This window comes from Perna viridis, chromosome 8 (assembly GCF_037379345.1).
Source record: "Perna viridis isolate PV_CMFRI_1.1 ecotype Kerala chromosome 8, ASM3737934v1, whole genome shotgun sequence".
Lineage (NCBI taxonomy): Eukaryota > Metazoa > Mollusca > Bivalvia > Mytilida > Mytilidae > Perna > Perna viridis.
The window spans coordinates 32,784,897-32,856,985 of record NC_142452.1 but is presented as its reverse complement, the minus strand read 5'-3'; the positions used below and the strand labels follow the sequence as shown (position 1 = coordinate 32,856,985).

The 72,089-nt window shown below is 32.1% G+C and overlaps 4 protein-coding genes across 4 annotated transcripts in view; 2 read left to right on the top strand and 2 right to left on the bottom strand.

The window, feature by feature from the left end:
* The window catches only part of LOC148610286 (shiftless antiviral inhibitor of ribosomal frameshifting protein homolog), a 6,096-nt gene extending 1,045 nt beyond the window's left edge, over positions 1-5,051 (bottom strand). The window contains exons 1-6 of the mRNA XM_088543184.1: positions 5,015-5,051; positions 4,533-4,576; positions 3,903-4,064; positions 2,860-2,993; positions 1,750-2,039; positions 1-1,006 (exon numbers count right to left, since the gene is read on the bottom strand). The exon at positions 1-1,006 is cut by the window's left edge and continues 1,045 nt beyond it. Of these exons, the coding sequence (XP_088399310.1) occupies positions 837-1,006; positions 1,750-2,039; positions 2,860-2,993; positions 3,903-4,064; positions 4,533-4,576; positions 5,015-5,051 (837 nt within the window). The 3' untranslated portion in view covers positions 1-836. The remainder of the gene's footprint in view (positions 1,007-1,749; positions 2,040-2,859; positions 2,994-3,902; positions 4,065-4,532; positions 4,577-5,014) is intronic.
* Positions 5,052-19,956: 14,905 nt separating this feature from the next.
* Positions 19,957-39,447, top strand: LOC148610285 (ADP-ribosylation factor 6). Its single transcript, XM_088542617.1, has 5 exons — positions 19,957-20,155; positions 22,692-22,788; positions 26,008-26,111; positions 31,838-32,036; positions 34,327-39,447. The coding sequence occupies exons 2-5, from the start codon at positions 22,707-22,709 to the stop codon at positions 34,467-34,469; spliced, it is 528 nt and encodes a 175-aa protein (XP_088398743.1). The 5' UTR covers positions 19,957-20,155; positions 22,692-22,706; the 3' UTR covers positions 34,470-39,447.
* A 2,719-nt stretch (positions 39,448-42,166) lies between these two features.
* Positions 42,167-49,809, bottom strand: LOC148610284 (guanine nucleotide-binding protein subunit gamma-1-like). Its single transcript, XM_088542618.1, has 3 exons — positions 49,658-49,809; positions 46,681-46,807; positions 42,167-44,236 (listed from the first exon to the last, which is right to left on the bottom strand). Exons 1-2 carry the CDS (start codon positions 49,750-49,752, stop codon positions 46,702-46,704), a joined length of 201 nt encoding a protein of 66 aa, XP_088398744.1. The 5' UTR covers positions 49,753-49,809; the 3' UTR covers positions 42,167-44,236; positions 46,681-46,701.
* Positions 49,810-49,834: 25 nt separating this feature from the next.
* On the top strand, positions 49,835-71,022 carry LOC148610283 (tRNA wybutosine-synthesizing protein 2 homolog). The gene is made up of 6 exons (XM_088542615.1): positions 49,835-49,974; positions 53,291-53,721; positions 54,982-55,132; positions 55,802-55,911; positions 67,951-68,108; positions 69,045-71,022. Exons 1-6 carry the CDS (start codon positions 49,928-49,930, stop codon positions 69,414-69,416), a joined length of 1,269 nt encoding a protein of 422 aa, XP_088398741.1. The 5' UTR covers positions 49,835-49,927; the 3' UTR covers positions 69,417-71,022.
* Positions 71,023-72,089: the final 1,067 nt, after the last annotated feature.

The following is a 72,089-nucleotide window of genomic DNA, read 5'->3' as shown; positions in this document are numbered from 1 at the left end:
GTATGGAGTGTTCATATAACAACTCGTACGTTAAACCAGAGCTTGCTGAAAATACGCAGACTTTTTGTATCGCGCTAGAACTCTAACAAATAGGCTTCTGGAACAGGGTTATGTTGCCACAAGATTGAAGTCATCACTACAGAAGTTTTATGGCCGTCATCATGAACTCGTGGATCGTTATGGTATATCCATCTGCACCATGAAAACTGATTTATTCAACGGGTCATAGCTTTCCTTTCCTCGTTTGTCTACCCCGGACTTGACTTTTTACGAGTAACTCGGCGTGTGTTTCTAGAAAAGTAGAGAGGACGCTTACCCTACCGGTGCACCTGGTTCATGCTCCCAGTTTTTAGTGGAGTCCGGGTTGCTCATTTGCTTTTGTTACTTTGTATGTATAATTTTAGTTAATTTATGTTATTTGTTGTGCATGTCTGTTTTCCATGTTTGGTCTTTGTCCCTAAATTACATTCTTTTGATTACCGCTATAACCTTGGTTCCCTTGATTACTCTTCTAAACTGTTTTAATCGGCGACGTCAATTTGACGTAACGTTGTAATTAGAAATAGATGTAGATATAGTATCAAAGTAGTAGTCTATGACAGCAGTTGTCAGGCTAGAATACCAATGAAAAACGATAATATAATTATCTTGCTTATTCACCCACTGTCTGGTTTTGTATTGACCTATATAATGTCAATTTTCTATTTTGTAACGTGTGTGAGAGAGATAAATATTAACTATCTAGCTGTCGCAATTAACAAATATGTGTAAAAAGCATATGTTTCTGATCAGTCATTTTGCACATATTACAATAAAATGGCTAAATAACTGTCGACCTAATTATCGTCTCCTTCCTCCTTCACAGAGAACAGAGATGGACAATATGTTGAAGCTACATCACTTTGAGGAAGAAAAGTTGCTACTGTAGAGCCAGTACTCTTATGGACCTGGCTTGGAACAATCACTTGCCTATTGGTTGACTTTGGGTGGACACAAGTACGTTTCCCTTAAAAGAAAAAGAAATGGCAAAATTGGAAACCGGCCTCATTCCAATTTAAACTAAATGAGTATATATGCAGATTAATTATCTGATCAAATAAAAACACAGATATTTATTTCATTTTGGATTTTGAATAAACGACTACTGAAAAAGTAATTTCAAGAATAAGCGAGAAAAATAATAATACAGTGAAGCCTGTCTAAAATAAACAACTTTTGGACATTTTCCCTACTTTTAGACAGGTGTTAGGTTTACCAATTGCAAGGTTCAAAATTCATTACGACTGATATAAAGGACTTAAAAATGTCTTCATTAAAACGTATTAATAAGTGTTCCGTTTTGGTTGGTTCTGCTGTACCACTTATGCAAATGTTTGTCTGTTAAAAGTAAGGTATCAACAAAAAGTTAAACCTTTACGGATTCTATTTTTGCTCTTTTTTTAATTGATTACTGTAAGCGCGGTATTTTTTTTGCGGTTACTGATTTTCTCGGATTCAGTCAAAGGAACATATATATTTTCGTGTATATCAATTTCCGTCCATTCATAACATTATTAGCTTTTTAAAGTGTACGGATGCTACTTTTCGCGTTTACCGTGCACAGCAAATAGCGAAAATTAGTACACCGCGAATAGTATTTGGTTTACATTGAATATTAAATACTGTACGCCGTATTTTCTTGGCTCGCCTTTATTTTTCAGTAAACAAGTGATTTGATATATTAATATTCTATTTTAGCCATATACTTACTTCCTGAACGTCTCTTTTCTTTTTCTGAACAATCTCCTACATGTTTTGTAGATAACATCCTAGAATAGCCCATCAGGTCAGTGTCATCTTCGTAGACTCGTTCCTCGTCATCGTCATCATGTATTTGAACGGCATCTTTATTACTGTAACAATTGGATGCCTCACAACTGTGGGAATTGCTCGTTTCTCTTATTTGACGTTTTCTAAGATGAAGAATTTGGGTAGGGTATTTGACTTTTTTGTTACAAATGTAGCATTCACTAACAGTAACGCCCATCTGGCCAAAACCTCTGCAAAAACAAATTTACCTAGATTGTTACGTATAATAATGAATATGTTCAGTTGAAATATAGAAAGAAAGGATCATGTCCAATTTAAATACAATAAGAAAATTAAGGTCATGGTTCCATATAGTCGAACTACAAATTATATGGCCGCAACCATAACGTTTAAATAGTAATCTTTATAAAAATTGGACAGTCAGTGATTCATGCATGCATGTCAAAAACCCTTCGAATCAGATACAGCCCACATAACCAGTCTTGGTTTTTCAAATTGAGGTTGTGCTTTTGAAATATAATGTATATAGATTGTACAGTTTTTGTTCTTGATTTGATTTTGTTTAAGTGTAAGATGAATGTATGGTTTTCTCAAAAATACAAATCTGGATACAGAAAAGACTATTGTAATATTAAAATATAGCATCTGAAGACAAAACAAATATTGTTTATTCTGTAGGTTTTTGTAGTATAATCACCTTACCATAGGTAGTGTCTGAATTTCGAATGAACTGGTGTTTTAAATGAAGATGTATTTCCTTCTTTTGAATATTTCTTTATGTCTGTCTCCCAGTTGGTTAATTGTTATTACCCCGTATTTGTATTTCATATTTACTACTGTACATATATTTATAATTATATTGAAAAAAAATCGCCCTTTAATTTTTACAATAAAATATATTTGTTTATTTTGTTTGTTTGTTTGTTTGTTTGTGTTTTTGTTTTCTCTGAATTGCAAATATGATGTTATAATTACATGTTGGCAATGCCTATTTGGTACAGTGTATTTTAACGTAAGCCAAATTAAGTAATTAAATTACGATGTATAAACCTGAAAGAATGTCCACATGTACACTCAAAGAGAGCGATTCCCCATTCACAGTCCTTCGGTATCGGGTCGTATTTTGTTTTACATAACTTGCATTTGATACCTGTAAAACATTCAAGCAGTATTTGACCATGTTGAAAGCATTAGAATGATAAGCAACCAAAATACATTGTTCTTAACCGATAATAGCATTTCTTTAACCATTTAACGTGCATACAACAGCAATATCAGGGATTTGATTTATTTTTTCTTAAATTTTGTTTCTTGTTTTATTCATAGTTAAAATAACAAAACGCTTTTAGAAATATCTTACACTGACATGTAGTAGACTTGCATACCATTTGTTTTGGGAAGACTATGCCGTTGAAATATGCATCAGTCAAGAAAAATAAACTGGTATTGACCTAATATCACTCTCATGTGCTTATTTGGTTTGCGTCATTTTGGACAAGGGTCTATTCAACGCCTTCACAAGTAAAATTCTTAAATACACTGTTGGCATTGTTTAAACGCATCTATTATTTTTTGTAATTTTTCATTTAATTTCCTATTCTAATGATGGTTGAAAACAAAAATGACCAATCTTTAATGTCATGTTAATTATTCGATTTCTTATTGAAAGTACTACAACCACAAAAAGGGTGTTTGAGTCCTAGTTGCATTAAGAAATTACTGAAAAAAAAAAAATTAAAATGTTAGTATTGTTGGCTATGGAAAAAAAATACCATTTACCCTTTAAACTCCTCTCGTAGCAATACCATGCTTGAAAGGGTTAGGGTCCTGAATTTTAAGTTAAATTTCATTAATCTTTTCAGCTTAAGTTGGTCAATTGACCTACTTCTGACTGGAAGATCGCTACATTTCAAAATAATAGTTTAATGAGAACGTCTTCTTTCTTAATCCAAGGTTTATTTTAATTGAGTATGGCTGAAAAAGTTGAGTATTTTAATCAAGGTCAGTAAATGCGTGTTTAGTTTATAAAACTTTACATACAGCTGTCTTTGATTTATTGTCCTTGATGAGAAGACACATTTTATCTTTTATACGAAAAAAAAAACGCTTAAAAGGATTACCTCTTTTCTTATTGGAACGCGCCACCACCAAACATTATCACAATCATTACAAGCAAACTGGCGAACATCAGATTTAATATCACTTTTCAAAGTTTCTAAGACATCGGGGTCAGTTTTCAGGAACGCTATTGTGTCCTGAAATAATTTGATATGAGGCAAAAACGTTATCTAAAGTGCCAGCTAGGAACTCGTATTGCTGGTGGTCGTACATCAAAGCACTTATCCATGCACATACAGTAACTTCAACCAATGACGTAGCATTTCCATTTTAAGTATTTGATTATAACTTCTGGTTTTCGTGTATGTGTATTAAGTATATAACCGTGTAAACGCAACAAATTCATCCGAATTTATTCGGCGCGAACCTTGTTAACACATGCTTTACATATTTGTAGATAAACTAATTAGGGTTTTATAAAAACAAATTAAGGAAAGATGAATTATTGGGTTACATCTTCTTAAAGCTGATGTAATACTGTACTGAAAGAGTACCAAAACGGAACAAAAAAGTGATAGAAAACCTCAAAATAAGTATTGCTTAACAAAAGATCTGTATTTGTACAACAACGTTCTCCTATTTTAGATATTGAATCATGATATTACCTCATTTTCAGTCATTATAATCCGTCTTACATTTTGTGCTTCATCTGGAAAGAGAAATCAAGGGAACCAAGATTTTAGCGGAAATCAAAAGAATATAATCCAGGGGCAAAGACCATACATGAGAAAGAACAATAAAGTAACTAAAATAATACATACACAATAACAAAAGTAAATGAGCAACTCGGACTCCAATAATACTGGGAGCATGGAGCAGGTACACCGGTAGGTTAAAGATAGATATATAGTTGCAGACTTTTGTGTGCTTCATAGTATACATATAGTTTTATGGAACAATGACGAAACCTTGAATAGTTTTTAAATATAGATAAACTTGCTAAATATAAAATAAACATTAAAATCTTGTAATTGAACGAAATCTTATAACGAGAATGGATATGATGAATATGTCAAAGAGACAACAATCCCATCGGTTTGAGAAATGTCAGATTTAGGACTTGAACGAACGACGAGGAAACCCTCACACAACTGAGCAAGCTGTAGTTGGCCCCAAAACAACATTACTCACGGGTTCAGCAAAATTCTATTGATCATTAATCATTTTTCATTGCAAAGAATAAAAACACAATGTGCTTTCTATGTACACAAACTCAGCGAACAATAAAAACACCCAAATTGATGTAATTCATGTGAAGAATCTTCGCATTGAATATTGATAGAGGAACGGGTCGGACACTATTTGAATTTTATGACAAAAATTACTTTGACTATATTTTTTTGTTTTCAAATTGGTCATTTAATTTAGATAAATTTACATTCTAGCCTTTCAAGAGTTTTCTTATTGAAAACTCAAACATACCCTAGAAATTAAGTGACATTGACAATATATGACAGAACCCAGCATGTGTATTTAGTTTGTTTCAAAAAGAAAATTCGAATTAAAATTTTCCTTTTCAACTTAAAATCAAATTTGAGTACTATTAAAAGACTCAGTTTGTGTTATTATTTTTTTAAATCATTTTTATGTTCTCATAAATACAAATATCATATAATGAATATATGTATTATAGATATCGTGATACCGCTATGTACATGTACACAAATTTAGATCTTTAATAGGTTATTTCAGACAAACTAGACAACAACAACTAGTAAATTTGATGAAAGAGTAATCAAGGGAACCAAGGTTATAGCGGTAATCAAAAGAATGTAATCCAGGGACAAAGACCAGACATGGAAAACATATATACACAACAAAGAACACAAAGTAACCAAAATCATTCATACAAGGTAACAAAAGTAAAGGAGCAACTCGGACTCCACTAAAAACTGGGAGCATGGACCATGTGCACCGGTAGGGTAAGCGTCCTCTGCTTTTCTAGAAGCACCGCCGAGTGAACGGTTGAACTTGCAAAGTACCATTATAATACAATTTTTAATTTATTGACATGCTTTACGATTACCCTCATTAAAAGACAGAAAAGTACACGGCGATTCAATAAGTGTAGAATATCTAATAACAAATGATGTAGAATAAAAACGCAGACATTCAATCGATTACCGTGGGACTGCTCTAGTTAAATTTAATTTCATGCATGACCGACATAGTTCGGTATCACTTGGACAATTGTTGTCAGTTTTTTTTATGCCTATGGGGCTAGAACACAAAGAATTATGTTTCAACGATTTGATGAAATAAACAATAAATGCGAAATCTATATGTATGGCGTGCAACAACAGAATATCTTTGTGGTACAAAATGCAATAACGCTTTTTTAATTGTCTATGTGTTATTTATAAATACTTGCTTTCCATGACGAAGTTCAGTGCACCTTGCTTGTCATAACCACAATGGGTAAGAATGGCTTTAACTTCTTCTGTAGTAAAACGGCCCTTAAAAATTTCTCGTATCTCTCTAATTTTCAGCTAAAGAAATATACGTGAAGTACGTGTGAATTAATCATAAAAGGAATATCACTTAAAAAACAGTATATACATGTCACTCGCAAATTTTCCAAGCTTGCCGAAACTGCGCAGACTTTTTGTATAGCGCTAGAATTCTAACAAATAGGCTTCTGGAACAGGGTTATGTTGCTACAAGATTGAAGTCATCATTACAGAAGTTTTATGGTCGTCGTCATGAACTCATGGATTGTTATGGTGTATCTATCTGCGCCATGAAAACTGATGTATTCAATGTGTCATAATGTTGCTTTCCTGTTTCGCCTACGTTTTTCTAAAGCAAATGATAGTAAGTATCATGTATTCATTGTGAAGTAATTATTATCATTTCCATATGGAAATATTAATCGAAGTCAAATACATGTTTGTTAACTGTGTTGAAGATGTATGACAAAATTTAGCAAGTGTAATTTAGATTTATACACAGATTTACAAAATATTTAAAAAATAAAGTGAAGTACCTCAGGTAAAAGATATTTGTCTGCTAAATATAAAAATTAACATATATATCTCAAAATTTAGGTTAAAAGTTAAAATCTTATAAATTATTTTAAAATGTTTTTGAATCACAGATGCATCTGTTAGATATATAGAAGTTCTTTCGCAAAAAATATTGCTTCTGCAATATTTTTTTCTCTTTGGACGGTTACTTAAACCGCGATCTAATCAAAATAAAACCATCAGTTGTTCCATTCAGTCACTTCATGTATGATCTAACACCACTCCATTCTACTTTCTATTCAAATGACCTTTTCAAAATCCTCGGGTTTTCCCATTTGCATAATGCTTTTAAAGTCATGAAAGTTTAAATCTGATTGGCTGATAAGAAATATCATTAGAAAAGAAGGTAGAAAGGAAGGTTGTTACACCTGCCATGCAGTGAATAAATAGAACCATTGATAGACGTTTATATTAGATTACTCAAGCCACTAATCATGAATTAATTTGAAGATGACAACAAACTATTAAGGTAATGTATGTCATGAAAAGGATAATCACTTTTGTATCTGCTGGTTGAGCAGGACATGCTTACCCTTCCAGAGCACCTGATCACACTTCCGGGTTTTTTATGGAAGTTCATATTGCTAGTGCTGAAATTTTTTCGTTTGACATCTTGTTTCTCTTATCTTTAGTAAATATATGTATTTTTTTCTTATTTATTATTGCTACTGTAACATTGTGAATATAAATCCTCTTTGTTTAGTGTTCACGTTAAGGCCATGCTTTTTTACATTGACGTATTTGAATCATCCCACTGTCGCATTTTGTTTTGCCCATATTTACCAAAATATAATTGCTTGTGCCGAGGACGCTTGGATACTTAAATCGTGGACGGAACTAGTTCTGCGAACTCGTTAAATTATCAGCGTTCCTCTGCACTGTTGAACATATTTTGATTATTCACTATATCAAATAATGTCTTAAAAACAAAGCAATATAGACATGCAGTACGTTCGAATCAAGACTGATGAAGGAACTTTTGGCGTGATTGTGATTTTAAACTGTTGGACAACTTAGCTCTTCGTGTACTTTAATAATTTGAAATAATTATCGCAGCTAAGCTTCCTCAAATTATGATATATGAAGAATTGCAACATCTTAAATCATATGGAGATATATGTTTAGGTCAAATAAGGAAACATTTTTGGACATATACAAACGTGAAATCACGTGGTATCTACAATCATATGAAATCTTATGTGGGAAACAGATGACAATTACCGTGTTATTTATAGAGGACGAAGTCCTTATAACGGTATTTAATGCAAAATAAAGTCATAGCTTGGAAGACTAAGAGTCTGATTTCACTCTGACAGGTAGTCACGTCTTTCTGCGTATTCCATTTTTCGTATCTACTTCGCTAAAAGCATTGATCATAAATGGTTTTCAATAATTATTTAAATTCAAAGAATTTTTTTTTTATTTCCGACATGCCATAAGAATAGACCTTTCTGGTTTTTGCCAGAAAGTCCGGAATACGAACTCTAATCAATACCGGTCTCACTTATTAGCGACAAGAAGTGTCAAGAAGCGTTAAGAAGTGACAAAAACTATCAAGTTTTATAGAAAAGCGACAAGAAAAATAGCGGCAAAGTTTTTTTTTTAATATTTCTATATATCTAATTTTATCCTATTACAGGTTACACCTGTGTCATATTTTTTACACATTTGTGACCCAGTGTTCGTCCTATACATCCGTTTTTATATATTTCCCTTGGTGTTCCTAGACATGTTTAAAAGATATAACAAACATACATTTTTCCGATGTTAAAAAAAAAACAAGTGGCATTCTTGCCCGTGTATGTCTTTAACGCAAAGTTGTGAAAAAAGTAAAAACTTGACTATTTATTTAGAATTGAATGCTCTATTTTTATGTTTCATCGGGTTGTAGAAGCCTTGATCGTAGCTCATTTTCAATGAAGCGCGGCTAGCTACCTATTAACGCTCTTACACGCCGATGAAACATAAAACATTTTATTTTTATAATTAGATATCATATGTTATTCCTACTTTATTCATATTTTTATTTAGATATACATAGAAAATAAGCAAAACGCAGTGATCAATAGTCTACTTAATTGTGGGCTTGGCGTATATATAAAGGGTTCGAAGAAGTTTTTCATCGATGTTATTGTTGGACACAGATTTCGGTTGTTCTAATCCAAAGTCAATCTATATCTATATGGTCATTTCATTTTATCACTGTTATCAAGGTTAACCTGTCCTCTGTATACTCTCATATACTGAAGATATGGAACTTTAAACAGTATGCATTTGTTACACATCGTTACAAATTATAATGCATCGGTGAAAAACCAATTATCCAATAAGATTATCGTATTTTAACGACTTGTATAGAAAATGTAATTATTTATTTATTGTGCGAGACGTTAACGTAGTTTCAATGTCCACAGTACATATTCATTGTGTATAATTATCACTTGTTGTCGTGAGTGATATAGATTTTTATAATGATATTTAACTATCAATGTACCGATGATTTTTTGTTTAAATATGAGTCTTTCATCCAAAGAAAATTAGCATTTATATTCAAAGTTTGTTTACAGTTCAGTTACCACCTACTTGCATTGTTATAAATAATAATTGTAAACAGGTTTTGTTACATGCCAGAAAAATGGCTACAAGAGATATAAGAAACATCAAAGAACATTTACGTTGTGCATTGTGTTTAGATGATCTTATCAATCCAAGGGAATTACCTTGTGAGCATAGCTTTTGCTCGAAATGTTTGCAAACTTGTATCGAAAATAAAACTTGATTCCAGATTCTCAGAGGGATAACCTCCATGGCATGTCCTACTTGCCGTAAAATAACACCGATTCAGGATTCCGCTTTTCCACCTCATATAATTGTGAAACAGTTTCCTCCAAATAATCTACTAGCGGAACTGAAGAAAAGCATTGACCTACACGGTATTGACAGAGTTAAAGAACAGTCAAGAAGGCTTAGGGATTCATCTGCTGAGCAGTTTAGCAGGATAAACCTAATCGACACAAAACAGGTCTTCTGTGATATTCATGGAGACGTTAATGCAGATTTCGTTTGCACCCATCACAACAACTTCCTGTGTAAAGTATTTGTCACATCGCAACATAGACAAGCTCAGTGCAAAGTGTCATTAGTCGATAACGCTTTCAAGGAACTGTCAACTCGAAAGGAGTTAATGAAAAAGACATTGGAAGATCAATCGATGAAATTGAAGGTAATGTTAACTAACAGAAAAAAGGAAGCTATTGCAAGAAATATCAGACAAAAAACATTAGTGGATATTCGTTTTTTTAAGACTAAGCTTGATGCCTTTTATGGAAAAAGTCTGATTGTTTATCTAGAAACGCATTTGGAACAGCCTGTCGTGTTAGATGAAGTGATGAAGTCAGTAGAAGTGGCGACGAAGTCATTGATCACCGAAAATGAGACACACTTATCAAAAATTGATAGTTTGGATAACTCCCAAGACTATGTTTTTGCTCAGTATGAAAAAATAGAAGGAGAAAATAAAGCAGTTTTAGACAAAACTAATACGAAAATAAGAGAGATGACAGGATCCATTCTTCAAAAGAACTACAATGTGACAAGAGCCTTTGAGGTGGAGAAATTTCGATCCAAATCTGACCCGTCGTCATGTCAACTTTTATGAAAATTGTTGGAAAGATCACTGTGTTATCAAATGTTAAGTTACACGTCATTGGACGTGTTCGATGAAAGTGAGTTGTGGTATGTGCGATCTTGAACGTGTTGGGTGGTTATTATGTCCATCTATTTTATTGAATGTATGTACTTTGTAGTTTCATGTAAACTGTTAGAGGACGTAGTTTAATATATTGACATTTTAAAAAATGATAATGCCTTACAGTTTTAATCAACTAGAATTTTTTTTTTTATAATTTAACAAAACTTTAAGACGCGAGCTATAAACATTTAATGTTGTTAAAGATACGAAACTAAAAAAGATCCTTGCTTTGTATTACCCCTAGTATTTCAGTTAAGTTAACTTTCTGTCAAACTGACATCAGGCTCTCGGTACGTCTAACTTTAAAGGAGTAGGTTCGGTAAGGCCCTATTTTGGACCCAAAATTCAACGTTTTTGATAGTTTGTTTTGGTCTATACTAGTTAGTTTATTTGAAAGGATAATGGTTGTAGTAAATACATCGGAGCCGATTTTGGCGATATCATGAATATTTTTGACCTTATAGCGGTCAAAATTAACACAATATAGCAATTTTGCATATATTTTTCGAAGGTTTTTGCATAAAACGGAAGTGGCCGCATCCGCGTTTATCCAAAATATTGACATATATGTTGTATCTTACAATACTACCAATACTACACAATGTAAATAAAGATCAAGAATAATCACGCATGCGGCCACATTCGTTTTTTTTTTTCACAAAAAAAAAATAATAAAAAACGTCAAAAATATGCTGAAATATTGAGATTGTATGAGTTTTAAATCATTATAGCAATTTTGTTGGTGCTACAATGACGAGATGCTTTTCTGTTTTGGCTTAAATCCTATTGACCTAGCTGGTGTAAACACTTATGTGTACAAAAAGATAAAAAAGAACTATTTTGAACAATTGCAAATTTTGAAGACAAAATTGGCCATAACCGAACCTTCATGATTACCAAATTATGAGGACTTTGTCCTCTATAACTGCCTAATAAGAATTGGCTTTTATATTTACTTTAGAAATGTTACTGATAAATCTTCCCTATTTGTATCTACCCCACAATGGTTTGTAATTCTCGTTCTACAAATGTAGCTTAATTTTCCTTACCGGAATTTCCAATCTAGAACGTTCATGTATTGATCTGCTTTTTACTGTTTACTTCAGTGATCATTACAATGCAAAATATTTTGGTAATAACTTTTCTATAAAATTTTAATTTATCATGTAGAAATAGATATTTGTCATTTGCTATAGATATTTTTACATAGAAAGATGTTTTGCTTTGAATACTGAACATATAGGACCCTTTCTCACGACGCAGTCACGTGCTTTTTGAAAAAAAACTTTTTTTTATTTATTTTGGTTATATTCACGATAGCCAATTGATTATCCTATTTATTATTATATAAGTTTTCTTCCTTATTTTTTTGTAATTTTCCTCTCAAAAGTGCAAAATTTGAAACAAAGACAGGTTATGTTGTCTGTAACTGTTCCTGAATTAGAAAAAAAGAGAAATCAGTGGGTTTTCGACATTCTTGAATCACATCCTGTCTGATTTTTATTAAGATTGATACATATTGTTGGACCGTTTGTTTTTTCGTATCGGTAATTATGTTGTGAACTTTTTTTTTGCTACATAAACTATAACAATAGCTTCAAACAATTATAGATGTCCTGAAAGATTACACAAAGAAACGGACAAAACGAGATAATGAAGTTATTGGTTCTTTTTCTGAGTTTATCAAAGAGTAAACAAGCGAACCAAGACCTGAGTGTTAATCATGTGTATATGTAAACAGATTAAAGTCACTTCCATTACATTATGAAATTCACCTGCAATGGGCGGAAATAAAATTTGGTTTGTTGCGCAAATGAAAGATTACGTCGGATTGCAACAGTGCATTTGTACAAAACAGGTTCAGTCAACATGCAAGAGGTGAGGGATGTTTAAAAGACCAAGTAGAGAAGATAATTCTCATTGCTGTTGAGGGTGACACTATTATTAAATGACAGTCTCTGTAAGAATCAGGCAGTGGGTGAAATATGGTATGAAAAAAAAAAAAAAAACACCATTTTGATAGTGTAATTTGACTATTTGCACCATCAAAATCAAATGAAGAATAGTACATAAATTGGTGAAAAAAGTCTCGATATTTTGCTCGTACATGATGCTTAATTTAACAAGTCTAACAATAATATAAATTTAAGTTATGACAACGCAACCATGTTTTCTATACTATATATCCAACAGGGTAAGGATCATTTCATCCCGTAACTCATTTAACATTTTCCTGCTTTAATAATTTCTATTTGTGCTCAAACTCACTATTCATCCTTTTCAAGTATAATTTTGACTTGAACTTCTTGAAAATAATTTTTTTTTAAGTTGAAGAGTAATCAAGGGAACCAAGGTTATAGCGATAATCAAAAGAATGTATTCCATGGACAAAGACCAGACATGGAAAACAGACATACACAACAAAGAACATAAAGTAACCAAAATCATACATACAAAGTAAAAAAAGTAAATGAGCAACTCGGACTCCACTAAAAACTGGGAGCATGGACCAGGTGCACTGGTAGGGTAAGCATCCTCTGCTTTTCTAGAAACACCAGCCGAGTTGCTCATAAAAAGTCAAGTCCGGGGTAGACAAACGGAAGGAAAACTATGACCCGTTGAATAAATCAGTTTTCATGGTGCTGATGGATACACCATAACGATCCACGAGTTCATGATAACGACCATAAAACTTTTGTAGTGATGACTTCAATCTTGTACCAACATAACCCTGTTCCAGAAGCCTATTTGTTAGAGTTCTATAAGGCAATTATAAGCTTCTAAGATGAATATGTGAAGTCTATGTTGATATAAGTCCAATCCGAATATATACGTTTCAGACAAAATAAACAGATTTGTGAATCACTCCTGAGATTCCGGCATTGCGAGAAATGGCTTGTTGGGAGCTATACTAGAGTACCTGAAACAGGGTTACGTTATCGTAACTAACAATAACAGTACAAGTACCACGTGGCAAGTACTCCTTTCATTTATATAGATATATAACACTTGAAAATGGCAGCTGTTGACATGTTGTTCAACTTTTAAGTAAGTCCATAAGGGCTTGATCCCACTATCAAACATGCAGCCCCACTAGTATATATAATCTATTATACAATAGTTGCGCGGCAATTTTGATTGTGGGAGCAAGCCCCGTGGTACGTGCGAGTAAGTTAAACCAAGTGATGAAATAGAGTAGAGCATTTTACTATCATAATATTAAGCTTAATAATATTGTGACTCCTATTTCTTATCATCATGTGTGCATTGTATAATATATTAAAGTGTAAATCTGTTTTCAAATAAAAAAACAAATGTTCTCATTGTTAATGTAATTAAGGGCTTTCCCTACCAAGGAAAGACCTTATTGTTTTTCTAATGTTTTTTTTTTATTATTATTATTCTGTTATTTGCAAAATTTTCTTTGACATGATCTCCCCTATTCATCTTTCAAGATATCGTTACCAAATTTGGACCATCAATAGAGCTCATTAAGGACTTTTACCATATGACCATGTGAAGAATTCCATTATTCATTATAGAAGTTTTATTGGCTTTTTTTTTCAAAATGGTCCCCCGAACTCATTTTTCAGGATATCATGACCATATTTGGTGAACATGTAGATGTCATCAGGTTCAATTAGAAAATGACCCTGCTAAGGATTGTATTACCATCTTTAAGAGTTAAGTCCCTTTAAAACAGTTTCTTTTAATCGCTCATATCTTTAAAATCATAAGAGATAGAATACTTCTGGAAACGGTTTCATGCACATAAACTGACGGCCTAATTCATAAACATAAATTTGTATTTTGTTATCAAACCATACGGGAGTTATATCCCTTGAAATATCATACTAAAGTTTTAAAAAATTATATTTCGAGAACCGGAAATTGTAGAGACGTAGGACTTTCATTAATGATCTTTGGTCCATGTAACCTTTCATTTACACCAAGGTCAAAGGTCACAGAGTGCTAATTTTTCCCCTGCCAATATTTACTTTGGCACGGCCCTGTTGCGTCATCTTTCAAGATATCACAAAATACAAAATTTGGACCATCGATAGACCTTTCTTAGGACGTTTACAGGATAATCCCATGTAGAATTTCATTATCCATTGTAGAAGTTATTTCCCGTTTATTAGTGTCTTATCAATATGTTAATAGTTCCCCCGAACTCATTTTTCAGGATATCATTATCATACTTGGTGAACATGTAGATGTCATCATGTTCTATGAGAAAATGACCCTGCTAAAGATTTCATTATCATCTTTAAGAGTTATGTCCCCTTAAAACAATTAATTTTAATCCCTCATATCTTGAAAACCATATTAGATAGAATCAATCTAAAAACTGTTTCATGTACACAAGATGAATATCTAATGAATAAACATAAACATGTATTTTATTATCAAACCATACAGGAGTTATATCCCTTGAAATATCATACCTAATTTTTTCAAATTTACATTTCGAGAACCAGAAGTTGTAGAAACATGGGACCTTCATAAATGATCTTTGGCCCATGTGACCTTTCATTTGCATCCAAGGCCAAAGTTCAAAGAGTGCTAGAAAGCCTTCTCACTGCAAACTACAGGCCTTGATATTGAGAAAACAATAAGAGGTAAGTGCTTACATACAGCGTATGAAATTACCCTCTCGATAAGCCCTACATTTTGAGACAAGATTTACAACTGTCAGACCGTCTGTTCAAAAGTTATGACAATTTTAATGTTTTGCAGAATCCGGTTTGTGACCTTGACATAAACGTATGACCTTGACCTTGTAAATTTTTTCAAGGTCAGGTAATCTTAAAATGTATGGTAGTTTCATATCTCTACAACTTCCGGTTCTGGAGTTTATTATTGCATCAAATTTTAATAATCATTGGGCTCAAAATGAGCTCCAAAATTGCCCAAATTGTTTTGTAATTTTGTAGTTTATGTTCTGCAAATTATCATACAGTTTTCAGATTTGACATATCTTGTCTAGTTTTGGATCTGTTGAAATTTTAAGTTTTGAGAGCGGGGCTATATATTTTAAAATCCACAGCAGACACACAAATGGTCATTCCACAGAATGAAAGATCTGCACAAGTACAACTGTTTCACAAAATACCAAGAACCAATATAAAAAACCAATGATACTACAACTTAAAATTTTCATATTTTCCAATGGTTTGATATATTTCATCAATACCTATTTATAGATTTGATGTTGCATCATTTTATCAACTTTGTCGGAGGAGGTCATGTGATATATCATTTTGAAGGTCTAAATGAGCATAAAAATCAGAGTTTCAACCATGATAAGTAATACATGTTCAAATAGTAGGGTCATTAAGTGCAAAAATAAAAAATTAAAGTTCTTAGAGGGTAAGGTTGTTGCATATCAAATGAAAGGTCTTAAAGCGTACATCCGAAATATCGATGTTTTGTCTCGAAATAAATGACTTGGGTGAGGTCAATGAGTGCAAAACATAAGTTGTTTATATAGTTAGGTTGTCGCACATCAAATTAAATGTCATAATGTGTGCATCTCCAATTTCGATTTATTTATATAGGAAAAGAACCCAGTTGGGGTTAATAACTGCAAAATTCTAAAGTTCACAGAAAGTAGGTTTGTTGTATATCTAACGAAAGGTCGTCGAGTTGACATTACAAAAGTCATGATGGGAACATCGACAATTGCATTTGACAAGGTCGCCAAGTGCAAAAAGTCAAACTGTTGTAGATGTTTTAATATGTATATTACAAAGAGAAAGTTTTCAGGGGAAAGACCTTTCAATTGTTTAACAAACAATTGACATACTAGTTTTAAATGGATTTCGATTCACTTAAATTAATACAGTTATCTTTCTTTCCACCAATTTCTCTTTATTCAATAATAAATGATCTCAATTAATAGCTGAAATATTGCTGATCGGGCGTTAAACCCCAACAATCAATTAATCAATATAATTATAAGTGGTATGTCTTCTATAAAGAAAAGTAAATAAACAAACAATATCGGAAAGGATTCTGGGCTTTAAATCTCAGTTTTATTTAAACTTTTTGATGTCCAAACTACATCAAATAGTCAACATCCTTTGAACTTATTGGCAACGATCGATGTCAAATATTACACTGTTAATTACAGTCTCGATGTTTGAGACATGAAATATTTAGGCCTGAACTGATGAAAAGATAAATTGTGGTGGTTTAGTATATTTTGTTTTCAAGATGCGTTCAGTCAGCTTACGTACCATGATACACCCAGATTTGCCTGTTTCTGTAATTGTTGGTACATGTAACAAAGAATACACACACAAACAAAGAAACAAACAAAAACAAGGAAACACGGAAACAAAACAAACGAAAAACAAACAAAAAAAAATAAAAAATAACGATAAAATTCTAGATTTGTAATTTGAAGAATAAAAAGGCCTCTCTACAGGTGTTGCAAAATCACTCGGAAGCAATAAAGATCTCATTTCGGCCCAAATTGCAATTGGTAAAACTTTTTTTTAATTTGAGAAAAAAGGATACCTATATCGAAATACATTTTTCTCCAGAAACATCATTATATATTTTTGATGATATAAATGAAAGATGTTCTCATTCTCCGTCATAACTGATATTGAGTACTAAAGTCTACAAGGTAACGTTTTAAATCAAGGAGACTTTTGCAGCGCAATTACAAATACATGTATCAAAATTCTGTTATACCAGATAACACTTGTTTGCCATTGTTAAACGATAAACCTCGATAAAAAGAGCCTTAACAAGAATTAAAACTATTACTAGTAATGCGTACAGTGTAAGAAAAGTAAACTATATTTACTTTCTTGGGGCATATGTTACATCTAACATATATTAGACATTATATGGGTAGTTTAACCAACTACCCAAAATACGCTGAAATATGTCAAAAACTGACCAGTTGATACGAATTCAAACCGGGCATCTATGCGGGGCCAATATGAAAAAAGAGGGCCAATATTTATTAAACCAGTGCCAGTACGGCATCACAACTTCCAGTCGTCTGACATCGTCATTTTGAGTTAGAGTTGGATGTCATGAACTTTGATCACCAGGACTAAAAGCTGCAGAAACACAAAAAAAAAAAAAAAAATCTTCCATTTTGTACAAAAAGGATGTTTAAGACTGATTAATGCAAATAAACCTACATGTTCTTACTAAAACACGAAAACAACTGTTCTACAAATTATCTAGTTGAGTTGGTTAATAAAATTGTCAATAAATATGTAATTTCATATTGGTCCTGTTATAGGTTTCGGTCAACTATATTGGCCTCGACAGTCGTATTGGCCCTCGGCGATGCCTCGACCAATATGACAGACCTCAAACCTATAACAGAGCCAATATGAAATTACATATTTATTAACATATAGTATTACTCTTGGAATGATATAAATAGCTGGATCGGAAAAGAGAAAGATAAATGTAGAACCTGTATGTTTACACTTAAAATAGTATAATGAAACATGAATATATTTACATATAAATTAATTTGAGATAAATACTGTAATCTGATTGGTTAAAATAATTTTGATATATCTCAATGGATAAAAAAAAATATTGACAAGCCCGTATATATTGTGTATTACATTTGTCAATATATCTTTTATCTACTTTTATGTTATAGTTAATTAGAGCCTGAATTGTACTTCAAATTCTATATTTAGTAAGATATCTATGGCAACACCGCCTGCACAAAGTCCAGCGCCCAAGACCACTCGACCAGCTAGGCTATATAAAAATATAGCTTTCGCTGGCCGGGTCAGCCCTAGATTAATCCCACGAGGAGGAATGACCCGGCCAGCGAAAGCTATATTTTTATATAAACTAGCTGGTCGAGTTGTCTAGGGCGCTGGATTTTGTGCAGGCGGTGTTGCCATAGATGTCACAGCGGTACGAGTTCAAGTCCCGCGGAGGGAACGACCAAAAATTTGCATCTCAAATTTGACAGTTCTAACATCGTTGGGAATTTTTCACCCCTTTCTATATATATATATTTATATATAAGGGTCTAATAAATTCCCAACGATATTAGAGCTGTTGGTCGTTCCCTCCATGGGACTCGAACTCGTACTGCAGGAAGTCCACCGTCCTAGACCACACTGCCAGCCAGGCTATATATATAATACACCTTTCGCCGGCCGGGTCATTCCACCTCGTAGAATTAATCTAGGACGGTAACTTAGTACACGATGTATGGTAGTACGGAACAGCTCATCTAGGTGTTATTATGTAGGACAGAGAATCAAATTAACGATAGGTCTCAACAAATTAATATTATACAAACGTCTCAGAATGTCACGACTCCATTCGCTATACTGCTCCATTGGATCAAATTGATACAAGGAAGATAATGTAAACATAGAAAAGTCTGAAAAATTACCAACGATGTTAGAGCAGTTAAATTTGCGAAGCAAATTTTTGATCGTTCCCTCTCGTTCCACTGTGACATCTATGGCAACACCGCCTGCACAAAGTCCAGCGCCCTAAAACACTCGGCCAGCTAGGCTATATAAAATATAGCTTTCGCTGAACTGGTCATTCCTTCTCGTAGGATTATATATAATTGTTCTAGCATAGAACTGTATTTAAATTAATTAATGACATGTCTATAGACCTATAGATAGTCTACAGGGTCTATTTTCTAACTACTAGCTGTCACATCATGCCTGGCTTACCACATACCCGGGCTTATAGTGCATATAAAGTATTTTTTTTGCTCAATGTGCAAGTTTCCGAAATTAAGGAGCGAAGTCACCAAAATCAAGGATTCATAAAAATCTCAGTTTCCTTATTGACCTGTAATTAAATTATAATTTAATTTAATTATAGGTCTCTGGTTTCTTAAATTTAATAACAAAAAATTCGACCAATCAAATGGCTTAAAATTGAGGAAAACCTGAAATATATCTGCAATTTTTCCATGTTTTCTATAAACCATTTCATCATAAAAGCGTGAAGTTCACCCTTCTCCACCCCCTTCGAGTATACAAATGATGACTTAATTTGCTCCACATCACTCTATTTCTCGCGAGAATTTGCGATAAAGTTTTTGAAAAATATATTACTCCGCCTGTAGGGAAAATTAGTGTTTAACTGAAAATTGATAATTTTTTATTGAAAAATATACTTTAAATATATTATATATTCTTCCTTTCGTCAATGTTTTACCTGATTTTTTAATGAAATAGAATAATAGGTGAACTATTTCTGTCGCCATTTTGCGGAAGTTTTGACCACCGCCATGGGTGATAATACCGCTTACAGAAATGGAACTTGACTGGGGAATATTTCGCTTTAAACTAACTCTATGTCCTTTAGTAACCCTTATATGACAATTTTATTGTAATTTACCTCACATTCTACTTCGATTAAACGTATTCAGTGTACTACGAAAGTCGTATATTCATCAGAAACACCTGTAAACATAGAGGTAGGTGGAGACCTTAAAGATGACACGGTTGACTTTCGAATCTGTCAATAACACAGTACACTGATGTGTAGCAACATTGTATTGTTAAAGTTAATCAGAAATGTTGAGTTAGGTAAACTCTGTCATTTAGATGACTTGACCCTTCTGGCTTTCTTAGAATTTTGATTGGGGAACAGGGATCTCATATGCATCCCTGAAAGGAACATCTACTTGACTTCTTCATCATTTCATATGTATGTTTGTAAGAGTTCTATACTAGCATAACATGTTTGCTTTATGTGATATGAAATGATAGGAACCTTAATTGCTCCTAAAGAAATAAAAGTTCACGGCAAAGGCGCAATGACTTGTCATTTTCCTTCGAATTACTCCAGATTTGTCTCTGAATAACCTTTTGATGTTAGGGAAGCAATACACTTTTACTTTGTTTGTGATGTCAGTATTCTTTCAGTTGAAGGAGAGTTCAGTATTTAAACAACAGGAAAATATGTTATATTCATCATTGAAGTCCACAAAATTAATTTCATCAATGATGTCCACAAATGTGATCACTTCTTTTGAATCAGGATTCAACTTTTCACATGGATATTGCAGGAGTCTGTTGATAATAAAAATGATACAATGGTCATCTGCTTCTGTGGTGCAATGTTGTAGGTTTTTAAAAGTTTATTTCCATTTTACCAATTTTGGAATTCTCTACGTAGAGCACATACAAAATATTGAAGTTTTATATGTACCATTGATTTTGTTACCCTTCTTTTGAGGCTGAATATCGGCTGTTTCCCTAGTAGACTTTTCCCAAAGAGAGGAAAACTCCCAATTATCAGGCATAATTTTTTAGAATCAGTTAAAAAAGCCAGTGAAATGTTCTTCGCAGTCTGATTTCTCGGCCCGGTACCTTGTTCACTTATGGGGAATTTTTTTCTTCTGTAAGTCATAACCTAATGAAACGAAATATTGGGAGTATGTATTTGTCAGTTCGGTATTGGTTTTCAATTTCTTGATCAGCATTTGACACATTTCTATCCCCCTGTAATTTCTTTCCCAATGCGTTGAAAATCAGGCTAAAATTTCCCAAAAATAAAGGGTTAGGGCTGCTTTTAAAACAAGGAACAAAAATGTACAAAGTCACATAGGAGTTATCAATGCGAAGTGCAACCTATTACAGTGTATGTTTCTAAGAAATAGAAGCTTATGCACAGTGTTATATAAATAAAAACGTTACTTGTGTTTCAGCTAGCATGCTCTAGAAGACTAAAAAACTAGGGTGGATAGGAGAGCAAAACTTTATTTTTTCAAATTTTTTTTTACTGGTTTGTTTTTGAGGTACATTCAGACTTAAATAGTGCTTACCATAAAAAAAGGCTAAGAGGCTTAATGTACTGCTTGAGATGGTTCAGAATTCCTTATTTCTGTTCAGGTGTTGTGATAACATATTTCCGAAATTCAGGATATCTTTTTGCTCTCTTTTTCTGAATAGACTGACTGTCCAGGTACATTATATATCAGATTCTAAAAGATGTAGTGAAATGGAACTTGCAGAATTCCATCATTCAACTTGCAATAAATGATCATGTATATTTGTATGTAGACCTGACCCCAAAAAGATTTTTTAAATAATTTAAAAGATACAAATCTTAATTACAAATTTGGGTTGCCAAAATTTGAGTGGACTTTAGATTTCACATATGTTTCAAGGGCAACATTGGCTGTTAATCTGTACTTATTTCAGCATTGAGCTGACTTTTTTATGAAAATTTTAGTTATTCCTTAGGCAAACTTTCAGTGGTAGTACAGTGTTCTAGGATTCCTATTTCCCGTAACCCGGGGCAAATGAAATTTGGGTCAGGGAAAGTTAGGTACTTAGTTACAATTTCCCGTGGCAAGTTGAAAACTTCATATGCTATAAAGATTTGTTTTGTTAGGTAAGCAGTCATTGACTGTGGAAAAGTTGATTTTATATGGGTTTTTCCCGAGGAAACCTCAATTTCTGAAAAATCCTAGAACACTGTAGTAATAGTCATTAATGAAGATTATGATAGAGTAACTTTATTAGACCAGCACTAAAACAGATCTAGGATAAATATGATATCTATATTATAATGTAGCATTAAACATGTGCACATACAGTAAGATACACAAGACATAAGACATTGAGTTGATGTGGTTAAAGAACCTAGGTCTGTCCTGCCATGTTACTTGTATTCAATGATATTCAGATGGTGTGAATTTTATTCAGATTCATATACTTCAGATATTGGTAAAGATAGTGCAAAAGTAAATATTTTTACAGGTTAAATACAAGTATGAAATACACAAATGTAGGAGTTTTTTTCTGTAAAAAAGGGGGGGTTCAAAAATTCTCCATGCTAATATGCAGTTGAGTTGGACAAATTTGCATAAGTGTGAGGCAATGACACATCTACTTGTATTTTCTCGTTTTTTTTCGAAATTTTAAATATTTTTAGTACAGAAAATGTCGCACCGAGTTGTACATTTAACACAACACCTATGTATATGTTTGTACTCATTTCAGATCTGAGGTATCAAGATGGGGAAGTTATTGTCAAAGATTTTTGGCAACAAGGAGATGAGAATTCTAATGTTAGGACTAGATGCTGCAGGAAAAACAAGTATCCTTTTAAATTTTAGCTGAAGTGCTAATGTCAAAGCCATTGATTTCCTAATATTTGCTACTGTATTTTAACATGGTAAATCATCATTTCAGCTCTTATTATTTATCACACATTCGGATCTGTTTAAAAGACAATAAATCCATGGAGTGAAAAAACTGATATACATGTTCATGTACAATTACAATTCTGTTAGCCCCCTTTCAGCCTGATTTTCATTTGCTTATAAGCTGTATTTGGGTTTTTTTTCAATTTCTATGTTTTATCATAAGGCAAAAAAATGTCTGTTTCCTGCTCCCCTACATGTATCTACCCTTTTTATACCCCAAGCAAAGAAAGATTGGTGGGGTATATACATGTAGGCCAAGCAAACACAGATTTGGAGGTAGATGGGAATCCCACTGTTTGTCCACATTCCTTTTAATTGCAACTTCTCCTAAACTGCTCAAGGGATTTCGATAAAATTTCATAGGAAAAGTGAGTATCATATGTAGATAGGCATGAAGGAATATAATTACTGTTGGAGAAGTCCAGAGGGAGATAATCCAAATTAAGGTTTTACATGTTAAAACTTCGCAAGTGGAACTTTTCCTGAAACTGCTCAAGGAATTTTAATATTACTTTATAAGAAGGTTGAATATCATATGTACATGTAGATGTACATGAAGGAATATTGTTAGTTAGGCAACCCCAAAGGGACATACTCCAAATTAAATGTTTTACATTTAGGTTCATTTGAAGTGTGGTTTGGGGGGGTGTATTCTCTTTGTGAGCTATATATTTAGTTTGTTTATGTCCTAAACATTTTATTGCCATTTTGGCTCAAGCACCATTATAGTCTAGATTGTTTCCCCATTAATTCAATGTGAAATTATTTTGAAAAAACTAAATTATTTCCCTACCTACAAATGTACCTATTCTATTTTTTTCTTGCTGGTAGCAGGAAACAATACTACAGTGATACTTCTCCAAACTGGACCCTCAGAAAAAAACGGTCTTCCCTTCAAACCAGCCATTTTCAAAAGTCCCGGCCGAAACACCTTAAAACTTGTGTGTTTTGTCTTCAATAGACCAGCCACCTCCTAAAACCGTACATCGGCCAGTTTTTCACAGTTTTAGTTATGTATTTCAAATAAAAACAACCTCGCAATTCCGGCCGCCCCGTTGTTGTTCACCTGTAATAAATGTGTCAACAAAACTGTAAATGATTGCGTAATATTACGTAATTAATAATTCATTCACTGACCGGTTTGCATTTCATTAGTGGACAGATGATAATTGAAGGGGACAGTAGTTTAGACAACAAATTTAATCCAGACATTACATTTTGTCATTGGTTGGCTGTTAATTAGTGTGTATACACGTCTGGCAACTGGGGTCATTTAATAGTATGATCTTTACGATCTTTTAACTGTCAGTTAATGTCACCTGTACCCAAGCCAAAACAACATAGGGGTGAAATTATTAGACTTTGTTGATAGTTAATTTACAAAAACAATACAAATAATTAATTACCATCAATAGCCCTTGGATCTTTAATACACATTCTTTCAAAACCGTGAACATTATTTTATTTGCAATACCGTTTGTAAAATCCAATCATTTACAAATGATGCCAGCTTTGAAATATGATATAAGGACAGAAGTTTTGAACTGGCATTAAACTTGTCTCGACCTACAAACTGACAAGGTGTAGGGTTATAGAACACGTTAATGGAAACAGCTCTTAGAATGCATTACTATTTTTCACAAAACCGGCCACCCCTATAAACCGGCCATTTTTTCTTGTCCCAGTGGTGGCCGGTTTGGAGAAGTTTCACTGTAGTCTGTAGTATATTTTTGGCCTTATAATACTTTCTAACCCCTATCCAAAAAATGTGTGTTTCCTATTACAACTTTGAAAAAGTTTAGGGTAGGTAAGTAGGGATGTTATTTTACATAGAGTATATGGGGGAAATATTGCCATTTACATGTAAACACTGATTATTGATTAAATGACCAAAAATTTAAGAGTACACATAACTTCACCTAAAAAATAAGGTAAGTACTTGTACATATTGTACATATACAATGTTCTACAGATCTAGGTAGCGTTATAAGAAACGCCAGGGATTAAATTAAGGAAAGTACAAGCTGGTAGCCCATACCATATTTTGGTTTAATATTTTCTATATCTTCAACTAAATTTTTCCCCAAAGTTTGGTAGCCCAGCTTCAAATCTAGTAGCCATGGGCTAATGGGCAAGTGCTAATTTTTATTCCTGAACGCACATCTTTTTTAATTTGGCCTGCTATACTGCATATTTGAAATCTGAAATTGCCAATATCCATTTCCTTATTCTCAATAAAATAAAGTCCTTAAAACAAAACTGATTTTAATTACATATATAGTTTATTTTAATGGGACAATGACATGCTTCCTTGTAGTGTACCTGTACAATATTATCCATGGGTTCTGTATAATTTGGTTTTTACAATAAGAAACAAAGTGCACCAACATCTAATTGAAAAATTAAATGTACATGAAGTGCATGGTATGATTTTTTATAATACAAAAATGTACATAAGAACTAATGAAGTGTTAAATTACAAGTATTTGAAAAGGTATATTTACTGACCAAGGTGACCTTGCATTCAATGTATATCTAGGTGTGCTTTAAGTTTATTTAATCACAGAAAAAGTTCCAATCAAGCAATAAGATTTTAGTGTTTCCCGCCACATAACGGAAATATTGGTGTTCGTTTGTCCAGTCGCACACTTTTGGATGCAACTCCTTAGATACTGGTTGACAGATTTTATTCAAAGTATGTAGGATTGTTAGTCATCTTTTGTAGTTGATATCATATTGATTGATTGATTGGTTAGGGGTTTAACGCCCGAGTAGCAATATTTCAATATTTCAGCTATATTCAGGTGATGAACATGAAATGGATGATAAATGAACATGAAATGATGAAATGAAAAATGGGATAGGACACAAGAATAAAGGGGTCGACAAATTTGATTGCCACTGGAAATGTAAATGAAATTTTAGAGGTCCTAAGCAAGAAATTGTGGGTCCCCTCGGATCTCGACCACCATTAATTCTCTAGTTAAAGTAACTCAAGTGCAGCGCTGTGAAGTAAGGTGTATAATTCGATACCAATATGTGTGACTGACATCATAACATAACATTGTTCTGTAATTACCAGGAAGAAGTTTTCCTTAACTTCCTCACAGCTATTCTCTACAAGTTGAAATTAGGACAGTCAGTGACAACTATACCAACTGTAGGATTTAATGTAGAAACAGTAACTTATAAAAATGTTAAATTTAATGTATGGGTAAGTACAGTATATTTCAATACATGTACTGTCAATATTTTTGGTTTTTGTCTATACATGAATGTTATTTTTTATTTGTTTATCGGGTTTAGGTTTGTGTTGAATTGCTTTCTCACATAGATTGGCTGTACATGTACATTGTACATGTAGGAACTGGTGCTGGTAGTGATGCAGATGAAATATTTACTTCATTGGTACTCCTGGTACATGATTCTAGTTTCTTTGTGATACATGTACCTGATAGTAATCAAACTTCTTAAGGTTGTAGATACCTGAAGTAAAAAATTCATACATGTAATTGTCAATTTAGAAAAACATGTATGCAGTGTATAGAAAATTTGTTCAGCTTGACGTCATGTTGTATTAGACCATAGAACAATCTAGAAATTCTATCCCTGAACTAGATACATGTATGAATTATGCATATTACAAATGTACATACATGTATACAGAGAAGAAAGTCAAAACAGTGTACAACAGCCCTAATAAACTATGAAAGAAGAAACAGCCAAATCCTTCAATGGACCACAAGAAATGTAACATGCCCCTGGAACGATGCACGTTAATATACATACAAAATATATGTACATGTACATGCGTTGTGGTTTTTTTCTGACTGTTGTCTGCTTTTGACTTCCCTTCTTGTTGACTTTCAAGTTTTTGATATTTCCATGTGAAGCATTATTCAACATTTCAAATTTAGATTTTCCACAATTTCAAGAAATCTGATTAGCGAAATTTCAGAATAATGAGGACTTTGGGAAATCCTAATATTGACTTTTAGGAATCTGGGCAGTGGGTTTTTGTCATTTACATTTTACATTTAATGCATGTGTATATTGATAAAGGAAGATATGTAGTTGACCATGTTTCAATATGACCTAGAGTAATTTGTCAGTTTAGTAATTTTGTTATTATTCGGGGCGGGCCCAGGATTTTCTGAATCGGAGGTGTAATTACCAAAATCTGTACAAAAGGTAATCAGATTACGTGTATGTCATGTTTAATGAATGAATATGATTAATTGCCATATTCAATACAATATTCAGCAGACTAGTCACTATGATAGTATGTTGTTTTTTTTTTCTTTGAAAAGGGGATGTACACCCATTACGTCCTCACCTGGACCCGCCCCTGATTATCCTTCATTTACCAACTTTCATAATGTACATTTATGATTATGTACATGTACATATGTATTACTATTTACAAGTATAGTAAATGATGATGTGGATTTAGTTCCATTTGCTTAGCAACTGTTTTATGTGTTTGCTGTGTTTCTATTACCAAACAGGATTTAGATTGTTGATTTACATCCTTATTGACTTGTTTAACTGTTTAGATTTGCAATAGACCTGTAACTGAAAGTCACTTCTTGGAAGACAAAAAATTTATAGAATTTCAATGCATTAATTCCCTGTAGCTCCAAAGTTATTTTCTATAAAAGTAAATTTCTTTAATTTAAAATGAACTCTTGTTCATGTCATTTGTGTTACTTGAAAAATTTACAATTTTTTTTTAACTATTTCCTTATCAGAACTTGATCTTTAAAGCCTGAACAAATGTTTAATTTAAGGTTTCAGTAGCTTACAGTACTACCCTGTTGTTTGTTTTACAACATTTAATATTGTGAATACATATTTGAGGGTCAAAGGTCATGTCAGTCATGTTGACTTTAGGTTTTTAGCTCTATAATCTTCAACATTGTTAAAGATTTTGATAATTCTTTTCATGGTACAACATGGGGTTTAAACATCAAAAGTGTTTATAAATCATTTTGAAATTAATTTGAATTACATGTACATCACACCTTCATAATAGCATGAGTAAGAGGCTTGTATGTATATACACTGTTCATCATATTGAAAGTATTCAAAGTCACACCCATATTGTTATAATTTGCTTACATGTACATATTCAGAAAGTACTACATTTGAAGATCTTATGTGATGAATCCTTTTATATATATGTACAAATGTACATGTGTACTAAATATTAAGAACATTGGTGCTAGTTCTAGTACATGTAATGACATTGTAAGACTGTGACAAATAATGGTTTGTTTGCCCAGTGATCGACTTTAGGAGGAAATACTTGCTAAATGGAAGTTGAAATTCAATTTTGCTTGTGGAATTCTATACATCATGTAGGTAAAGTCGAGAATTAACCCACAAAAAAACTTCAAATTAAGCGAGTGTAGATTTTCGGTACTTCCTTAAATTTAACCAATGAAAAAACTTCTGAAATTCAATCCCTGTTGCCATTTCCCTTCCTTACACTACTGTATATCTAGAGAAATGTTCACAAATACATATGTAAGTCTTACCATAGAGCCTGATGATTTTGATTCTAGAAAGCTGTGTGTCCTATTGCAGCATTTCAGCTGGTCCTACTTTTACCTAATGTGCATCTGTACAATTAAGTCAGTGGTGGATCTATGGGGAGTTGGAACCCCTTTCCATGTTTGTTGGAAAAGTTTTTTGTTAATCTCATGCAAAAATGAACAAATGATAGCCTAAAACTACCCCTTTACAAAATCTCTGGACCTGACCAAGCTGTGGAACTGTAGTTCCTAAGATGCTTTATTTTGTGGACCAAAGAAAAAGAAAAAGGAACTTGGAAACTTCAGTTCTGCAGGTAGATCTGCCCCTTTAAATAATTATACCAATCAGTGCTGGCTTGCTACAAAATGTACATGTATGTTAGTTTTTAACAATATGAACTTCTTGTTTTTAGGAAAGTGTTAAGACAGAATATTGTTAACAAATTTGTGAGAGCTTTAGAGCTGGAATTAACATGTGAATCCTATTTCTACTGAATTTTTTTCCACTTCCATTGTCAAGTGCTTATGTATCAAAAGTCAATCAAATGTATCCAATGAACTCTATAGAGTATAATCTATCAATAAATAAATTGAATATTAGTAGGTGGTGTGAATACAAAATCTTGCTATGATATCATGGGACATTAATATACCACTTTAGTATAGTAGTATTGATTAACAACTTTCTAAGATTAAAGGTCAATGATATAGTATCTGATAGAACAGCATATAGTCATTGCAGTCTACATACATGTACACGTAGCTTTTTCAATGCATTGAACCAGTACATAGCATTTTTGTTTCCTAATCTTTGCTTGCTTTGGTAAACTGGATACATGTACATGTAGGTACATTTTGTGCATGTTCAATTGTACATGTGTCCTGAACAGAGCTACATTGTATGTAGCGGTATATGTACATGTACATGCAAGTAACTACTGTGGGAGGATACCAACAATGGTTTCCTTTTGTTCAAGTACATGTTATGTACATGTATTTCATTATTTACTTTGGCTTGAATAATTTTCTTGTGCATAAGATATATATAATATATATATAAAATATATATAAAATATAAGGAATCAATATTTTTCCTCCATATCTTCAACTTGTAATTTTTTGCATGACTCATATATCTGTTAATATTTGTGTTTTGTTAAGATATGATGGATACGTATACAATGTACAAATGTATGTTTCAGAATTTTAAAACCAGTGATAGGATAATTTTAACACTTGCAATATTCAAGATAACCCTTAAAATTAATTGAGGATATTAAGGTGACTGTGTCACTTACATGTAACTTTCTTTTTTTTTTTTTAGTTAGTCTTTAAAATAAGAAACCACAAAGGGTCAGTTTTCTTTAGCATCAATGAGTGACCCCTCTTTAGTACATGTAAGCTCTAGACTTCAACATGTACATGAAAAATGATTTCTAAATGATACATGTAACTGTGAATCTCCTGACAGTCTAGGTACATTGTAAATGTCATGAATGATTTTGAAATTTAATTTTTGAACACTCAGCAACATGGAAAAACTACATTGTCAGTCTTAAAAGTACAAAAAAGTAGCATTAGATACTGTATTTTCATTGTGTAAACTTAAATATTTGTGCTGACTCATTATTCTTATCAAATTCTGCCATTTCTGTTTATATTACATGTATTGGTTATGGATATATATTTCATTACAAATGTTTACTACTTCATAAACCGTCAAACAAATGTTGAATTTCATATTCTCAATACTTGATAGATAAAACTGATAAAGGAACAGGTGAACATAAAAAAAGTGAGATTTACATGAGGATAAACAACCAAGTCTCACATTTTCTCATTATACAATACAGCAGTATAAAACATAAGGTTGTAACGCTTGTTGATTAATGTCAAAATAATGTCATGTACTTGGGATCAGGTGAATCACTGTGGTAGAAATGTTAGTATTTCCTGATTTACTAGTTTGTGATTATGTTTATAACAATGTACAGTAAAATCTGTCAAACTGAACCCTGGTTAAATAGGTAACCTGCATTAACCAAACATTGTCAAAAGTCCTTTTATATAAATGGCAATGCATTTTGGACCTACATAAACCAAACATATGCCTTAACTGATCAAAGTCCTCAGTCCAAAAGGTGGTTCGGTAAGGATAGGCCTCACTGTAATATCCTCTCACTTGTACTAAGTGGTTACATTATGTTATTCCAATCAATGCACAATTAGGTTTTAATAGAAAGTGCAGGTATATACATGTAACATGTGATTATATGTCACTGAATGCATCCTTGTGTAATTTTACATAATTATGTACATTTAGATGTTGTTAACATTTGCTGAAAGCATTGAAGACTATTTTATGAATGAATTAAATTTGAATTAGTTCTCATTGACCATCATGATGTATACATGTACATGTACATTGTAGATTATATAAAGTTAAACATCAAAGTTTTCTACATACAGTGTACATGTACAAATATATACTCAGCATTTACGATGATGATTATACATGTAATATACCGGTACATGTACATATCTCAGCATTTACAATGATCATCATGATAATAATATTGTACATGTATAGAGTTGCATGTAAAACTAAGTTCACTTTTAATGTTGGAATTACGTTACATAGTCACTCCCTTGAGGACAGGAAACTAATGTCATTTTGACTGATGTCCAATTGGTATATTCTAAAAACGATTCAATTCATGTTATTTGTACAAATTGGATTAAGATTAAACTTGAAAAATCAGTCTATAGGGAGTTGATAGGATCTGGTATGTTAAGCTCCATATTTTGCCTTTACACTACAGTACAGCCAAAGGCTTCAAAATTTTAGAAAACAAACCTTGGTGTTTGTGGAATAGTTCCTTTTCAATAATGCATACTGAAGAGATATGATTCATCCAGTATAGGAAGTGCAGTGATATCTGATAACTCACTGTCAACCATCCAAATTCAAAAAAAACAACTCACCTTCTTAACTTTTACTGTACAATGTTAACTTATATCCAGTAGGAGCCTTTCTTTCCCCCCCCCCCCCCCCAGATTTTCTCCCCAGTCATTTGACTATGATTAAAAGGTGGTGACAGAAGTATCATGTACTTTAGCACAGCTGTTAATTTCATAAGTGAAAACTACATAAGGAAATATTTAACATCTGTTGCATTTGTTATTACTGGTGATACCCAGCTATAAAACTTAGTCAGTTTGGAGCTTTAGGCTTAGAAGAAGCACAAGAACTGTCTTAAATTGAACGTCCATGGCATTAAATTACTGTATTCTTGCAAGACCGTACTCAACAATCCAGCCAGTTACATTTATTGATATAACAAGATTTGGTATCAAGATTTGATTTTTTGTCAGTGTTTTATCTTTTTTCATTGTTATATAGGATGTTGGTGGACAAGATAAGATTCGACCACTTTGGAGACATTATTATTCTGGAACACAAGGACTTATATTTGTAGTAGATTGTGCTGATCGAGACAGAATAGATGAGGCTCGTCAGGAGTTGCATAGGATCATAAATGACAGAGAAATGAGAGACACTATTATTCTTATCTTTGCAAATAAGCAAGATTTACCAGATTGTAAGTTTCTGAGGGTACATGTACATGTATTAAGTTTAAAAAGTTTTTGGGAAATATTGTATTTGCCAAGTTTGGGAAGTGGTAGTCGTCGTTTATGAAGTGATATTTATGTTGACAAAATGATAACATAAGGACATCTAAACTAGTCAGTTATTTATTAGAACATTTGTTCATATTATATTATCCCCCACCAAATTTTGGGGTACATGTATAGGCCAAAAAATTATATGTTTGTGTTTATGGTACTCCGACTCTCCCTATTTTCTGACACCGATCTTAAATATTTTTTGGGAAAATCGACAGAAAGTGAAAAATCAAGAAATTTTGCTCTTTCCGCATACAGTTTCGTCTATTACCTATTCAAACAAACATGGCGACCTCCAAGTCTGGGTTCCATGCCCAGTCAAGTTTCTTGTCTCTAAGTTTCACAGAATGCACCCATAGAAAGGAATAGATGGGGTAATAGCTGTCTTAAGTGACAATACAAAGTTTGTTAATGTTTCACAGACACCATGATTTTAATTTGAGAAAGCAAGGAGCGTTCTATCAAAGCTAAGACTGAAACCCTGTTTACTCAGACCCTCGCGGTAAGGGAAGTTCTTACTGTTTTTTTCAGCAGGGCACAGTAAACACACATACATTTTTTTGGGGGCTTAAAGGAATCGCCCTTACTGTCCACATCTCATGTTAGCATAGCACCTTCTGTACCTAAATATTATGGTTGGGCAACTCATGTACATGTCGATATATGCTTAAGAAGCTAGATGAATTTTGAGGTTGTCTGCAAAAGCGAATAATCAAACTTAAAGGGTTGACATGTGCAATTCTTGTATAAAGCAGAACCAGTAAAAAGAGTAGGCAAATGCATTAATTTAGAAAGAGATTTCGAGAAAGGGTCATTTCAAATTATTTTAAAACCTGCAATGGAGCATTCTTTAACAATCTCCCATGTTAACTTTATATAAAACAAAACTGAAACTTAAAATTCATCACATTTTTCTTTAAATATGATTGGCTTGTAATTCCATTTTTTGGGAAAATTTCACAATCCAAAAACAAGTTTTACTGGCTTGGGCTGTCAGACTTGCAGTTAATTTTGAAGATTGCTTAGCATTCTTTGTGAAATTTTCTGATTTTGTTAGAACATTTTCAATTGAAATGTGCTAAATGAAATATACTAATTCGATGCTGATGTAAATATACATCAAAAACATGCAACTCCTACATGTATCGAAAAAGGACAGGGGTCTATCCTTTTGTGTAAGCTGCTTACAGAATTTTTAGATTTTAAGTGGAAATACAGTGTACATCTTAAGCATGACACTTCAGTATGTGGTACATAAAAATGATGAGTTATGACTTTATAGTTACACTTCAAGTACTTCATAGTATTTCCTTTAGTATGTGCTGTATCATTTCTTATCACTTATATATTACTAATTAATTGTACACCCTACAACATACATAGTTTCTTTGTATACTTACAAATATATGTAGTTGAGTATGGGTATAATTTTGATAAAGAAAATGATGAAAGATCTATTGAAAAATGTGTGCATGTACATTGTAACATGAAGAAAATGTCAGAGCAAGATACTACATGTAATATGGAGGACCTAAAATCTGTAGTCCAAGGGTTTCACATAAGATAGGGGGTTTGGACCCTCAATTTCAGACCTACATTGTATGACCTTTGTAATTTTATATACCTGCATTCTGGACCTTCAACCTTTTTCATTGTCACTTGATTGAGGACTTTTGGTTTTCCTCCAGTGGATCATTGATTTGAAACTTAGAAAATGTAAGGTCCCAGTGTCGCAATGTTTTTAAGCTGTTTTATAGGTCTTTATGGTGAAATGTATAATTATTCATTCCAATCTGTCTGCTTTTAGCAGATAATCCAGATGGAAAATCCAATAGTTTCTATTGAATTTTAGTGTCATTTACAGAGTTATCTATCTTAATTTGGAACTCTACAGTACATTCTATATACATTTTTGTAACTTTTATGTCTCTCCTATGAACAAGGGTTACACATATGAAAAACACACATTACTTTCTGTTTACTCTGACATTTTAAACAAAATATAAAAATAATAAAGGTACTGTATATAGGCTTTCCAACCATGAATCACATTTTGCATGATTCTTATCTGAAGTGCTACATTGTACTTAACAATTTTTTAGATTTAAGTTATTTTTCAAGTTTTATAGTGCTAGGGTCCTGGTCACATTATTTACAAATGTATATATATAACTAAAGATTAACTATTTAATTTTGTTATTTCAGCAATGAAACCACATGAAATTCAAGAAAAATTAGGATTAACACGTATACGAGATAGGAATTGGTATGTTCAGCCATCATGTGCTACTTCTGGAGATGGACTATATGAAGGTCTGACATGGTTAACGTCAAATCAGAAATCTTGACCCTAGTCTATTCACTAGTTCACTGCAGCAGTAAAGAAAGGAAGAGAGAGAGAGAGCAGTATGCTTGATCCAGCGCCAAAACCATACCAGGAATGGCTACGGGGATTCACCTTCTGCAGTCTTCTTTTTGATTTATTTTCCAATCTTGTTAAAAAGTGCTGTTTCTTGTCAAATATTTTCTATGATTCACTTGAGAAGTGTTTAAAAAAATTCAGTTTATGAAAAAAATATGAATGATAGGTAGTGATGTATGCTATGGCAGTATATGATATTAGTTATTTCATAAGCTTCAAAATGAGCTATAAAGAGTGCTGCAGTATTCATCAAGTCATATTTTCACTTTTTAATATGTATAACTTTGTTTTAATAAGCTTAGGAATTTTAAACACAATTACTGACTGTTCTAAGATGTAAAAGTATCCTAATGTGAATACAGTTTTTACCGATTTCATTCTGAAAATCCATTTCTAAATTTTGAAAATGATATTTTGTATTTAACACTATCTTGAGCTAATATTTATGATTGGTAATTGTTTAAAACAGATATTTTATTGTGGAAATGTGCAATGATCTGTAAAGTTTTCTTCCTAATTCTGATGTAGAATGTGGACAAAGAGAAGGTAACTCTTGATGAAGAAGATAGGTTTTTTTTTTAAATTAAGAAATGCACAGTCAACAGTATTTTAACCTGTTTTGTCGATGTAAATATTTTTATATTTTTATTGCTATGTGAAATATTAATGCAAGCCCTGGTTTTAATAATTAATTCAGTAGTATGGGTTCTCAAAAAAGTGCTTAATAAGAAAGGAGATTTTTAAGTAAAAAGGAGCTGAGTTGTACATATTTCTTGTTCTTGCAAAGGTGCTTTTGTTAGGACATTCATGCTTTATTTTCTCTCAATAGCCATTTTTGAGATTGATATAGGAAAAGGACTTAGAACGTTTGTCTCTCTTATTTTATGTCCCCATTTAATGAAGTGCTCAAGATTGTGGCATGTGTGCTGTCTGTGTTTAAGTTAAAATAAAGGAATTTTCAGTTTCTGTTTAAAGTTGGATTCATTTTTACATGAGGATTTTAGGATTTTTAAGGTTCTTAAAATGCTGTTAATATCTTCAAGTGTCTAAGTGCAATTTTTCTGGAGATTTTCTCTGTTGTTGATCCAAATCTTTGCTCAGTAGGCATTAGCTTATCCTTTTGTAATAAAAAATCGTGTTAGGGTCATTAATATTGTTCCTAGAAGTTAATGTTGAGCAGCTGGTGTTTTACATGTACATATATTTCTCTGATACTTTCACCCTTCTCCATGAAATCTACTGGTTAATGGGGTAGTTGCCAACATGATTTTTTTTTCCACTTTTAGCGGGTTTCAGCTATTTCAAATTCTGATTTTATTGTAATGAGTTTTTTTTTTTTTTTTTTTACTGTTTATTTTCTTCCCAATTTGCGAATTTCTCCATTGTTTGTTGACCTCGTAAAATCATCCATGTAAATTGGTGGTTGGGAGGTTGGATTGGTCCATCACTGTGTTTTTTCTTTGTGGATATTTATTTTTGTTTTCCTACAGAATTTCAGGACATACCCCATACTGCATTATGATTTTGTGCAAAGAACAGACATGAATAGTAGCTCTGTTTAAGAAACTTAAAACCATTTGATGTATTAAAGAATTGAAGAAATATTAATGTCTTGAACTTTTGTCTTTTGAACCTTAAGTCATGTGGTAATCGACTGCTTACAGAGGTAGATTCTGTATCAGTTTGATAGATAGTTCAATATAAGTTGAGGTACTTTTTATTTTGTAATAGCCTGATATATATACAATTTTGTTGGTTATTCCTTTATAATATTTTGGTCATATCTTGAATGTTTGTACATGTACATGTAAGACCCTGTCTGGGTTGTAGTTAGTAGACAAAAAAAATAATTCAAGTTAACTGGTATGACAAATGTCATAAGTGAATGTAAGATCAGGGTATACCATGGTGCTCTACTATTATCTTCATGTTATATTGATGTAAGGCAGGGGTACTGGGGATATTCTTTATTTTTTGTATCAGTTTTGTTTGTCGGAATTTGGCTAATTTTTATTTTATACACCACCTTGTCTTCTCAATCCAAAATGAAATTTGCAGTTTTTTAGAAACTGATTTGTGCTATGACTGAAATATGTAGGTCAGAAACAATTATTTATGTGGTTGGTATGTTCTACAATCTCTCTCTACCATGAAAATTAGATGCTCAAAAATAATTATATGTACACAGTATGTGAGGTAGATCATACTTGAGTTACCTGTAGGTTACTAATGTAAATCTGTTACTTATAAACTTTTTGGAATGGTTTGAACTAATTCTCGACTTAAGATAGTGGAATCTGGATTTTTTTTTAACCAATGAGTATGTTAAAATCAAAATTTTACTATAAGAGTAGAGAACTTTTTTTTTTAAATCTGGGCTTAGCTGAAGAAGCTCCTTAGAAAATTGCAGAAAAAAAATCAGAAATGAACTGAAACTGTTCATGGAAATAAAATCATTACTTATTGGTTAAAAGGTTGTGTGCATATTTAGTCACAAGCTGAGTTTGAGAGAAAACACTATTATCAAGAGTTCTTTGTATCCATAAGGACTTGTTTTTTGTTTGGAATTTTCTATGAAAATATCCCTCATGCCAAACTTTACTTTCAGTTTTATCATGTCGGTAGTAAAGTTGTGTTGCATCACAACTATTCACATTGTTACCATTTCCAAATTTATGGCTTACAAATGCAAAAATGAAATATTTTATTCCTGTCACAATTTAACCATGTGAAATCATATATGAGACACTTCTTGTCGAAGTTTGTTTAAGGAGGTAGACTTGGGGTAAGGGACATAACTCTTGAAATCAGTGATATGTTTGCATCATATTCAATTTCTCCAAAGCCTATCAAGCTTTCATTTGAAATAGAATGAAATCAATCCAAGTTACTTAGAAAAAAATGATGTAAAATGCTTTACACAAATGTTCCAATGATTTGTAAGAGTTATGTCCCTTACCCTAGGTCTACCTCCTTAATTTCAGTCATAAATGGTAGCGTCCTTTTTTTATTTGTATAACTGGATCCTCAATGATATATGCACTGATCTGCTAATTGTTAGCTACTTGTATGTCTGTCATGTACATGTATGTATAATTGGAAATGGCTGGTTATTTTTTTTATGTTTCCCCTTTAAGATATGCATATAGCCATGGAAGAAAGTTTCTCAGCAGAATATTGATTTAGTTTTGCTTGCAATATAATGATTTAATATTTATAGAATATTGTGTATTCCAACTATGTGGTTTTTCAGATATTATTGAATTTTGAAGTTTGAACATTTTATTTACTCTATTACATGTACTTACGTAAGTTTTGTTTGCCTTATATTTTATTACGCCCGAAATCATTACTCCTCAGCTTTTTTTATTCAAAATGTAATTACTCAAACCCCCCCTTCTTTCTTACTATCATTTTTAAGCAAAATAGAATTCCCATTACATTTATGCAAAATATGGCTCACTAACTTCACTTCCCCAAGAAAGTTATAAATCGTATTGAATTGAACGAAATACAATGTACATGTAATGGTAACAGTTTTTGTTTACATTTGCTATTTATATTAAATTAGTAACAATTGCTGAAATTAAAGGAAAATTGTCAGTAATATGGAACTTTGTGTATTTGTAACATTATTTAGAAGCAGTCTTGCAGGAGGTGATTCATGCATGTCAAAAACCCACCAAATTCACTTTTATTTTTTAACCAGAAATAGTCATAGTTTTTCTCTCTGTTGTTTGACTTGAGATAGAAACATGAAATTGGCGCTATACAAGAGTTGTAGCTCTTTGATTTGATTGACTAAATTGACTACTGAATGCACCATTTTTTTTTAAAATTTCAGACCTGTATGTCGGAAAAGTTGTATTTTCATAATAAAATTACAATTATATTTATAATAGGCATGCAAATATGGCATATTACGATTAAATGAGCATCAGTTGTTTGATGTTTTTTTTCTGCAACTTGAATCACCTCTACCGTTCACATTGTAGGAACTTTATATTATGTATTGTTTTTTAAATGAAAGTGGCCAACATCAAGTATCATTATATCTTCTTAGTTTTAACTCATTTTTATATCAGAAGTATGTACACATTTTTGGTTAATTACATGTAGTTCTTTGCTTAGAAAAAAACCTTGAAATTAAAAAAAAAATACATTTTTTATAATTAATACATGTACATGAAAAGTTTCCACCATTCATCTTGTTGTCATAACATCAAGACATTTTTTTATGGCAAAAACCCAAATTTGTATGCATTAATTTTGACTTGTTTAACGTAACCGAGAGAGCAACAAATCTTTAGATCTGAATGTCAGATTTTAAAAATATCTCTTTAAATAGAAATATATATTCTTTAGTAATGAATAGGTTAAATCATTTTCCTACTGGAGATGGTAAAATTAAAATTTTTGACATGCAAGCTTTAGCGAGCAAGTTAAAATATTAATTTTATCACAGACAGTGGAGATATCAGTTTCTCCCATAATATCTGCAGAGAACATAAAATATGTAAAATGGCATTAAATTTCTTACAGAAATTTAATCTCAAAAGTAACATGCATTTTTCCCTGGCTTAGAATGAGAGGAAATAAGTTCCACTGAATGGAATATTTGATATTTAAATAGGTTTTATTATTTAGCAAAATAATACACAAAATATGGAAATAAAAATGTAACCAAGTAGCAGTAGGAAAAATATGTCTTGAACACAACATAACTATTGAGAAGACTAATCATGCATGGTTTAAGTCGTTTTGTCATGCTCTTCTATAGCCAGATCTCCTGTTAAGAGGAGACAACTCTTTGTTATATACTTTAGAATGTACACTATTCTGAATAAAACCATGTACAAATAAAGTATGCAAATGTTATTAAATATGTATAACATGATACAAAACCAGATTTAGTTATTTTTTGGCCCACTGATTAGAGTAGGGCTAATTTACAATCACCTTATTGGTTCGTCCATCTGTCTGTCAGTTCATTATTCGTTTTTTTGTCTCATCTTCTATTGCTAGATTTGTTATATTGCCTTTTTTGTGATGACTTGTTCTGTGTCTCCACCTTCCTGATTCTCGCTTATCTACCTTCTTTTTATTGTACAACTTATGAAACAGAAATGGTTAAGTGGTGATTCAGTCACGTGGGAATTTAAAAGTGAATTCTGTCAAGACTATAGATACATTTCTAATATTATTTCAATTTATGAAATGAACAAAATAAGTACAACTTAAGTAGCTGTCTTTGTAAGAATCCTGCAAAATCTGAAAAAAGTGATGTACTCTAGAAAAGGCTACATATTTTTTTTTTTGTAATTAAGTTGTTTTATGGATCTATACTATGAAATGTGTAATTATTCATTCAAATCTGCCTGCTCTTAGGAGGTAATCAACATTGAAAATCCAGTAGATTATATTGTATTTGAGCATCAGTTACAGAGTTATCTCCCTTAATTTTGAAATCTACAGTGCATTCTATACATTTTTTATCTCCTAAGAGCACGGGTTATATGAAAAACTAAATCTTAATTTCTGTTTACTATGGCAATTCAAACAAAATATCAAAAATAAAAATATGTAGGCTTTTTACCCATGATTCACATTTTGCATGATTCTTAGCTGGAGTGCTACTTTATACTGCATTTGCTATGAAATACAAGTAGGTCCACTATTTATTAGGCATCAATCCAGTTTCTGTTACTTGTGTAGGCTTAGGAAAAATATCAGCAATGAACACAAGAAAAAAATATTCAAACTGAAAAAGGTATATACAGTTGATGCTGAACATAGTACAAATGAATGAAATGATTTTATCTTCAAAATGGTATCTGGAGGATAGATTTTTAAGTGTAAGTTTTTGTAAGAACAGAAATGTGCATGTCAAAATCCCATTGATCTGACAATATAATTTTTTTCAGGGATGCTTTCTTTATTTGAAAAGTCCATTGTCTGACCTCTGCATCATTGGATTTGCTCAGAAATTTTTCAATAGAATGTTAGAAAAATGAGGTTTTTTACGAGTTATCTGCTCTATGTAACATTCATTTACAGTGCATCTCAATGAAATTATATCTCATTATACCAAAGTGATATGGAAAATCTTACTCTCCTTGATTCAGATGGTGAATAATCAAATCAAAACTTTCAAAATGGTGGGTATTTTCATACCATGTTTCACCCACCGATTCTTGCATGCTTGTGGAAGAAAATTTTTCTTACCCAACAAAGTCCCAGGCCCACTTGAGAAGAAAATGGTCTGTGCCTCATCCAGTGTAGGTGAAATAATGTTGAAATACAATTTTATACATATATACAATCATTTGATGGTTAAATGTATACACAAACTGACATAAAATGTGTATGCTTAGGAAAAATACCAGCAATAAACACAAAAAAAAATGTTTAAACCCAAGTAAGTGAAAAAGGTGTTTACATTGTACAAGTGAATGAAATGATTTTATCTTGAAAATGGTACCTGGAGGATAGATTTTTAAGTGCAAGTTTTAGTAAGAATTACGCAAAATGGTAAAAAATCAGAAACATGCATGTCAAAATCCCACTGATCTGACAATGTAATTTTATTCAAGGATGCTTTCTTGTATCTCATTATACCAAAGTGATATGGAAAATCTTGCCCTCATTGATTCGAATGGTGAATAATCAAATTTAAACTTTCAAGATAAGGGTTTTTTCATACCATGTTCCACCCACTGTTTCTTAGATATTGACACTTAAAAGGATTTATTTGAACTTAAAAATGTGTTACAATCCTACAATGAAGTGTCCGATTTATGCAAGCTTCTGCTGACTTCCCAAAATATGCTTTGTATAGCTTCAATAGTGTGCCTCATGTACAAATTTATCTTCCTGTTACTTTAATTCAACAATATTCCATTGGGAACCTAAGCTGTATTATACAGCCCAAATTTGTCCCAAATATTTTGAATTTTTTTTATACTGATGTGTATGAGAAATCAGTACCAATTACCATTAAATGACAAATCAATGTCTTCTAGAGATGTTCTCCTTTTTACTAAAATCCATCACGTTATGTGTCAGTACTTTCATTTGTTCTTGTTTATTCCAAACATATTAAAAATTTTGTTGATTTCTGTAGCTTTGGAGCTATTATGCATGTGTGTGATAATTTTATTGAAAAAAAAAGTTACGAAGCACAATTCATATTTTTTTGACTGAAGAAAAGGGAAAGCTGGAACTGCAATTCATTTATATATGTGACAAAAAAGATAGGGCAACCTTCTTTGACAACAGAAATAAACTGGTGTTAGATTCATACTTACTGAAAGGGATTTATTAGACTTGCTACTAGCCTCTCTGTAATATATATTTAATCAAATAAAATTTGAGTCTGAGGATTTATAGGTATTCACTCATTCTAGAAAATATGTTTTCTCATGTTCAGAACATTGATTTTGGACAGTGGTTCCAGGCTATTACTTGAGCATATTTTGCCCAAAATTAACAAAATTTTTCCAATGGACGAAGTGGTTCTAATCCCCAGAAGCCCTCCCTAGACCTGTCTTTTGGATTTCTTGATATTAACCTGATCATAATGCCATTTGTAAATAAGTCTAGAATGGTGACATAACTCAAAAATGACCTTTCACATAAAATCTTTATTAAGAAAATTTACAAAAAGCATAAAAATGAAAAATGAAAAAAAAAAAAATGAGATTCAACATCACCAAGTTATAGCAGAACAATCATAGAACATTTACATGTATTATTGTAATGATATTGCACTATTGAGATCTACTGGCATTTAAATTTTGGTTTTTCTACTAGACCTATGTAGCTGTAAGCTGCTCTGCATAAAAACCATACCAAATTACAAAAACTTAACAGGATGAAACAAGTTCTATTAATGATTGAACACAGGTTTAGAAGTTTTTTTTTTAAGATGATGTCAAAACTCACCAAGTAAGCTTAAAACTAATATAAAAATAATAAATGCGAAAAAAAGTTATTCTATTTACATTACACAAACTAAATATAGATAAAACATTACATTAAATGATGATTGAAGGCACACTCCCTTTCTAAACATATAAAGCCTGACAAAATTATGACTGTTTTTACATTTACACTGAATGCCTTGACCTAATTGTCCAAGTAATGCATGTACTAGCTGTTAATTTACGTCATACAAATATACCTTGTTGCAGAGTTCCAAGTAAAATTTTGAAAAAAGAAAGTATATGTACCATTACTGGAAGCCAAGCAAAATCCTTCCAAAAAAGTCTGAATTTCAAAATGTGTCTTCCTGTCCATTTTTGCTATTTTGACTGCGATCATTTTACAAGGTACATGTACGTGTACATTTGAAGGGAGAAGAATGCTGAATTAAGATTCATTAACAGGAAATGTTCATAGAGAGCACATCAGCAGAACATTTTGTAATTAACTACTATAAAAAACTGACTTGAGATGCATACATGTACATAAACAATTGATGTCACAGTCAGTAAAACAGTTCAGGAAATAAAGTTGGTCTTCCCTTGACAGAATGACCTTTACCTGATGAATAGCCCAGAGTAGTTAATTGAACTACTAACTTTCTATTACTGTGAAAGTACTTTTGTTCTGAGGTACCAATTTTGTGGTTTTCGTTGGTAAGCCGAACTACGAAATTTGGTTCGCAACGAAAAGGAGATTTTTATTGATGTGTATACCTGAAACCTCAAAACCATGAGTTCAAGAATCCACAAACTTGTTTTTCTTTTGAATTCCATAAAAATTGGTATCCACAAATCAATGAACTTTCATAGTATTTTATTGATACTTGAATCTGAGAGAAATTTTGAGTCTTTTATTCAATACTCCAGGAGAAAGGTTATTCTATCATAAGAAAACCAACTCTACTGCTCTATCCTTAAAGTCTTACTTGCTGTTATGTTACTACTTAGAAAATATTCTTTTTTCCAACCAGATACAATGCACTTTATACTAGTTAGCTTCATGTACTTCCATGAATTGTATGGCAGTGTCCAAAAATTTGACAATTTTCTTTTTATTGTCAACAAGCAGCACTGAATTTATGAATGGATTTTACCTAAAGCATTGACCATTTTCATCCTGAAAGGAGGGGGGCGTGGGTGGGATTATTTAAAAAAAAATAATAATAAAACAAAAATAAAACAATTCCAAATTTTAGCAATTTTTTTTCAGCCAAGAAAAAAAATGTTACAATATTTCCCCAATTAGTTAATAATTTAGAATTCTTATTCAAGCTACTATTGAAAAACAAATTATTTTCATACTTGTGGAAGAAAATTTTCTTCCTCAGCATAAAGTCCTAGGCCCCCTTGAGAAGAAAATGGCCTGCGCCTTATCCAGTGTAGGTGAAGTAATGTTGAAATACAATTTTAAACATATATACAATTATTTGATGGTTAAATGTATACACAAATTGACATCAAATTGCACCAATTATGGTTAAGAAGCAAACAAGGCATTCATAGTCCCTTCCTCAATCACAGAAAATCATTTTAATTATAAATTAAAGAATAACATTGTAAATTGTATATAGGGAAGATGACAGAAATTTTGCTGATAGTTATTCAGATGACAACAAAAATGTCTAAAAAATGAACAAAAATCTTGCACTGTGCCCATCTACAAAACTTGGTAACCATTTACACAAAAGATTTCTAGCTGAAAAGGTTCCTGAAAAAGAAAACAAATGATAAACATCCCTGACTTCTTTAGTTTACAAAATGTTCCTTGCAATTTCTCTTACCATGAAAATTCTTGACAATACACACCTTTTCAGAAAATAATCATCTCCATTGAAAATTAACAAACATGTACATGTATATTATAATTTTTTTAATTGTGTTTTCAGCAAATGCATCCTTATCCATGTACCCAAAGGAGGCAGACCTAGGGTAAGGGACCCAATTCTTACAAATCATTGGAACGTTTGTATTCAGCATTTTACATCAATGTCATGTAAGCATCAAAGTAACTTGGACTGTTTCATTACATTTCAAATGAAACCTTGATAGGTTTTGGTGAAATTAAGTATGATACAAACAAATCACTGATTTCAAGAGTTATGTCCCTCACCATAGATCTACCTCTGTAAAGTTAAACTCTGTTCTAGGATTTTACTCTTAAGTAAGATTAACTTTTCCTTAATTAAAGTCTGCTTTCTGAACATAACAAATCTTTTCAAAAATACAAGTTTTCTACTTAGCTGTCAAAGGGAAAATTGTACATCATAAAAAACCAACCCACACCTAAATTTCACTTACACCAAGTAATGGAAAAGTTAAATCCTTAAACACAGCTTAAATACAAATACACCATACTTATTCTTGTTTTATGAATAATAACTGAATGTACACAAGAAAGCTTAATTGAAATACAGTTTTTTTTTTTAAATTTATAGTACATGTACATGTATATAAAAAAACAACACAAATAAATGAAGATGACACAAATCTACAAAACAATACAAGAAGCTCTTCCTGACCCCCAACTAGTCCAAACTTTCCACGACCCTGCAACCTTCTAGAATTTGTATTAGGATACTGATAAGATGGCCCAAGTGATACACATGTAGAACACCTTTTTCAAACTACATGTACATGTACCTCCTCTTTTTTGCAAGGAAAATGTGCGTAATTTTTTTTTAATTAGGAAATTCGAAATTACCATATAAAACTCTGAATGATTAGTTATATACAGGATATCAAGAAATATTTGATATGAATTTGTTTTGCCATTTTTGGACAAATGGGAATCAGCCTTCTTTCAGAGGTGATTTTTGGCAAACAATATCACTGGGCCTTAACCCTTATACGAAAAATAAAGCAGAGATTTTCAGGAAAATATGCAATGGAACGACTTTTGTAATTGCGGACATGTACATGTACACAAAATATTAAAGTACATCTGTACCAATCCATCTCAAGTTCAGACCCTGCCAATTATAGAGATGATTCGTGGTGTTAAAATAACCAGGCTGATCCAATACATTTTCGGCCTATATATGCTACATTTACACACTACAATAGGTTTTCTGTACTTAGAAGAAAACCATTTATTTATCTTCTACCGAAATCAAACAAACCAAGGGTAATAACTCTTACAAAGTGCAAATTTTATGGACCACCTATTTAAGTTTTATCCCAATAGTACAACAACCCATTATCAAAATAAGACTAGTTGTGCGGACTGCAACTATTTCTGAGACAGAAATACATTTATGTGAATTAGGTGGATTTTTTACATGCATGAATTACATTTGTACCTCCAGTCTTATTTTTATAAATCAAAGTGCTGTTAGCACTAATTTTGACTAATTAGTGTGTTAGCTGGAACAGGCTTGAAACATTTAAGTTTCTGGACACATGACTGCAAAAATTAAATTTCCTAAATGCAAATTTATATCTTAATATCTGTCTAGGCTAAAAATAAAGTCCCTCCAATCTTCAGTTGATTTGAAGACAAGATCTTAACTTTACTTGCAGCAAAAGAATATTATTGAGATTAATTATTACCAGAAACATATTTACTGGTTATAAAAGGGGTATTGAATGATATAAAAGGAAATATACTGGGACTACCAGTATATTTTTGTGTAGTGTTCAGAAATAGTAGGAAAGTTTTTGCAATGAATCAGCTTAAGGTATTGTGATTCTGAAAAATCAAAAACTTATACCTAGTATAACAAAGCTGTAAATCCCATAAACAAAGGCATATTAGATGACAGTCAAGACAAACAGAGATTTTGTCTACCCCGGACTTGACTTTTCATGAGCAACTCGGCGGGTGTTTCTAGAAAAGCAGAGGACGCTTACCTTACTGGTGTACCTGGTCCATGCTCCCAGTTTTTAGTGGAGCCCGAGTTGCTCATTTACTTTTGTTACTTTGTATGTATGATTTTAGTTGCTTTATGTTCTTTGTTCTGTTTGTCTGTTTTCCATGTCTGGTCTTTGTCCCTGGATTACATTCTTTTGATTACCGCTATAACCTTGGTTCCCTTGATTACTCTTTAACAGCAGTATTAGAGTCACTTTAGCTTACTGAGTCTCTCAAGGGTAATTGAACCTCTATATAGTCAAGCTGATACAGTGTTACTTAAATCCCTAAAATATCTTTACCAAGAATACAGTTCTGTGGCATTATAAAATGGCACATGACTTCTGGTCTCTGAATGGATTATCTGATTGGTTCACTCCTATTACCAAAGCATCTCCTTGTGAATGCTCTGTTATATACTTCTTCATACTGAAAAAGAGAAAATACAATTATAAATATACATGTAGCTTTCCACAAATAATATAAACAAAAAGTTTTACAGCATACATTTCGTTCATGTACATTTGCATATGTGTAAAAATACAGCAAAAACCATAACATTGTACATGTACACAATGACAAGAGCCTTATATGATTTTAGGCTTTGCCTTTGAGGGATAGAGCCATGACCCAGACAAGGAGAAGGTTTAGCAAGTACATTTTGTACTGTCATTGACATTTTTGTCTATGTAATTTACTGGTATTACAAAAACTTTTCCCTGTCAAAAAACAAATGGGAGAACCAGCACAAAAAAGGAGTTTCCCCCATAAATTAGGCTTAGGAGGGATTTATTTATACTAAAATAACATCTGACTTTCTTGGAAATGCATGGCCATGTTGTTACATGTATATGGCTGATGTCATGACCAACACGAATTCACCAGACAAGGGACTTCCTTTCACAAACAATGTGCATCTGTATTAATATTTCAAACAATCACATCCTACTACAGCATACAGGAGGTATATTTGTACATGTATCAGCTCACTGAGTATTTTGAAAATCAGCCAGATTAAATGCTGAAAAGAGAACCCAACATGGCAGGAGACAGACACATTCTACCCTTCCACATTTAAATTACATTTGTTTATCATCACATGTTCATTTCTATGTATAAAAGCTTAAATACATTTAATCCACCAAATTTAAAATTTAATTTTTACAAAACTGCATGTAGACTGGTTCAACTTTGTGTGCCTAAATGTAACAGTATAGTGCACCCTTAGCAGAAAATGGCAAAGAGATGTGATCTTTATTGAAACATAAATAAATTGACAACTGCACACGTACATTATTTATATACAAAAAATGGAAGCTCATTTGCAAGTACATGTACATGTGTTGGTCTTTTCTGCAACATTGGTTTTCTCATAAACTAAAATACATTTAACTAATACATGTACATGTATGACAATAACCAACATGACCAATGCATGCAATAATGTTGTGTTAATATTCTCTTTTCAGATAGTCGAGGCACTTCGAGACCTAGAATTAAGATGACGCAAAATCTGCTGCAGCTACGTGTATCTTCTTACACTGTACATGTAGCTGTGGAAAATCTCTTAAATGACCTTTTGAACAGATAATCATGAGCATTTTAAAAATTAATTCCCATATTGGAACATATATACTTACGAGCTTGAAAAAAAAAAAGGTTTTTCCATTTCAGCAGACAGACTTGGTAGTTCCAAAAGGAAAATGTCTTCTGAATGTTTTTTTCTTTGAGTGTATATGCAACTAACAGACATGTGCTTACAATATGCAAGTGAAATTCACTGTACTATCATCCCCTAAGCTAAGATGGAAAAATCCATATTTTTCAATCGTAAATATCTTCAAATATTGATATTTGAAATGCTCTGGATTATCTAAAGATCATTAAAAAAACGAACTTTTTATCTATAAATGTATGAAGAGATGGCTGCAATGGATTTTGAATTAGCCTTCAGGCATTGATTTCACAAAAAGTCATACACGTGTAAGTGTAAAGTTAATCGTAAGTAATGACGTCACAATCTAAAATATCACTGTAACGTCAAAATTCACAATCAATTTTTCACTTATGAATTTTTGTGAAATCGACACCTGGCTTCCACATACAATGTAATTTAATAATTAAAGGTATATGACTTGTACCTACGAAGTGTCACCTCGCTAAACCTCCTACATTTGTACACTTACATATTGATCTTGAAGTGCCCATATGTTCGGAAAGGAGAATTCGAACCAACTTTCTCTTATTCTCCTTTCAGTTTATCTGAGACGAACCACTGGGTACAAACCAATAATGGTAGAGGAATCTGTGGTTCAAGTGGAATGAACAAAATAGGAGAGTTCACCAATCTCATTAGTGATGTTATATTCACTAATCTGCATATTATTAAGTGTCAAATTGTTTGGCAAATAAGCAATTAAATAAACAAATATCAATTTCATGATTAGAATCCCAAATTTCAAAACTGTCTAACTTTGTTCTTTTAAATCCAATTTTGTATGTGAAATTATAACTCTTTTACTTGAAAACTAAATTTGTAATGATATTTATTCGTAAACCTCTATTTTCATATAAAAATATAATTTAAATCTTATACTTATATCGTCTAATTACTGGATATTTATTTTAAAAATTCCATGGATAAAAAGAATTTTATTCGCAATTTTGGGAACCAAAAAAACTTTTTAATTATCTTAAAAAATGAAAGCTTTATGATGATTTGAAGTTGATGCCCCACGCCACTCAATGGATTTTTTTTTGGCCAACCAAAATCAAATCACAGGTAAGTGATGACATCACGAAGAACTCTCCTGTAATGAAAAGTACTCTAACCCCTTTTAGTATTTGGTGCTGGAGATATTTTTTGTTCTGACCAACATGGTGGCCATAACAAAAAAATATCTTCAGCGCCAAATCCAGAAAGGGAGTAATTAGAAAGCACCACTGTTCATTTGTATAATAAGAATAATGAATTTGTGAAAGATAAAAATCATCTATGTTTTGAAGTGGCTCAAGTTAAACATTTGAATTACAGGCCGGTAACAGGGGCCCACTCAAAAAGCAAAACTACTGACCTACTTCTGCATCCTATCATTTAAAGAGCGGTTTCCGGATTAAACTATGATATATCAAACAAAAAGTAATAGTGTAGTTAAATAATTGTGAAAATGCAAATGTACTGTACAAGTTCAACTACAAGCTGCTAATTTTCACACGGGGAGATTAATTGGTCCCCCTTTTTTCGGTCAAGAATAAAACACATGGTTTAAAACACCTTACACTTCGATAGATTCTGAAACTGGAATCCTTTCAACTTTTGCTTCTTCTCTCAGCTGCGTGAGTTGTTTTTGAAGTCGTTGTACGGCACTTGACATGATGTTTTGTCTGTGAAATGAATCCCGAAGCTTAATGAACTGTTCTCGTTCCCATATGAGACAATGCGAGATTCAAGATGGCTGCGCCCATGACATGTAAACATAGACCAAATCGATGTTGAAATTGTGAAGTAGTCGTTGGTAACAAGGAAATTTCCAATCAGTTCCAAATAGAATGAAGTTGTCATTGATTGTTAATCGAAGGGAATGCCAAAATATTAGGTATGATATTCCCATGGAGATAGTGATCGATTACGTATTGATATAGCAAATAATCAAATAAAAAAAATTATAGTAAGTTTGTTCGTTAAATAATTATCTTTTAAATACCTTAGCGAAGCATTTCTTCCCACATTGTGACATGGGTTCCACTCCCACCGATGAGAAGTTTTTCCCAGTTTAAGAAGTTTTGATATGAGACTGGTGAGGAAATCCCTAGAAGAGTAATACCTTTTGGGATTCAGTGTCCGGAGGTGATTTAAAACAGCTCCAGACATAGAATCCCAGAAGAGATTCCCTTGTAGAGTAGAACTAGAAGTAGTCCAGATAATCATGACATTCAAAGAGGCATTTTTAAAATCAGACGTTAGGCTGGCTACCAAGCAAAATAGAAATTAGCCTCCCACTGACCCAAGATGACATAATTCATGCCCATAACTAAGGGCTAAACACAAACAATCAATTTTATACCAATAAATATCGTGGGAATACTATCCAGGAGGAGAAATACTATCCACACATGGATAGTACATTGTACATGTATTTCTCCCAAATGTACATGTATAGTAATCCCACTGATGTATTGAGGGAAAAGCCCCCGTCGAAATTTTTTTCATGTAATGGCATAAAATTGGATCTTTTGAAGGAGTTTGGAACATAAAGTCTTGAATTAATATAGATGTATTAAAAATAGAAAGTATTGTTTTTTTTTGTGTTCTTTTTGACTTTGTTCCACTATTGTTCTACATAGTGTACATGTGTTACGATACTGCTCTGAATGCAAGATGGAACCTCCACTTGAAATAGATCTAAATTGGAAATATATATTTTGATTTCGCATTGGTAATTAATAAATATTTTGATCTTGGTCATAATGAGAATACATTTTATGAAAGGTCAGAAAAAATCTTCTTAACCCTCCCCCTCAAAATCAAATGTACATTTTTGTACATGTACTGTACAGTACTACACTACTCTTCACAGTGGAGATGATGTGAGTCACAGTGTCTCCACCCAAGACAGTGGAGTTACCATTTAAAAAAAACATAATGTGTTTACTTTTTCAGCCTTCATGCTTAAATATATTTAATTAATTGAAATAATTATATTTCAGTCATATGAAGAAAAAATAATTAAAAAAATTGAAATGTTCAAAGCATTTTTATCTTGATTTTTACTTTGGTGGAGACACTGTGATTGGAGTCACTGTGGATGAAAAGAGAGACTCCACTGTGGAGACTGAAGTGAAGAAATCAGAATTTAGGTTGACAGTAGTGTATGTGTGTTTCTTCTTTGTTTTCTTCTTACTTGCAAGTTCAGTTTGTTCAGTGGAATTTTTTCCACTGATATCAACTTCTTCTGTAATGGTGACATGAGTTTCATATATGATATAGACATTTTTCTTAGAAAAAAAATTCATAACAAAAACACGGGACACTTACATGCTTTAGTTTATCACATCCTTTTAAGCATTAGTGTTTAACATGTTTCTTTTTTAGTACAGGAACATTATTTAAAAAATAAATGTTTAAATAATAACTAAAAAGCAAAATTTTAAGTGAAGATTTAAATCATAGGAATATACAGAATATCTCTGTATCATATGGCATTCTGTGTGGGTTACAGTTTCTGTCTACAGGCATTCACAAAGCAATATAAATCATATAAACAGTCCTTTCAGTAATTAATGTTTACAGAAGACTAAAGTACAGAAATCTACATGTAATTGATTGATCTGTCAAAAATGCATTTTTTTCACCAGTTATTGCTTATATTAAACCCATAAACCACAATGTAAACAGATATTGAGGAAGTTTTTGTTTTATTTTGGTATTTGCTCTAATTTGCTGCTGTGACAATATATTATATATAATTTAGGATCAATTAAGTGAGACCTGTACTTTTCCAAAGTAAACAGAATATTTACCAGAATTTTATACATGTACTTCTTTCTGTTTGAATCAAATCAATAGCTTAGTATAATCATCCTTTTTGAAAAAAAAATGTTGTACAACGAGCATGCAAACCATGCATGCAATTTATGCTGTGGCAGATCCAGGGGGTGGGTGGATGCAAGGGATTAGCACCCCTCCTTTTTATTGGAAAATATGTCAATTGACAAAAAATGGTAAATAATGTACCAGCACTTTTCCTGAGAAATCCCAGCTGGCACCCCTCCTTTTCAAAGTGTCTTGATCCGCATTTGTACATGCACATGTGTATTAAATATAAATCAGTAGTGGATCTTGAAATTTTGAAAGAGGGAGTTCTAGGCTATTATTTGCTACATTTTGCCAATTTTTTGCTCAAAAGTTACAGAAATTGACAACAAAAGGGTGGAGATTCAAACCCCAGAACTTACTGGATCTGGCACTGCAAATACTGTTAAGGTATTTTTATTTGTTGGTATGATAATACATGTACATTTGTAGTTGCAGTTTTTATAGTAAACTGTATAAAGTGGCGAGGTATTACAAGTACATTTTGTATGTGATACCCTCCAAAAAGTTGCATGCCTGTCAGTCTGTCTGCACCCCAATGGTTTCTAGATGATAAATTTAGTAAATATTTAAGGATCTGTTTCAAATTTTGTATAGTTGTTGAGTATCATAAAATACAGATATTGTTCAAATATCTGTTTAATCTAATTTAACGTTATGGCTATTTTAGGTTTTTTTTTCCTGAAAAAAATATTTGCAACATGGCAAGTATCATTAAATGTCCCAGTAGGTGTCCTATTTTTATCAGTGTGTTTATTAGTAAGTTCTTTAATTTCTGGACACAACCCATACAAATCATCAGAATGTTTGTATTCAGCATTTTACATCAATGTCATGTAAGCATCAAAGTAACTTTGATTAATTTCATTCTGTGTCAAATGAAAGCTTGAAAGGCTATGGTGAAATTGAATATGATACAAACATATCACTGACTTCATGAGTTATGTCCCATACCCTAGGTCTACCTGCTTAAAGGTCATTACAGTTATTAAGTAAAATTTTACAATTTGTTGAGAATTTTAAACCATGATCTGACTGACCAACAAAAACCATGAAAAACAGTTCTTTCACAATTTGTAGTATGAAATAAACATGTACATACATGTATGCATGTATCAGTCCTTTCCTTCAAAATTCTCAACAACTAGCCTGAATAATAGAGGACTGTATAGGATTCAAATAGCCCGAAACAAGAAATGTACATATCAAATGAATCACCAGCTCAAATGAATTTTTACTATCCCCCGGATTTTGGCTAGTGGCTAAAGGCAATCAATGATGTATCATTTGTTACACTAAAGTTAATTTTGTCTTTCCAGAAAACTATTAGAAGAGAACAATTTACTTGATACATCATGTAATCTTAGAGACCTGGGTAATGGCAAGATTGCCTTACCCCTTACATGTTATGATAGTGAGAATAAATCTAGTATTCATGATGCCATTGATTCAATACTGGTGGGAAAAAGAATACTTTGTACATATCAGTTAGAGGCTATAAATATGTCAGCACCAGTAAAACTCCCAAAATCAGGATTCCAAATTGATAAAATGGATTTTGTTGCTAAAAGACCTGTTCCAGCTACACCTTACCAAAATCTAACAGAATCACTTACTGAACTGTTAAATGACAATGGAATTAGAATGACCAAGCTGATAGAAAGAGAGATTCCAGACTCATGGGAGAAACATGGAGACCTTGTATTATTGCCTGCTAAAAGTTTCTCTAGTGATTTATGGAAAGAAATTGGTAAGTTATGAGTAGAAAATATTCAGGTCAATACATTATGTTCATTTGAACCAATTGATAGTGAAGTAGATTCAAAAAAGCAAGATCATCCAAGTGAAAAAAAAGGCAGATTAGTTAAAGGGCTTATTTGAAGGTACACCATGCAAGCGTTGATATTCATTTAAGGAAAAGTGACAGAAAGGGGAGGGTGCTTATAAACCCATTAAAAGGATAGGGTTCCAATGCCCTCCTAAAAGATCTACGAAATATTACTTTCATTTTATTTGATTAGTAAGCCTTCTGATTGGTTAGTTCTCTTTGGGCAACCGAGGCTACCAAGGTTATTTCCCAGGGGCAGGGCAAAATTTAAAAAATATATACATACAGTTCATGCTTATATATATCTGTTATTGACAAGGGTACTATCTACATTGTATGTAAGGGATGAAATTATACAATAGGTAGAAAATTTCTCCTCCATGGAAAATAAACAATCTAACACACATTAGTTAGTTAATATACATGTACATGTATAAAATGATAAGCATGTATGCATGCAAGCAAAAATGCTTTAACGCCCCGCATATTGATTTTACCATAATTCCTCTAAATTATAATGAAGCATGATGTAATAATTTAGCATCTGAAACATGCACAAAGGGAGTTAATTTTTGTTTGGTACTTGCATGGGAGAGGTTACCTGAATAAGGGGATATTTGTGACTCAAGTGCAAGCTATCAAACAAGGGAAGAACTATTTCATGCTCACTGTATTTATAGTAATAAAATGAGGGATAATATTAGCAAAAATAAATATTACACGCCATTATTTTCGCTGTAAATTTGAAAAAATGTTGTGCATCATTGATTTAATGTAGAAAATTCCATACACAAGTTGTGTAACATGTACATGTATTAACATGAAGGAAAAAACACAGAGATTTTATTGCATTAGCCAAGTATTTATACCTGATAACCTCCAGAAATAAGCATCAAAGTGTTCGTAATATTTGCCTTTTTATGATATTGATAGGTCAAGTTTAGTTGAAAAGCACTATGGAAAAATGGTAGAAAAATTTTCCCACACTTTTTCCTGATATAAGCAGTAAAAAAATATCTACATCACAGATGCTTCACGATAAAATTTAAATAGCTTTTCAGTTGTTTTCTAGATGTATTGAGTATATTTGAGGCGAAAAAGACCAAACTGAGAAATATGTGCCACCCATTGCCTGAATCTTACATAGAATGGTACTTAAAGATTTAACATTCTTTTTATTAGGTAATGAATTGTGGGTAAAAGTATGCAAATGTTTGTCTGCATCCAGAGTAGCTAGAAAAGACAGGATTAGTACTGATGGGTTTAGAACACCACAAGTTTCCTTGTTGTATGGCGAGTCAGGATGGGTGGAGCATACAGATAATGGAATCAAGTAAATAGAAATCACATTCCACTTTACTACTGAGAGTTATGGGACTTGAATTTTAAAAATTTAAGACCCGTTTATAAACCTGGTATCAGGGAATTATCATATCTTAAATATTATATATTACATGTATTAGTATGAGATAAATAACCAATTTTGTCAGCTGTCTTGACAATTTATGTAAAAATTGTCTCCAATGAATAAATATTAGCTCTTGCGGAAATCAAAATTCTAAAAAAAATACATGTGCAATAGATGTACATGTATCATTGAGTGCCTGTAATTTAGATACAGTGAAAACAAAATGTATTGGAACTTAGTATATGAAGGGACTTCAGGAGATATATGATTAAGACAAGATTTCAGGTTTATTTAGGGTTCTGAACCATGCACACATATGGAAACCTGTATTGAGTTCAAACATGTTTTTACGTCACATTACATTTTCAAAGCAATTGGATGATGAGGAGATGACCCCAAAGTGATGCTTTCCTGGACCTGGTTATTGAATACTGTCAATGAATGCATGGCAGTGCATATGGCGCTAGCTTTTAATGCATGGCACTGGCAAAATGAATTACATGGCACAGCCCCATGCAATAATGATAATGGAGATCAATGCTGTGTGAGGGGCTTTCTTTTCATTTTTCTGCTAAGAACTAACTTATTTTTCAGATATAGTTATGATATAACTAAGTGTATGTTCAGCTCGGGGAATGTAACTGAGAAGTTGAGAGTAGCCAAATTTGATTGTACAAATGAAGTAGTGGTTGATCTGTATGCAGGTATGCAATATTTTATTTGAAAGGTGTAGAGGCATTAGGCTATGAATATTGCCCAAAAATATCTACTGTTCTAAATGTTCTTTTCATAGGAAAAAAAATGTTTTGCGGCATTAGCTCATTGTAGTGACATCAAAATGATGCCACAACGTTAGGTCAATCAGCAAAAATGCTGAAAATTGTAAATTTTAATGTTTTTTTGATAATTTACATGCAGAAAGAACTATATCCACACCCAAGAAGTTACTTTATATTTCCATATATAATGAACTATGTAATAATGAATATATTTACTAACTATGAAGTTGTTTCTTGGGTATAGACACCATTTCCTTGCCAAATCTTCCGTCTGTCTGTCCATCCTCTGACAGTTTCCAGATGATAACTTTCGATAACTTTGCATAGTTATTGAATTTCATGAAGTACAGATCAAGTTCAAATTTTAGGTTGATCTGACTGTCTATGCAAAAGTTATGTTAACTTTAAGATTTCTTTTTACATCCAAAATGTTTTGCAACTTGGCAGGTTATCATTTAATGTCCCATTAGATACCCTATTTTTTTCTTTTTTGGCATCAGAATCAATAGTGGAATGGCCCCACTATGTTTTTTTATACACAGCTAAAAAATTTAGTAGTACATTTGTAGTATGCTGTTTTTGTCATCAGTGTCTTCATTCAATTTGTTGTCTGTATATGAAACTTGGTTTTCATTAAACAATTAGTGTTACACTGTTGAAGTCTGAAATTTTATCACAAAGTTCCATACCACAAACAGCAGATTGGGATTGATTTTGGACAAGCATCTTGTAATATTTTGTTTAAATAAGTTGTTTTTTGGTCAATTTTATTGGATCTGTCTTTGAATCTTTTATTTGGTCCTTGATATGGTAAATAAAATGGTGTATTTTAGTTTTTAATACCCCACCACATGGAGTGGTGAAGTATAATGTGGTATCCGAAAAAAGTTGCGTGTCCATCTCTCCATCCATCTGTACCGACAGTATTCAGTTGATAACTTGAGAACAGAGCAGTGATTTTCTTATGAAACTTAGCACAGCTGTTTAGTGCCCTGATATTGAGGTTAGGTGCAATTTTCAACAAAATCCAAAGTGGAGTTTTTGAGTAAGGACATTTGAATATTTTGCCATCCCCTTTTCTCACCATTATGTTGCAGGGTATGGCTTAATATTCCACTAATGCCCTATTTTTATTGTGAGGCATGACTTTATGTTGTCAAAATTTGGGTCCAAAAATGAAACATTTTTTTATATAAAAAAATGAACCCATGGGGTACTTTAATATGCTAATCTAATTGTGTATTTAGATTTTTGTTGTGGACCCTATATAATTTATAAACAGTTAGGATCAAAGGGTAATAAACTTGATTGAATTTCATAAAAAATGAATTGTTCGGGCTCTTTCATATGAAATCTAAATACATGTATGTAATGAATCAAGTTCCTTGTCCCAATTACTTAGGGTTTTACGTTTGCAGTTGTATCCAGCTCCACATGCGAGCATTTAATTTTAAAGCATGAAATTTTTGTTGAGAATCGTAATTTATTCAAATTTCGGTCGCATTGTTAGTACTTGTAAAATAAACTTGATAAAATTTATAACAAGTGGATGGAAGTTGAGTTGACTAATATAGCTCTACACAATACTTCCTCAGTCATAATTCCTGTTTTAAAAGGCTTTCCATGTATAAAAATCAGGCAGATCCTAAGATATGAATGGCACATGGTAAATTTTATCCCACTGAATCTCTTTGTTCCAATGTAATGTATTTAATATATTTGTCAAAATGTATAAAGTTTGTTTTTAATCGTCAGCGGATGGCTCAGAAAATGATTTTAAAGTTCCCTATGAAAGCAACAGAATTTTGCTCAAAATGAAATTATCTCCCTTTCTTCAATGAATTTCAATGCTTTATTTGTAATTTATTTTACCTTTAACCATTTCAGTTAATCAGAAACCAATATTCAACTTCGATAAAGGATGTATTTTTGATATGAAGTCAACAAAAAAATTTAAAAACAAAAAAATGTAATATGCCACCCATTGCCTGATTTTTCTGTGGATGCCCTCTTAAATAGAATATATAAGAAAGATTTCTGCATTCAAAGCGGATGTAGTGATTTTGTGACAGCTAGCATGTTAGTGTGTACATGTACATGACCTCAATATATTTCCTTGAATGAATCTGTCAACTATAGGAAACATGTTCACTGAAGGAAATAAAAAATTGACATAGTTTAACTGTTAAGGCCAGGTCATTGACTTACAGGAAGTGCTTTAAGTGGCAGGAAACACAGCAATTGTCCAATTATTAATGTGAAAGTGAATCAGAAACTCTACAATTAGACACTATGTGAGTCATTTCATAAAAAAAAGATTTCTTTTAAATAGACACAACCATTTCTAAAGCATAATATATTTGGTACATAAGATAAGGGAATTTTTTTTTTATTGATTTGGAAGCCATCACATGGTTGTGAAGCACATATTTAAAATGTTGATTGAATGTTGTTTCATGTGAAAATATGATATAGTATTGTTTCATACTTGAGTACCATTCCATTTAAAAATCATACAAAATGTTATTCATGGTTGGAAAGCCAACATATTTTTATTTCTGATATTTTGTTTAAAATCTTATAGTAAACAGAAATTAACATGTGGCTCTTCATATAACCCCTGTTCTTAGGAGATAAAAATTATATAGAATGTACTTTAGAATTCAAAATTAAGGGAGATAACTCTGTAAATGATACTAAAACACAATAGAAACTGTTGAATTTTCAATGTTGATTATCTCCTAAGACCAGACAGATTGGAATGAACAATTATACATTTCACTATAAAGATATATAAAGCAACTTAACACCAAAAATAAAAATTTGTAGCCTTTTTTTTGGTTGTATCATATATTACAGAATTTGCATAATTCTTAAAAAGACTGCTACTTAAAACATGGTAATCTCTTCTTAAACAAAAGGCATGTTGTTTCATATTTTAATTGAAAAAAAATAAAGAAAGAAGTAAAAGAATCATAATAAAATTTTATCGACAGTGAACAAAAATCTTATATATATATACATGATTAAAACATTGCAATTTCATCAGTTGTTTCTACAGAGTACAGTTCATTGGAATGAAATGTTTGCCGCTTTAGACAATTTGTTTCTTTTTCTGTATGAAACTAGGTTTTTACAATAGCTACTATAGAAATAAAGTGGAGAAATAGGAGAAAAGTTTCAGTTTCTGTGAAATATATGATGTATTATTTAAGTTCAAGTATTACTTAAGTATTTTACGTGCTTGAAACATTGTAACCAAGTCTAATATAAAAAGCATGTTTATAAGTTATTAGGGACACCCTTCTTTTCCCGTCCCTGTCACAGGTCTAATTCTCCTGATGTTTGATATTTTTAGACCTGCATACCTTTTCTCACTAATCTTCTGTCTGTTAGATTAAACAAGGTAATTATTCGAATCTGAAATTATTTCGGATTTAAGAAAAAAGGTAAAAAAAAATTATTTACAAAACTTACCCCTACTAAGGGGGTTAGTCATGCCGTCATGACTAAGGGGGGTTAGTAAGTTTTCCATGCTTTATGTTAACCCTATCCCATTGCCATGATGGCATGACTAACCCATTTAGTAAGGGTTAGTTTTACAAATTATTTTTTTGTCATTTTCTATATTCCAAAATAATTCCATATTCAAATAATACCTTGTTATTACATCAGCATTTTTTTTCTGTCCAGAGTTTTTAGTTTCAAAGAAAAATACATGTATGAAACCACACTTTTCTCAGAAAATAATGATGATCTGAAGATTGTAAGTTGAAAATTAAGGATGTGGTGTTACACTTTACATTGAAACTTGGCTCCTTTTTATGTGGTACTTCCTGTTTCAAGTAAATGATTTATATGTTTCTGCCTACAGATTTCTTGTTTTTTACCCTGAGTTTGGAGTAAACTATAATTGAGGCTTTGAAATTTTTTTTAAAAGGTAGACACTTAGATATTGCTTTTAAGTTCAGCATAGAAAAAATATGATTTGTTCAATGAATTGGTAATACTATTAAATTGATAAAATATGTATTTTCCTAAGTTCAGAAAAAAACATGTTGACTAAACATTTTATAAAAAATAAAATGATCATAGTGTTTTAAGAAAAATTGAGCCGCCTTTACACAAGATACGAATTTTGTTATGAATTATCTTTATTAATTTAATAATCTTGTATGGTTTTTTGTTCTTATGAAATATACCAATGTATTTGAGATTTTAGTTTCAATGTTACATACTTTGTGTCCTAGCCTTGCTTTTAGACATTGAATAACTCAAAAATAAAACTGAATGGGTCATTTATTGACACCTTACTACAAGATGCCATATATTTGACTTTGGTGGTGTGTATTGCAATCCTTTAGAACCAAAATGGACATTTTATTTTATCCAGTTTAAAATGTATATCCCGTTCCAATTCTGAACTTCATAAAGTTTGATGGAGATTTTGTACTTGTCTTTACTTTGCTGGGTTCAATCTTTGTGGTCATATCAAGCTGTGCCCTGTGAAGCATTATTTTGTAGCTAGTGTTGCAATGGACTTTGGTTTTGCAAATCAACACAATATTTACTACCCCCTTTTTCTTTGTACAGGAAATATTTCTGTTTTTTTCTCCAAAACCCACTGAAACTGTATACTTTTAATAAGGCTTACATACTGTACATTTGTATGTAAGTGTAATTACAGCTTACCATTTTGAACCTATTAATTGGTATGATTTGACACACTGTTATAATTTTAATCAGTTTTAACAACTATTTAATTGTCAATTGAGTAATTTCCCTTGGGTTAGTTATATTCTTTAGGTCTTACAACTTTGTTCTACTAAAAAACTTTGTAACTTTTTTAAAGCACTAGCTTGCTTTGAATAAATGCTAATTTCAGCACATCTTGGTGTTTTCATAGTCCTTTAAAACATAGGTGATACAGAAACTTCAGGTGGGTAGAGGAAGGCATTAATGGAAGTAAAGGGCAAACAAAGGAGGCAACAAAATTATTTTGGCTAGAATTTGTAGAAAAATCAAACATGTTATGTAAAAAAAGTTTTTCCCATTTTTTTTTTTTTTTTTTTTTTGGGGGGGGGGGGAATATGTTGAGACCACCCTTAAGAATTTGTCATCATAAAAACCTCTTATAAAACCATATATCTGAAAATAACCAGAATTTGTCCCCTGCATTTTTGAAGTCTGTTGTGAAAAGTAGTTTTATTCATTGGTATCAATGTTTATACCCCCAATCAAGGAATGGGTAGTACATTGTATAATGGTGTTTCTCTGTATGTCTGTCTGTCTGTTATTTTGTCTGAATTTCATTGGAATTACCTCAACTCTCAATGGATGGATTGATTTCAAATTTATTATGTAATTTTATATGGATACCAGTATGTTGTAAAGACTGATTGCTGTTGGATAGCGAATTGTATCATGAAAGTTCATAGAAATACAGGTGTGTACAAGTTGCAGGCAGGTGTTTACTTGTGTTGAAGAATTTGAGGAATTTTAATATTGAAGATAGCTCATTGAACTTAATAACCTGTTAAGCATAGAGCCAGAACTTTATCAGAGTAATTTCTCTTCTTAATACTGATACCCATATATTTTTACATAATGTACATTTGTATATGGAAATAACTTTACCACACTAAAATCCAATTTTTGTTATGCTATTAATTTCAAAGAGAAAAAAATTACTAACAGAATGTTGAGGATTTGGGGCCAAAAGACACCTTTTATTCCATAAATTCCATAAATTGTGATTTTCTGTAACAAATTAAATAAAACACAAAAGTAATAATGTTGGTAAATATAAATAAATATGTGAACAATAAAGTGAATCGTCCAGAGTTCTATCTATCATACATTATATAACTTAAAATATGCCTTGAACAAAGTTAAATGACAATAATATGAGCAGATAGATCTATTACATTAAAATATTGAAAAAGACAATAATGTTTCAAAGTAAACATGAAAATATAATTTAATACAGACAAAATACTGTATAATCATATATAAGATTAGAAATTACCGAGAGTGCCTTTTCTACATCTTGTCCCAAAGCCTGAAAATGTGTCTCTAAAGCGCTCATACATCATGATGCTATGTACGTGTCCTGGATACTATGTTGGTGGGAAAAACGTAATGCTGTTTCCCATGGGAAATGGCAAATCTGTCCAATGTTAACAATAGACAAAATATATTTACACTGGTAACATATTTGTTGGCCATAAACTTCAAAATATAATTGTAGAACATACAACAGTTCTAACAATGAACATGTGCTTCAGTTAAATATTAGTGGAGATATTGTTGAGTGAACTTTCAGTAAGGGCAGTTATGTTTGAATGATTTTAGATTGTTCTGATTTAATTGCTTTAGATAGAGAAACTACATTTAGGCAGTTTTCAACCACAGCTTTATAAATTCAGCTATGATTTAAGGACGTAGACTTAGGGTAATGGAAACAATTCTTGAAATCAGTGATATGTTTGTATCATATTCATTTTCACCAAAGCCTATCAAGCTTTCAATTGAAACAGAATGAAACCAATCCAAGTTACTTTGATGCTTACATAAGATTGATGTAAACTGCTGAATACAAGCATTCCAATTATTTGTAAGTGTTGTGTCCCTTACCCTAGGTCTACCTCCTTAAGTTTAAACCATTATTCTTAAATTGTCAAAAAAAAAAATGAAATGAAACTAATGTTCTACTTTTAAAATGTCTAACACTCTGCATTACTTTGAGTTCATTCATTTCATATTTGTCCAGTATGGTAATTGCAGTTATAGGCTTCCCATTGTCTGTCACACAGCGAAAGTGAAATTGTGATGAGGAAAGTTATTTTTTTGACATTACCCATGGCAAGTGGGACACTTGAAATCTTTTTTTTTTGAGGAAGCTATTTGTAATGAGGAAATCTTAAAATTTCTTATCCTATGAAAACAAAATGCTCTCTAAATTCTACATGTACTCTTATGGGATTGATTCTGTTGTAACTCGTAGTCAAAAGTTGCATTTAATCAGTTTCTAAAAATACTTTCTACTGTAGGGTAAGATTTATCAGAAACTGAACAGAATTTCACCCAGCTTGGTATTGTGAAAGTACTATTGATCGTGGAATACCAATATTCTTGGTTTTCTTGGCTAAGCCAAACCACGAAAATTGGTTCCCAACAGAAATGAGATTCCATTTGATCTTTGTACTGAAAACCTCAAAACCATGAATTTGAGAATCCACAAATTTGTGTTTTTTCCCTAATCCATGAAAATTGGTATCCACGAATTAAAGCACTTACACAGTTATTAATATGGACACATAGTCCATGGACCACATATGGAAACACTGCCTCTCCCTCCACTGATAAATTTGTGGTACTATAAATTTCAGCTACTAAACATTTCTTTTTTAATAATTTGGTGTTTTCCATTTAGCAATTACTGCATGGTATATAATTAGCAGCAAAAGATGACCAAGTGCTTCAGTTTAAGTTTTTTTAGTTTTGACAGGTGATTAATATTCAATTGGGCAGAAACACATCAAAACTTATATTTTAATTTGGTATGAGACCTATTTATTGCTTATATCAAACTGTTACTAAAAACTGTTACATAATTTGAATTGTATTATTTTTTTTAATAGTTTTAAAGACAATGACTACACCAGCCCTTATAGAAATTGGCAAAGTTTTGCAAAATTACATTTTCAGTTGTAACTATGATCACAGGACTCAATTATAAAAAATGTTAGTTCATTTCTGATAAAAAATGAAAAATAGGCAATTTCAGACTTCTTAATTCTACTATTTTTTATGCTGATATCTCCTTGGCCAATTTAGAACTGATATTGTGAAATAAATGGTTCAATGTATGTATCTGTGGTTAACAAGACATTACGATAAGTAATTACCATTTATTCATGGTTGTGGTATGTTCAAGATCAAATTTTTATGATCCATTCCAATGATTTAAGAATTACACATGGTTTATGGTTAGGTTATTCATTGTGTAGAAAAACCCACAGAACCTTGGAAAAATCTACACTTTAAACTCCCACTAAATTGAACTAAATCAAATCAAGAATGACAACTCTTGCAAAGTGCTAATTTCATGTACAATCTTACAAAATTTTACTGCAGTCTTAAGTATAAAAAAAAAATTTTCACACGTTTATATCTACAAAATTGCACTGCGCACAATACAGAAATGTGTATTATACACACAAAAATAGGGTAAATTTTATCTCAAAAGCGCAACACCCAATTGACAAACTGGTTATGTGATCTGTAACTGTCTCATTAAAAGAAATAAAGTGAGTTTAGTGGGTTTTTGACATGCATGACTCACTTTCTGTCTTATTTTTATGATGCTGCTATTTGAAAATCAGCACAAATTGGTATTCTGGAAAAGCCCTATATTAGGATGAATGTAATATAACTTTTGGATTTGAGGTGTATTTGTACCTATGTAACAAAATTTGTCTTTTCACAAATTCAAAACCTCCAGAGAATTTCATGTTCAAAATGATGCCTTATTTGTTGTTTCTTATTCTATTTTTGTTTTGTTTTGATACTTTTGAGTCAATTTCATGAATTGTGGGTTTCAATTTCAATCTAGTGTTTTATACCAAAAGCAATATTTTCATGTTTTTGATGAGTTCGACAAACAAATCATTCGATCGATGCATGTATTTATCTAGATATTTGTTCATTTTTTGCTATACTAGATTAAAACGCTACTTTTGTATTTTTCATGGTCACAATTATGACAGAAAGATAAAAATCTGAAATTTTATAGAGTTTTTCTTTTCTTTTAGAAAGGATTTTTTCCCATAAAACTGTTAGTTTGATCATGCTGTTTATTGCAATGTCTGATGCAGTTGTCTTAGGTTAAAGTGTTTAGGCTGGAGTGTAAAGAAGTGTGTTCTTTAAATCACAAGGTCTGACAGTATTTTGGATTCGAATTTAATACAGCGTCCTTTCACTTCATCAAATGTTGCAAATTTGATATGATGCACACGTGTTTCAAGGTGTAAAACCAATCAGCAGACATAGAGATAACCACATACATGCAGGAAGGTCTAAATCGAAAAAAATACTTGTATGCGAGAACAACTCATTACCAAAAATATAGAAACAGGAAACCAAATTTCAGCAAGGAGAGCTTCTTCTATATGCAATACAAGGAACGAAGTCTCGGTGTTTTAGGGGGTTTTGAAGTTCGTAATATACAATGTACTGCATATTTTGGTTAATACTCTATGATATAATTCTGGTCAGACAGTTATAACCATTTGACTGGGGAATGCAATCCAATATCTTCAAATACCAGGCATCGAATTCACAAAAAAGTCGTAAGAGTTAATGTAACGTCATTATTTACGATCAATTTCACACTTCGCACGCCAGAGTTTTTTGCAGTAATTTGCAGTAATTTGCAGTTGGCAAACGGGTAAACTCTCGTTATATAGATGATGAAAAGTAAAACAGAATGTAGTCTAAAAATTCAGCAATTGTGGAGATCACCTAGGGTGTATGTGATCCATTAATCACAATATGCTGTTGTGCATATTACCAGGATTTTTACATCCCTAAAATTCTGTGGGCGTCATTACCTTTAAGCTTACCATATTTCATTGCAATAAATATCCACACAAATGTTACTTGATGGTTTACTGTACTTATAGTCTTTGCTTCATTTTGTGGTAATTGAGATTGCAGCTACAAGTATTTTGAATTTGAGAATTTTAGTAGTATTTTATGGGTAATGTCAGTATTTGTGTTCATGGGGTATGTTAGCGAGCTAATTAGTTGTTTCGTTATATATCCGTATACGTACAAGACAGCCCTACTACTCAACTCAGAGAACAAGGGCGGATCCAGACACTTTGATAAGAGTAATCAAGGGAACCAAGGTTATAGCGGTAATCAAAAGAATGTTATCCAGGGACAAAGACCAGACGTGGAAAACAGATATACACAACAAAGAACATAAAGTAACTAAAATCATACGTACAAAGTAACAAAAGCAAATGAGTAACTCGGACTCCACTAAAAATGGGAGCATGGACCAGGTGCACCGGTAGGGTAAACGTCCTCTGCTTTTCTAGAAACACCCGCCGAGTTGCTCATAAAAAGTCAAGTCCGGGGTAGACAAACGAGGAAAGATAAATCAAGGTTACAGCGGTAATCAAAACTATAAGAGATAGAAAGAAACCTTCCTTATGAAAAGTCCTACCGAAGTTTTTCTATGAGTCAACATTGTCGGCCCTTCTTTGTTAGTGTTATTGCCCTAGATGTATTTCTATTCCTTGACTTTCAGATTGTGAACTGGAGGAAAAGAAAACAATCACAAGCACGACTTATGTAACTTTATTGTATAAAGGTTAAACCAAAGAGCTTTATACAACAATGATGATTGTTTTCCTTCGGGGCTTGTTTCCTTATGGAGCTCATACGATCGCCTCTTACGGAGATTCTGCTAACAGTTAAGCAACAACTGTTTGTGACAGAGCCCAGCTTCGGTAGATTTTTTTTATAGCGAACACATCTAAATTTCACATTTTTTTCGAATACTGGAAAATATTTTTATATTTTCATCTATAATTATGTTCTATACTGTATAAAGAATTTGGATTGAAATAGTATTGTTTTTAGATACAACGAAAGGCTTCGTTTACGCAATTAAAGTAACGAAGTAATGACTGAAAAAAAATTAAAGCACATTCCCTGTCAATATAGAGACTTTTACAGAAAAATATGATTTTCTCATGCAAGTTTTCAGCGAATAAGCATTATCTTTTATCGCTACCACATCTACCAGTACACTCATTCCCTATATTGCGCAAGTGATGCAAATATCGATAGCGTTAACCTGAGGAAACTACTTAAAAAGCAAAATAAACATACATTAATGATGGCCAAAAAGATGTTGTCACGTGGATGTTGTCATCTCTTCTTGTAGGTGTATGCAGATAAACTTTTTTTGTTCCATTTTAACATGTAAACACAAGTCAGTTGATTTACAACTAATAAAATACAATGTTGTTTTTCGTGTCTATTCTGCCATTAAAGAGGATTGATTAAGTAGTATTGGGTTAGGGTTATTCTTGATCTAATAAACTTTGATTTTTGAAGCCATTACTCTTAATTAAATGTCATTATTGAACAAACTCGAGTGAATTACTCTAATTGAAAAATGTCGCGGAATGGAAAAGCCCATGTTAAGCGCTGATGGATAGTCGATTGCAACCCCTGATTTAGTCATCAATAGTCAATTTGACTAACCAACCTGAATTCTGTGTCCTGAAAATAATTGTTTTCTTTCTAGGAAGCTAATTAAAATCAGCTAGTTTTATCTAAGAATTGTCAGACACGACTCAATAAAGACGAAATCAGAGCCATTATAACAAAACTAAATGTCACTCAGCCCCCAGCTTCTGACAAGAATTACATTCCAGTATAATTATAGCTTTCATGTAAGATAATTTGATTTGCACTTTAGAATAAATCTCACAAAACTTAATTTTAAGCATATCTTCCAGTGAATTATGTGCTTGTTTGGTAATACTATGTTCTTTTTTTACCCACGGGAAAAGGTATCTGTGTAATTATATTGAAAGAAAAATGTACTTAGCTTGATTTGTTAGTGCCGTAATTACTATATTAGGGAAACCCGTTTCATTTCGTTCATAGTAGATTTTTGTGGGTTTCATAATCTTGGTTTTAAAAAAAGTCCTCCCTAACTTGAAAGACCTCTAAAACAAAGCAAATACAAAATAGCATTTGTGTAGCATTTATGTAGCTAATTTATTAGTGCATGAGCCACGTGATATTGACTACGGTTTTAACTGCTGTCCAATACTAAATTCCTGTTTTGATGGACTTTCTCGTTTTCCATTATATTGAACGAGAAGAGAAATACCAAATAGAAAAATACTTCTTGTCTTCATGTTCATTTTACAGGTATAGGATACTTTACACTGCCTTATTTGGTTCATGCTAAAGCACAGCGTGTCCATGCTTGTGAATGGAACCCTAATGCAATAGAAGCTTTAAAGAAAAACCTCAAACTTAATGGTGTAGACGACAGATGTTCTGTGCATTTTGGAGACAATAGAGAGGTCAGTCTGAAGCTAAGCTGAATAAAGAATAGACATACATGAGTACCTAATTTTCAAATGAGGTGAAGTTAGTGGGCGTGTACAGAACACAGCTAGGCACACCACAAAAGCAACAAAGAACAATCCACAATAACGAACAACAAAGAAATGAGAAAAAATACACACAAAATAAGCAGTACCAACAGAAATCATAAAGATAAAACATAAAATATTTTGCCATTTTGTCTCAATGAGCATGCCAAAGGGTATTCTTTGAAGGCATTTTCATATCTTATATATACATATCAGATGATGCTATGTTACAATATATTGTTGATATCAGACTGATACATTATTATTAAGGAAGTGGATATTTACCTAGGGATAGTACATATTGCAGTTATCTGCCATTAATTCGTCTGGAAATTTGATGAATGTGCCATTCCATGATGTTTTTAATAAGTTTTTCATATTGAATTGTTATATGTCAAATAGAATGACATTCTGATTGGCAATGGTGTTACTTGTATCAAATAAAATACTCAGATTTTCATTTCATATTGATAGTATTGATTAGATAAAAAAATAAGCTTTCATAAAGCTACTTTTGTTGATATAAATATCAATCTGTTTTTCTAATTACTTGAAATTCGAGGCAAAGATCAACTTTCATTTTGATTGTACTTTATATCAGTATGCTCATATATTAAGTCAAAGCTCGAATAAAAAATAGGCACAAACAATAACGCCACTATTCTTAATGCTAAATGTTATTTGTTTAGAAATCCGTATTACATGAAACTAATCAAACGTAAGAACAATATTTTCCGTGTAAAAAATAAACTTAGATTTTTAAAAACTTGACAGAATAGAATTTTGTTCATTATATACAGTTTTGATTAGTCCATTTTTAAAGATTAGATTGTATCCTGTTTACACTTGTCTCCATTCTTGTAGGTGTGTCCGAAGGGTGTTGCAGACAGAGTGAATCTTGGACTGATACCCTGTTCGGAGGACGGGTGGCCAGTAGCTTGTGCAGCGCTTAAAACCTCAGGAGGAATACTTCATGTGCATTCAAACTTTGAGACTAGAATTGTGCAATCTGGAGACAATTCACAATACAGTAATGCTGAAGATTCTAACAAAGCTCAAAAGAGAAAACAATGGGCACGTTTAGCAGATAAAGTTTCTTTGAAATTAAACAATTTGGTGTGTAATGCTCATCCAGGAACTCAGTGGAAAGTGACCGTGCTACACATAGAACACGTAAAATCGTATGCACCACATGTTGATCATGTGGTTATTGATCTAAAGTGTAGTCCTGATTGAAATGTTTTGTCATATGTAGATCATCTACTGTATATGAAAAAAATATTTTTGCTCATTTACTTTTTGTTACTTTGTATGTATTATTTTAGTTACTTTATGTTCTTTGTTGTGTTTGTCTGTTTTCCATGTCTAGTCTTTTTTCTGGATTGCATTTTTTTTTATTTCCGCTAGAATCTTGGTTCTCTTGATTACTCTTTATAATATCTAGCGTAACTTGAACTTTACAGTTTGTTGTACAATTACCTCTACATATGGGATTCGTAGAAGATCAAATTTATTATTGATATGACCATAAATTTGTGGTGAAAACATTCAGAACGATCAACAATAAATGTATAGATAAATAAGACTTAAGAATAGAAATTACATGTACAACCAAAAAATACAGATACAATGTTTTGACAAAGCAGCTGAAAATGCCGAAGTTTCACAATTTTTTGGTAAAAGTAAGTCTGGCTCTTATTTAATTGTATATATGGTTTTGTTTATATTCAGAACTAGAACCCACTCAAGGTTATTTTCTGCCAATATCACAATGAGTTTTAGTCCACTACTCTTAATTAAATGTCATTATTGGGAAAACGCAAGTGATTTACTTTAATTGAATACTGTTATAGAATAGATAACCTGATAAAAGTCTTTTGATAAATAGTTGTCTCAAGCTGTAATATCCTATCCCACTAACCATTTTGAACTTAAGCTCAGTCGTTTTCATTTCAATAGTGTAATTAAAACAGCTGCTTCAGTCGGAAGTGTCAGGCTTGGCTCGTTAAAGACATGATAACTTCCATAACGACAAGCCTTAATTTTATTTAGCCCACGGTGATTTGACAAGACTTGTATCACTGCAGAAAAATAACTGCTAATTTAAGTAGTTTTCTTTTCAGGAGAAGGATCTAGAAATTAGATTTATCTCCTGAGTTGTGTTAAAAACAAATTTATATAAAAAAATGCGGTAAACCCTAGGCTTTATACTCTTTATTTCTTGCAAACACTACTTAACCCATGTAGATACCTTAAATATTCAATGGAAGAGTAATCAAGGGAACCATGGTTATAGCGGTAATCTAAAGAATGTAATCCAGGTACAAAGACCAGACATGGAAAACGGACAAGAAGGAACATGAAGTAACTAAAATCATGCATACAAAGTAACAAAAGCAAATGAACAACTCGGACTCCACTAAAAACTGGGAACATGGACCAGGTGCACCGGTAGGGTAAGCGTTCTCTGCTTTTCTAGAAACACCCGCCGAGTTGCTCATAAAAAGTAAAGTCCGATAAGTACTTGAAGTAGATAAATTTATTTTTCTTTTATTTGCTTATAAGAATTACGTTTTCCAAGAAACAGCTTATATTTGGGAATTATTTTTTTCACAGTTTATGCTGGGAAAGGGAGAGTAAATAATGCACAATAAAGAACACATCATAAAAGTGTGGTGTTTTTATATATACTTGTGGAGGAGGATTAAAAGGACGTGTAAGGAAGGATTAGATATTAAAAAAAAATCATTTATAAAAGGTCTTACTATACCTTAGTATAGTTTGCACCAGAAATTGTATTATGTGTTAATGATATCCATCAAAGAAATAATTTACTTTATTACTTTTTTGTTACAATTGAATTACAGCAAATTACCATCTCACTAGCATATTAGGTTATAATTCCTATTGTACGGTAATTGGTGATAATGTAGCACTGCAAAAGAAAAGAAAAAGGCCGATAGTTTGGATAGGCTTACAATTCTTAAGGTTCATGTATTAAGCATAATGTAAGGTTAAATTCATCGCATAAAATGTATTAGCATACCATTTCAAAATTTACAAAAACTGCCATTTTCCAATAGGTGTCACCATTAATACATTTACCGTAAATTTTCATATTTTGGCTGTAGTTTTATTTTGGTTTTATTTGGCGCCTCCTTCAAAAGTGCCAAAATTGAAGACACCAAAATATAACGAAATACGAGTATTTAGACTGACAATATGTATTTGCTTATTTTCAGTGGACCATACATCAAACGTATTTTCAGTAAACAATGTAGAACAAATGCTTTGATGAATAGAATTGATGCTACACTTGTAGCATTAGAATAAGATGGAATGTTTTCAGTATGATGAAAAGGCCAAAATAAAACACGCCAAATTTATACAAGCATATTTGTCAGAAAACTACCAATATATCCCAATTAACGGTAACAAGATTTGTATTTCAACTGTTATATATTTATCTTAATATATACATGCAAACAGATCATATTTCTACAAAATTTCGTCCTCGAAACCAATTGATTTTATTGCTACCTCTAGGTATACAAATGATTATTTATTAAGACTTTTGCATCAAATATATACGAGACACTTTCCTGGGGATATAGGATCAGAGACACCAAAATCAAAATATACACTGTGCATTCCCGTTTAAATTCAATAGTAACAAAACTTGATATGTGCATAAAAACCTAATGATAGCAGATATTTGCTTTTTTTACACAATGCTAAGGTAAAGTTATAGATCATTTTGCGGCTAACATTGAAAACAAATGATTTCCACTTTCCTAGATTAAAAAACCCCATCTTTTCACCTAAAAAACAAGTCTATTTTTTGTAAAACTCATTGTGTAAACACTATACAGAATGATGATCAAATGTGTTCATCACTATCCGATATTC

Excerpts from the sequence above, each read along its gene's own strand:
- LOC148610285 (XM_088542617.1), top strand. The coding sequence starts at position 22,707 with ATGGGGAAGTTATTGTCAAAGATTTTTGGCAACAAGGAGATGAGAATT. Across the intron at positions 22,789-26,007 it reads AGATGCTGCAGGAAAAACAA|CTATTCTCTACAAGTTGAAA; the intron begins GTATCCTTTTAA and ends ACTTCCTCACAG. Across the intron at positions 32,037-34,326 it reads TAAGCAAGATTTACCAGATT|CAATGAAACCACATGAAATT; the intron begins GTAAGTTTCTGA and ends TTGTTATTTCAG.
- LOC148610284 (XM_088542618.1), bottom strand. The coding sequence starts at position 49,752 with ATGTCAAGTGCCGTACAACGACTTCAAAAACAACTCACGCAGCTGAGA. Across the intron at positions 46,808-49,657 it reads GTTTCAGAATCTATCGAAGT|TATGAAGAAGTATATAACAG; the intron begins GTAAGGTGTTTT and ends TCTCTTTTTCAG.
- LOC148610283 (XM_088542615.1), top strand. The coding sequence starts at position 49,928 with ATGAAGTTGTCATTGATTGTTAATCGAAGGGAATGCCAAAATATTAG. Across the intron at positions 55,133-55,801 it reads CATACAGATAATGGAATCAA|ATATAGTTATGATATAACTA; the intron begins GTAAATAGAAAT and ends CTTATTTTTCAG. Across the intron at positions 55,912-67,950 it reads AGTGGTTGATCTGTATGCAG|GTATAGGATACTTTACACTG; the intron begins GTATGCAATATT and ends TTCATTTTACAG.